This window comes from Engystomops pustulosus, chromosome 7 (genome assembly GCF_040894005.1).
Source record: "Engystomops pustulosus chromosome 7, aEngPut4.maternal, whole genome shotgun sequence".
NCBI classification, from domain to species: Eukaryota; Metazoa; Chordata; class Amphibia; order Anura; family Leptodactylidae; genus Engystomops; species Engystomops pustulosus.
This window is the reverse complement of record NC_092417.1, coordinates 173,909,935-173,982,023: the sequence shown is the minus strand read 5'-3', so window position 1 is coordinate 173,982,023 and position 72,089 is coordinate 173,909,935. Positions and strand designations below refer to the sequence as shown.

At 48.0% G+C, this 72,089-nt stretch overlaps 1 protein-coding gene across 3 annotated transcripts; it reads right to left on the bottom strand.

The window, feature by feature from the left end:
- Positions 1–17,426: 17,426 nt before the first annotated feature.
- On the bottom strand, positions 17,427–54,500 carry PRDM11 (PR/SET domain 11). 3 transcript variants are annotated; one of them, XM_072119017.1, is made up of 8 exons: positions 54,314–54,500; positions 28,591–28,712; positions 26,606–26,709; positions 25,134–25,396; positions 24,912–24,979; positions 24,586–24,773; positions 22,350–22,985; positions 17,427–22,067 (listed from the first exon to the last, which is right to left on the bottom strand). In XM_072119017.1, exons 2-8 carry the CDS (start codon positions 28,704–28,706, stop codon positions 19,906–19,908), a joined length of 3,537 nt encoding a protein of 1,178 aa, XP_071975118.1. In that variant the 5' UTR covers positions 28,707–28,712; positions 54,314–54,500; the 3' UTR covers positions 17,427–19,905. The 3 variants fall into 3 exon arrangements, with proteins under 3 accessions (XP_071975118.1, XP_071975119.1, XP_071975120.1); XM_072119018.1 differs by lacking the exon at positions 54,314–54,500 and adding an exon at positions 53,902–54,004; XM_072119019.1 differs by lacking the exon at positions 22,350–22,985 and having other exon boundaries at positions 54,314–54,499.
- Positions 54,501–72,089: the final 17,589 nt, after the last annotated feature.

The window sequence follows — 72,089 nt, the reverse complement described above, 5'->3', positions numbered from 1 at the left end:
TTGGCTAAAGGTTTTGTACGCAGGGGCAGAGAGTTTCCCACTTGTGAACGGTTGGATTGGCCGCTCTTTTGAGGTTGGGTCTGGTGTTCGCCAGGGTTGTCCTCTGAGCCCACTTTTATACGTGTTCGCGATTGACCCATTCCTTAGGAGGGTTGATCGTGGGCCGTTGGTGGGAGTCGGGATGGATCGGGCAGCACCGGAAGCCACTCTTAGAGTGGTAGCGTATGCTGATGATGTCACCCTTTTCGTGTCCTCGGGAGGGGAGGCGCAATGGGTGATGTCAGAGGTTGACCGCTACTCAGAGGCTTCTGGGTCCAAGATCAGCCGGGATAAGTGTGAGAGTCTCTGGCTGGGAGAGGGGGATCCAGGCTTTGATCTCCCGGACACTCTTCCAGGGCCCCAAGACTCTGCCAAAGTTCTCGGCATCGAATTCGGCCAGGGGGATTACCCCATGCAAAACTGGGACGGCAGGCTTAAGATCGCCGCTCAGAAGGTGGACCAGTGGAAGGGTTGGTCTTTGACCCTCAGGGAAAGGGTGAACCTGATTAAAACTTACCTGCTCCCGTTGCTGATTTATCTGGGCAGTGTGTGCATGTTGCCAGAACCCCTCTGGACTCGGGTCTACAGTCTGTTCTTCCAGCTGTTATGGGGGAATAGGCTGAACCTAATCAAGAGGGAGGTTACCTACCGCACGAGGAGACAAGGAGGGTTGTGTATGGTCAACCCTGTGGTGTTCCTAGTGAATACCTTTCTTAAGATCAATGTTGCAAACCTCTGGAAAGAGAGGGCTCCTCCGTGGGTATACTCCTGCAGGGGATGGTTTCGGCCTTTCTTCCAGGAATGGGAGACAGGAGGACAAGTGAAGGATCTCCGTACACCGCATGGGCATCTTCCGGCTTACGCTACCCCGGTTCTGAAGGTGATTCGCCGGTGGGGTCTGGGAATGTGGGAGATCAGGACCTCGTCGAGGAAAATCCTTGACAAAAGGGTTCTGTTGACCCATTTCCAGAAGCCTCTGGCCCTCAGGGATTGCCCAAGTCGGGATCTTGGGGTGGGTTTGAGTTTATTGAATTCCATCAGGATCCCCTTGAAGTTTTGGGACGTGACTTGGCGCTGCTTCCATGGAAAGCTGTGTGTGAGGGACAATCTGAAGTGTAGGAGCTCTGAGGAAAGGGGTTGTCCCCGGGAGGAGTGCGGTGGCCTGCTGGAGAGCATGGACCACTTCCTGCTTCAGTGCCCCTTTAACACAGAGGTGTACAGCCGGGTGGGCGCTTCCATCCATTGGCCCGGGTTGGCCGGTCTCTCCTATGCGGAGTGGGCCTATGGAGCATTCAGAGGCCTGGGTGGCCGGGACCGATGCACGTTATTCCTAATCAGTCTAGCGGTCAGGTACCACACGTGGAACGCACGGTGCTTAGTTTCGACGCAGCGTAAAATCCTCCCGGTGGATGAGGTGGTTAGGAACATTCTGGGTGACCTGGTGAAGGTGCGCTCTCTGGAGTATGAGAGGCTGGGCACGGGGAGGGCCTCTCTCCTTTGGAGGGGGTTCTCCTTTAGTGTCCCTTAGTCTGTCATCTCCGCTCCTGGTGTTGGGCTGAAGCTGCACAGTAGATTTTTGTTTTGTGTTCTGAGGTTATAGAGATGTAGGGGCTTGCAGGCGCCGAACCTGGGCTTTATGTGGTTTGTATTTATGTTGTTCAGGTTTTATTTGTATTCTGTTTTCTTTATGTTATGTTGTAATCAGTGTATATATTGTATATAGTGGGGTTTGGGACATAGTGTTAGGTTGGGAGGGGGGTGATGGTGGTGGGATTTTGGGATTTATGAACTGACCTTGGACTCTATGACCCTGGGCACTGGTCTGGACTACTTAACGCAAACTTTGGACGTTAGACCAGTGTCTGGGGGGAAGGGGAGGGTGCGGGCGAGGGATCTAGTTTAGTGTAGTGTTATGTGTATTATGTGTTTGCTATTATATATTTATATTTATTAAAAAAAAAAAAAAAATGGGTGTGGGATGTGATCTGTGTGGGGTGGTTTGTTATTAGAGGGTGTGGGGTGGGTTTATGTATATTTATAGTCATTTATGTTTATTTGTGGGTGTGGCTTGTCTTATTGTTTATTGGTTTGGTTGAGGATGTGACAATCGGTTGGGTGGGGGTTGTGATATTTGGTGTTTATTTATTTTTGGTGTATTTTAAATTATTGTTTTTGCTAGGAGTGAATGTGGCTGGACCAGCAGGTAAGACATTGTATATATTTTGTATATATTATATTTTATGTTTGGTTTGTATTGTTATGTTTTTTATTTTTATATAAAATAAAAGATCTACAGGATGTAACTCAGGATCAGTACAGGATAAGTAATGTCATGTATGTACACAGTGACTGCACCAGCAGCAGAATAGTGAGTGCACCTCTGGAGTATAATACAGGATGTAACTCAGGATCAGTACAGGATAAGTAATGTCATGTATGTACACAGCGACTGCACCAGCAGCAGAATAGTGAGTACAGCTTTGGAGTATAATACAGGATTTAACTCAGGATCAGTACAGGATAAGTAATGTCATGTATGTACACAGCGACTGCAGCAGCAGCAGAATAGTGAGTGCAGCTCTGGAGTATAATACAGGATGTAACTCAGGATCAGTACAGGATAAGTAATGTCATGTATGTACACAGCGACTGCACCAGCAGCAGAATAGTGAGTGCAGCTCTGGGGTATAATACAGGATGTAACTCAGGATCAGTACAGGATAAGTAATGTCATGTATGTACACAGCGACTGCACCAGCAGCAGAATAGTGAGTGCAGCTTTGGAGTATAATACAGGATGTAACTCAGGATCAGTACAGGATAAGTAATGTCATGTATGTACACAGCGACTGCAGCAGCAGCAGAATAGTGAGTGCAGCTCTGGAGTATAATACAGGATGTAACTCAGGATCAGTACAGGATAAGTAATGTCATGTATGTACACAGCGACTGCACCAGCAGCAGAATAGTGAGTGCAGCTCTGGGGTATAATACAGGATGTAACTCAGGATCAGTACAGGATAAGTAATGTCATGTATGTACACAGTGACTGCACCAGCAGCAGAATAGTGAGTGCTGCTCTGGAGTATAATACAGGATGTAACTCAGGACCAGTACAGGATAAGTAATGTCATGTATGTACACAGTGACTGCACCAGCAGCAGAATAGTGAGTGCAGCTCTGGAGTATAATACAGGATGTAACTCAGGATCAGTACAGGATAAGTAATGTCATGTATGTACACAGTGACTGCACCAGCAGCAGAATAGTGAGTGCAGCTCTGGAGTACGATACAGGATGTAACTCAGGATCAGTACAGGATAAGTAATGTCATGTATGTACACAGTGACTGCACCAGCAGCAGAATAGTGAGTGCAGCTCTGGGGTATAATACAGGATGTAACTCAGGATCAGTACAGGATAAGTAATGTCATGTATGTACACAGTGACTGCACCAGCAGCAGAATAGTGAGTGCTGCTCTGGAGTACAATACAGGATGTAACTCAGGACCAGTACAGGATAAGTAATGTCATGTATGTACACAGTGACTGCACCAGCAGCAGAATAGTGAGTGCAGCTCTGGAGTATGATACAGGATGTAACTCAGGATCAGTACAGGATAAGTAATGTCATGTATGTACACAGTGACTGCACCAGCAGCAGAATAGTGAGTGCAGCTCTGGAGTATAATACAGGATGTAACTCAGGATCAGTACAGGATAAGTAATGTCATGTATGTACACAGTGACTGCACCAGCAGCAGAATAGTGAGTGCAGCTCTGGGGTATAATACAGGATGTAACTCAGGATCAGTACAGGATAAGTAATGTCATGTATGTACACAGTGACTGCACCAGCAGCAGAATAGTGAGTGCAGCTCTGGGGTATAATACAGGATGTAACCCAGGATCAGTACAGGATAAGTAATGTCATGTATGTACACAGTGACTGCACCAGCAGCAGAATAGTGAATGCAGCTCTGGAGTATAATACAGGATGTAACTCAGGATCAGTACTGGATAAGTAATGTCATGTATGTACACAGTGACTGCACCAGCAGCAGAATAGTGAGTGCAGCTCTGGAGTATAATACAGGATGTAACTCAGGATTAGTACAGGATAAGTAATGTCATGTATGTACACAGTGACTGCACCAGCAGCAGAATAGTGAGTGCAGCTCCGGAGTATAATACAGGATGTAACTCAGGATCAGTACAGGATAAGTAATGTCATGTATGTACACAGTGACTGCACCAGCAGCAGAATAGTGAGTGCAGCTCCGGAGTATAATACTGGATGTAACTCAGGATCAGTACTGGATAAGTAATGTCATGTATGTACACAGTGACTGCACCAGCAGCAGAATAGTGAGTGCAGCTCCGGAGTATAATACAGGATGTAACTCAGGATCAGTACAGGATAAGTAATGTCATGTATGTACCCAGTGACTGCACCACCAGCAGAATAGTGAGTGCAGCTCTGGAGTATAATACAGGATGTAACTCAGGATCAGTACAGGATAAGTAATGTTATGTATGTACACAGTGACTGCACCAGCAGCAGAATAGTGAGTGCAGCTCTGGAGTATAATACAGGATGTAACTCAGGATCAGTACAGGATAAGTAATGTTATGTATGTACACAGTGACTGCACCAGCAGCAGAATAGTGAGTGCAGCTCTGGAGTATAATACAGGATGTAACTCAGGATCAGTACAGGATAAGTAATGTCATGTATGTACACAGTGACTGCACCAGCAGCAGAATAGTGAGTGCAGCTCCGGAGTATAATACAGGATGTAACTCAGGATTAGTACTGGATAAGTAATGTCATGTATGTACACAGTGACTGCACCAGCAGCAGAATAGTGAGTGCAGCTCCGGAGTATAATACAGGATGTAACTCAGGATCAGTACAGGATAAGTAATGTCATGTATGTACACAGTGACTGCACCATCAGCAGAATAGTGAGTGCAGCTCCGGAGTATAATACAAGATGTAACTCAGGATCAGTACAGGATAAGTAATGTCATGTATGTACACAGCGACTGCACCAGCAGCAGAATAGGGAGTGCAGCTTTGGGGTATAATACAGGATGTAACTCAGGTTCAGTACAGGATAAGTAATGTCATGTATGTACACAGCGACTGCACCAGCAGCAGAATAGTGAGTGCAGCTTTGGAGTATAATACAGGATGTAACTCAGGATCAGTACAGGATAAGTAATGTCATGTATGTACACAGCGACTGCAGCAGCAGCAGAATAGTGAGTGCAGCTCTGGAGTATAATACAGGATGTAACTCAGGATCAGTACAGGATAAGTAATGTCATGTATGTACACAGCGACTGCACCAGCAGCAGAATAGTGAGTGCAGCTCTGGGGTATAATACAGGATGTAACTCAGGATCAGTACAGGATAAGTAATGTCATGTATGTACACAGTGACTGCACCAGCAGCAGAATAGTGAGTGCTGCTCTGGAGTACAATACAGGATGTAACTCAGGATCAGTACAGGATAAGTAATGTCATGTATGTACACAGTGACTGCACCATCAGCAGAATAGTGAGTGCAGCTCCGGAGTATAATACAAGATGTAACTCAGGATCAGTACAGGATAAGTAATGTCATGTATGTACACAGCGACTGCACCAGCAGCAGAATAGTGAGTGCAGCTTTGGGGTATAATACAGGATGTAACTCAGGATCAGTACAGGATAAGTAATGTCATGTATGTACACAGCGACTGCACCAGCAGCAGAATAGTGAGTGCAGCTCTGGAGTATAATACAGGATGTAACTCAGGATCAGTACAGGATAAGTAATGTCATGTATGTACACAGCGACTGCACCAGCAGCAGAATAGTGAGTGCAGCTCTGGGGTATAATACAGGATGTAACTCAGGATCAGTACAGGATAAGTAATGTCATGTATGTACACAGCGACTGCACCAGCAGCAGAATAGTGAGTGCAGCTTTGGAGTATAATACAGGATGTAACTCAGGATCAGTACAGGATAAGTAATGTCATGTATGTACACAGCGACTGCAGCAGCAGCAGAATTGTGAGTGCAGCTCTGGAGTATAATACAGGATGTAACTCAGGATCAGTACAGGATAAGTAATGTCATGTATGTACACAGCGACTGCACCAGCAGCAGAATAGTGAGTGCAGCTCTGGGGTATAATACAGGATGTAACTCAGGATCAGTACAGGATAAGTAATGTCATGTATGTACACAGTGACTGCACCAGCAGCAGAATAGTGAGTGCTGCTCTGGAGTATAATACAGGATGTAACTCAGGACCAGTACAGGATAAGTAATGTCATGTATGTACACAGTGACTGCACCAGCAGCAGAATAGTGAGTGCAGCTCTGGAGTATAATACAGGATGTAACTCAGGATCAGTACAGGATAAGTAATGTCATGTATGTACACAGTGACTGCACCAGCAGCAGAATAGTGAGTGCAGCTCTGGAGTATGATACAGGATGTAACTCAGGATCAGTACAGGATAAGTAATGTCATGTATGTACACAGTGACTGCACCAGCAGCAGAATAGTGAGTGCAGCTCTGGGGTATAATACAGGATGTAACTCAGGATCAGTACAGGATAAGTAATGTCATGTATGTACACAGTGACTGCACCAGCAGCAGAATAGTGAGTGCTGCTCTGGAGTACAATACAGGATGTAACTCAGGACCAGTACAGGATAAGTAATGTCATGTATGTACACAGTGACTGCACCAGCAGCAGAATAGTGAGTGCAGCTCTGGGGTATAATACAGGATGTAACTCAGGATCAGTACAGGATAAGTAATGTCATGTATGTACACAGTGACTGCACTAGCAGCAGAATAGTGAGTGCAGCTCTGGGGTATAATACAGGATGTAACTCAGGATCAGTACAGGATAAGTAATGTCATGTATGTACACAGTGACTGCACCAGCAGCAGAATAGTGAGTGCTGCTCTGGAGTACAATACAGGATGTAACTCAGGACCAGTACAGGATAAGTAATGTCATGTATGTACACAGTGACTGCACCAGCAGCAGAATAGTGAGTGCAGCTCTGGAGTATGATACAGGATGTAACTCAGGATCAGTACAGGATAAGTAATGTCATGTATGTACACAGTGACTGCACCAGCAGCAGAATAGTGAGTGCAGCTCTGGAGTATAATACAGGATGTAACTCAGGATCAGTACAGGATAAGTAATGTCATGTATGTACACAGTGACTGCACCAGCAGCAGAATAGTGAGTGCAGCTCTGGGGTATAATACAGGATGTAACTCAGGATCAGTACAGGATAAGTAATGTCATGTATGTACACAGTGACTGCACCAGCAGCAGAATAGTGAGTGCAGCTCTGGGGTATAATACAGGATGTAACTCAGGACCAGTACAGGATAAGTAATGTCATGTATGTACACAGTGACTGCTCCAGCAACAGAATAGTGAGTGCAGCTCTGGAGTATAATACAGGATGTAGCTCAGGATCAGTACAGGATAAGTAATGTCATGTATGTACCCAGTGACTGCACCAGCAGCAGAATAGTGAGTGCAGCTCTGGAGTATAATACAGGATGTAACTCAGGATCAGTACAGGATAAGTAATGTCATGTATGTACACAGTGACTGCACCAGCAGCAGAATAGTGAGTGCAGCTCTGGAGTATAATACAGGATGTAACTCAGGATCAGTACAGGATAAGTAATGTCATGTATGTACACAGTGACTGCACCAGCAGCAGAATAGTGAGTGCAGCTCTGGAGTATAATACAGGATGTAACTCAGGATCAGTACAGGATAAGTAATGTCATGTATGTACACAGTGACTGCACCAGCAGCAGAATAGTGAGTGCAGCTCTGGAGTATAATACAGGATGTAACTCAGGATCAGTACAGGATAAGTAATGTCATGTATGTACACAGTGACTGCACCAGCAGAATAGTGAGTGCAGCTCTGGGGTACAATACAGGATGTAACTCAGGATCAGTACAGGATAAGTAATGTCATGTATGTACACAGTGACTGCACCAGCAGCAGAATAGTGAGTGCAGCTCTGGAGTATAATACAGGATGTAACTCAGGATCAGTACAGGATAAGTAATGTCATGTATGTACACAGTGACTGCACCAGCAGCAGAATAGTGAGTGCAGCTCTGGAGTATAATACAGGATGTAACTCAGGATCAGTACTGGATAAGTAATGTCATGTATGTACACAGTGACTGCACCAGCAGCAGAATAGTGAGTGCAGCTCTGGAGTATAATACAGGATGTAACTCAGGATCAGTACTGGATAAGTAATGTCATGTATGTACACAGTGACTGCACCAGCAGCAGAATAGTGAGTGCAGCTCTGGGGTATAATACAGGATGTAACTCAGGATCAGTACAGGATAAGTAATGTCATGTATGTACACAGTGACTGCACCAGCAGCAGAATAGTGAGTGCAGTTCTGGGGTATAATACAGGATGTAACCCAGGATCAGTACAGGATAAGTAATGTCATGTATGTACACAGTGACTGCACCAGCAGCAGAATAGTGAGTGCAGCTCTGGAGTATAATACAGGATGTAACTCAGGATCAGTACAGGATAAGTAATGTCATGTATGTACACAGTGACTGCACCAGCAGCAGAATAGTGAGTGCAGCTCTGCAGTATAATACAGGATGTAACTCAGGATCAGTACAGGATAAGTGTTGTCATGTATGTACACAGTGACTGCACCAGCAGCAGAATAGTGAGTGCAGCTCTGGGGTATAATACAGGATGTAACCCAGGATCAGTACAGGATAAGTAATGTCATGTATGTACCCAGTGACTGCACCAGCAGCAGAATAGTGAGTGCAGCTCTGGGGTATAATACAGGATGTAACTCAGGATCAGTACAGGATAAGTAATGTCATGTATGTACACAGTGACTGCACCAGCAGCAGAATAGTGAGTGCAGCTCTGCAGTATAATACAGGATGTAACTCAGGATCAGTACAGGATAAGTGATGTCATGTATGTACACAGTGACTGCACCAGCAGCAGAATGGTGAGTGCAGCTCTGGAGTATAATACAGGATGTAACTCAGGATCAGTACAGGATAAGTGATGTCATGTATGTACACAGTGACTGCACCAGCAGCAGAATGGTGAGTGCAGCTCTGGAGTATAATACAGGATGTAACTCAGGATCAGTACAGGATAAGTAATGTCATGTATGTACACAGTGACTGCACCAGCAGCAGAATAGTGAGTGCAGCTCTGGAGTATAATACAGGATGTAACTCAGGATCAGTACAGGATAAGTAATGTCATGTATGTACACAGTGACTGCACCAGCAGCAGAATAGTGAGTGCAGCTCTGGAGTATAATACAGGATGTAACTCAGGATCAGTACAGGATAAGTAATGTCATGTATGTACACAGTGACTGCACCAGCAGCAGAATAGTGAGTGCAGCTCTGGAGTATAATACAGGATGTAACTCAGGATCAGTACAGGATAAGTGATGTCATGTATGTACACAGTGACTGCACCAGCAGCAGAATAGTTCGTGCTGGCTCATTCCCCTGTGAACTGCTGACGGGTGTGGTTGTCTGTGACTGAGCTCCTGCACCACCTGGTGGAAGACCAATCCACCCAGGCCTGCTCTCTCCTCCCCAGGGAGGGAGTGGGTTTTCTGGGATGAGTGAACCAGGCAAATCCCAGGCTTCTGCCTCTCGGACCAGGCCGGCGGGGGGCAGGAAAAGCCAGATACCGGCCAACATGGAGGGGGTGAGAAGATCTGCCCGGACCCAAGGACGCAGCGATGTGACCTCGGCTGCCACCCCCAAGACCCAGGGAAGCCGCAAGGTCTCCGGAACACAGAAGATCAAGGCAAGTAACATCAGCCTGAGTGCTCCTCCTGGAAAGCTGAGTGACTGTGCGGGAAAGTTGGGTGGTTCAGCTGGAAAGCTGGGTGCTCACGGAGGTGTGCAAAAAGCATGGGGACATCTAAAGGCCCGGGAGTCTGCTACCATCTATGGCTCCCGGATTGCTGAGCACCTCCGTGAGTACGAGGAAGCTGGCAAGGCGCTGAATAGGCTCCAGGAGGAGATACGTGAGACCTTGGCCCTAGCGGGGGTGGCTACACAGAAGAAAAAGTCTGATCTTCTTAACACCATTGACAGACTTAAAGCCGAGGTCACCGCTCTGCAGGAAAAACGACGGTTGATCCGGGAGCACAGCGGTCCGTTCAGGGAAAAGTTGGAGAACGACGCCAGATTTGAGGAGATGCGCCAGGAGAAGCTGAGAAAGCTGAAGGGGCTTCAGATCCAGGCGGATGAAGGCGATGGCGATGATGAGGAGGATGAGGAAGACCAGCCGTGTCCGTCTGGTGGCCTGCACCAACACCAGCAGGCCTCGCACGACAGGCTGCCTGCAGAGCAAGCGCCATTACCATCAGGCTGCGGCTCTGCCAACCTGGAGGAGGAAAGTGATGACAGCGGTCAGGGGGGGGCGCTAATGGCTCAGATCCGACAGCTCGAGTCCCCAGTTCACCTCCAGAACTTCTCCTTCGGCGATGATTTGCCAGATGACGACCTAAAGAGAAAGAAGAGAGCCAGGAAGATCAAGGCGTCTCAGGAGGTGAATCTGGTGTTTCGTCCCCTCCCTGTTCCCTCCGGGCGGGCAGCAGTGCCAGCCTGTCGTGTAGGCCCCGTTGCCCAGCCCAGCACGAATCCTGCAGTGGACTCGGTGCCAGGGTGCGGGGAGATTGCAAAGCCACGTTCCATCATGGCGCAGAGCAGCAGCCTTGTTTGTAGTAGCAAGGATGGTGCAGGGAAGGCATCGGCCGAAAGGCCGGACAGTGAGGGCGATCCAGCAGGTCCTGGTACTGTGCGCTGCCCCCCAGTGGGAGGGGGGGGTGGCCCTGTGCCAGGGGCAGTGGCGGTGGCTCCTGTGGCCCCTAGCGCTGTGGCTGTTGCTTGCTCCGGTAAGCAGCGGCAGTGTGATGGGGCTGCTGGGGCTTGTGGTGCGGCGCCTCCCAAGCGTCCTGTGCAGCCTGCAGGAAAGGGCGCAGGAAAAATATTATTTTGCATTGGGTCATCAGACCCAGGAGATAGTAACAAGAGACTTTCCGGACTTCATAAAGATAAGAGACCTCATGCATCTAGTGAGCAGCGGTGCACAAACATTAAAATAGCTGGTCAACAAGGGGTTAATGCCAATGAGGCAGAGGGCACAAGTAAGATCGGGGTTGGAGCTGCCTCTTCTCAGGCTGTATCAGCTATGGAGGTGGCTCTACCCCCAGTGTCCAGTGACGCCGAGGCAACCCCAGGTCCTCCTGGCCCAGCTGGTGTGAGTGATGCAGGGAAGCGAGGCAGTAATGCACATAGTGTGGTGAATGTGGGGGTAGTGAATGGTGCTGAGGGGGATCCTGGTGTGAGTGCTGGTCCATCTGCACCCCCAGTGGTGGCCGCTCCCATAAGGAGCTATGCGAATGTCACCGCTGGGGCAAGTGGGGTTAACTCCTTGTCTCCTGACTCTGGGAATAGCGTTTTGCAAAGGCGTCTTCTGGAGGCTCTCAGGAGAGGGGAAAAGTCAATCAATGTAGAGGGGAGAGATGTTGATCTGTCCTTCTGGACAGACAGGCATGGCCTGGCAGCCTTCCAAGAGAAAAGGGGGGGAGAGACTGTATGGTCTTTACCCACAACCGGGCCCGGAGCTGCCCGTAGGAATGTGGTTCGTCTTCGCTGGAGGGGCAGTGACGCATGCCCACCCAGGTCAAGGGTGGTGGAGCTCCTCCTGAAGATGAACTTCAGGGCTAGTGACATCTTTGCCCTGATACATCCTTATGGCACTCCGGAGTTCGATGTCAGCTTTGTTCGGCCGGAGGGCTTAGAGCTCTTCTGGTCGAATTACGAGCTGGCAAAGAAAGAGCCTGGCTGGCGAGACTTTGCTGTGCAAGCAGTGTCTCGCCAAAACACAGTCAAGAAGGTGACCGTTTTGACCCGTAACGAGTCACTTTCTTGCATGGACATCATGACTTGGCTAAGTCGTTATGGTGAGGTTGTACAGGTACCTCAGAAAAACCGCGATGAATTTGGCATTTGGTCTGGGGCCTGGACCTTCATGATGAAGTTGAAGTGTTCAGGCGGCACAGTCGCCCACATTCCTTCTTCAGCCTTTCTTGGGCGGGACAGAATCCTGATTTTCTACCAGGGGCAGCCGAAGGTCTGTCACAGGTGCGGTGACCCCACACACTTTAGCGCCAGCTGCCAAGTGCAGAAGTGCGCTTTGTGTGGTGGGCTAGGTCATCTCGCTGCATCCTGTAAGGACATTAGGTGTAACCTGTGTGGTGAGCTCGGTCACCCTTTCAGCCGTTGTCCTCGCTCCTTTGCCAATGCGGTTGTGACCCCAGTGGAGGAGAGCCATGAGGTTGCTTCTGCTGGGGAAGGTACCAGCAGAGGTGGAGGAGCTGAGGGGCCTGTGAAGAAAAGTAAGAATAAGTCACCTTCTCAGTTGAGGCGGCTTGAAGCCAGACAAAAAGGGAGAGAACTGGGGAAGCCTCAGGTTGCTGGGGTGACCCTTGGTCCTTCCTCAGAATCTGATCATGCTACTGAGGCCCTGAGGGATGATGAGTTGGATGAGGAGGTCAGGAGGATGGAGCGCGAGAAAGGTGCCATGTCCTCCACGTCCTCCCATTATGAGAGTATGGATGAGGATAACAGGATTTGGCTAGAAAATAAGCGCAAGCAGAAAAAGAAAAAACGCGGCCGATCTAAGGTACCTAAGGAAGGGAAAACTTCCTCCCCTCTGGTTGAGCTTTCCAACCGGTTCCTCACCCTCGATAAGATCGCCTCCTCGGAAGGAGAGGCTGAGGGTGGGGTTCTGGAGGTGGCGGCGGAGCAGCCTGCAGGGGGCGCCGAGTCTCTATCCTCTGGGGATGCTGGGTCCTCAGAGTGGGAGACTGACTCAGAGTCAGGAGACAAGGACGAAGGAGAGGGTGGTCCGGGTGGGTCCTTGGGGGCCAGTAATAACATGGACACCTCGATTTCATTAAAGAGAAGTTGCCCCAATTCTGAAGGGAAAAGGGAAAAGGCATCATCTTCAGAGGACAGTAGGGGGAAGGGAAATAGTAAGAAAAAAGCCGTCTAACTCAATCACTCATGATGGCGGCACCCACTCCGTTGACGCTGGCGTCCATTAATGTTGCCAGCATTAAATCTGATGCGGCTAGATTTGCGGCCTTTGATTTTCTCGGCCGTGTTGAAGCCGACATTTTATTTTTGCAGGAGACCAGGCTGCCAGATTTGGCGGCCGTGTTTAAAGCTAAGAGGGAATGGAGACACGGGCCTTCCTATTGGTCTCTTGCGGCCGAGCCGTATAGCGGGGTGGCGGTCCTTTTTACCGCACCGGTAGAATGCCGACGAGTTATTGAGTTAGAAATGGGGAGGTGCCTGATCCTGGATGTCCTCATGAAGGGACAAGAACTTCGCCTAATTAACATCTATGGTCCCCAGTCCAAGTGGGACAGGAAGTGTCTCTTTATGAGGATCAAGCCCTACCTTTTTACAAGTCGGCAGGTGGTCTTTGGAGGGGACTTCAATGCTGTCACGAGGTCCCAGGATAGGGGAGGTTCCAGAGACAAGCTGACTTATGATAGCGTCGCTCTTAATAGCATAGCTAGTGAGGCTCGCCTGGTGGATGTCCACATCCGGCACACCCCAGGCCACGCGGGGTTCACCTATTATAGGGGTAGCTGCAGGTCTAGAATAGACAGGTTTTATTTAAAGGAGGAAGCCATTTCTTCAGCAGTGTCCGTTGTTGAGGTGGAGTTCTCCGACCACTGTCTAATTTTGTTTTCTCTGAATGTTACAGAGACCCCCCGGATGGGAAGAGGCTATTGGAAGCTCAATTCGTCTCTCCTGGAAGAAGCGGAGATCAGACAATCCTTTGAGGACTTTCTTCAGAGCCAGGTACCATTGCTGGGCCTTTGTAGCAGTAAGTCAGAGTGGTGGGAGATGCTCAAGAAAAGGGTGGCGAGATTCTTCCGCCAGCTCTCGAGCCTCAGGAGCCTGGACAGGTACCGCCTGTATCAGGGCCTGAGGAGGAAACTCGAGCATCTCGTCTCGACTGGAGGTAGTCGTGAGGACATCTCCAGAGTGAAATCCTTGCTGAAGAGGTGTCAGTACGATAGACACGCATCTTTGGTTTTTGAGAGGGATTACGGGAAATACCGCTCGCCCGACCCTTACAGAAACTGCAAGATGTCAGTGAATGGTAAAGTTGTCACAGGACTGGTTGACAGTACGGGATCCCTGAAAAGGTCCAGATCAGGGATTCTGGAGGTCGTCAGATCCTTCTACTCACACCTCTTGGGCAGGAAGGATCTAGATCGGGATGTGATGTCGGCTTTCCTGGCTGAAACTGTCCCTGAACCAGGAGTAGACCCCTCTCTTGATGTTTTGACAGAGATGATCAGTGAAGAGGAAGTCAGCCGGGCGATTGAAGGGCTCGCCCTCAAGAAATCGCCAGGTCCAGATGGCTTAACATCTGAGTTCTATAAGACCTTTAAGGACGCCTTGGTTCCCCTCTTGACTGAGGTATTCAATGAGTGTCTTTCCTCGGGCGCTCTGCCGAAGTCAATGAGGAGGTCTGCCCTGATCATTCTGTCAAAGGGTAAGGACCGATCTCGTATTGAGAACTGGCGTCCCATAGCGCTTCTCAATACGGACAGAAAGGTTTTGGCAAAGGTGCTGTTTAATCGGCTGGTGCAGTTTGCGCCCCGGCTCCTTTCGGGGACCCAGCACTGCTCTGTTCCAGGCCGCAGTACATTTAGTGCTGTGCTTTGTGTTCGGGAGGCAGTGGAGCAGGGCAGGGCTGGTAACTGGAAGGGGTACTTGCTGTCCTTGGATCAGGCAAAAGCGTTTGATCGGGTTGACCACGAGTACCTCTGGTCTGTCCTTCTGAGGTATGGCCTGCCGGGGGAGTTTGTCAATTGGCTAAAGGTTTTGTATGCAGGGGCAGAGAGTTTCCCGCTTGTGAATGGTTGGATTGGCCGCTCTTTTGAGGTCGGGTCTGGTGTTCGCCAGGGTTGTCCTCTGAGCCCACTTTAATACGTGTTCGCGATTGACCCATTCCTTAGGAGGGTTGATCGTGGGCCGTTGGTGGGAGTCGGGATGGACCAGGCGGCACCGGAAGCCACTCTAAGGGTGGTAGCTTATGCCGATGATGTCACCGTTTTTGTGTCCTCGAGAGGGGAGGCGCAATGGGTGATGTCAGAGGTTGACCGCTACTCAGAGGCTTCTGGGTCCAAGATCAACCGGGATAAGTGTGAGAGTCTCTGGCTGGGAGAGGGGGATCCAGGCTTTGATCTCCCGGACACTCTTCCAGGGCCCCAAGACTCTGCCAAAGTTCTCGGCATCGAATTTGGCCAGGGGGATTACCCCATGCAAAACTGGGATGGCAGGCTTAAGATTGCCGCTCAGAGGGTGGACCAGTGGAAGGGTTGGTCTTTGACCCTCAGGGAAAGGGTGAACTTGATTAAAACTTACCTGCTCCCATTGCTGATATATCTGGGCAGTGTGTGCATGTTGCCAGAACCCCTCTGGACTCGGGTGTACAGTCTGTTCTTCCAGCTGTTATGGGGGAATAGGCTGAACCTAATCAAGAGGGAGGTTACTTACCGCACGAGGAGACAAGGAGGGTTGTGTATGGTCAACCCTGTGGTGTTCCTAGTGAATACCTTTCTTAAGATCAATGTAGCAAACCTCTGGAAAGAGAGGGCTCCTCCGTGGGTATGCTCCTGCAGGGGATGGTTTCGGCCTTTCTTCCAGGAATGGGAGACAGGAGGACAAGTGAAGGATCTCCGTACACCGCATGGGCATCTTCCGGCTTACGCTACCCCGGTTCTGAAGGTGATTCGCCGGTGGGGTCTGGGAATGTGGGAGATCAGGACCATGTCGAGGAAACTCCTTGACAAAAGGGTTCTGTTGACCCATTTCCAGAAGCCTCTGGCCCTCAGGGATTGCCCAAGTCGGGATCTGGGGGTGGGTTTAGGTCTTTTGAATTCCATCAGGATCCCCTTGAAGTTTTGGGACTTGACTTGGCGCTGCTTCCATGGAAAGCTGTGTGTGAGGGACAATCTGAAGTGTAGGAGCTCTGAGGAAAGGGGTTGTCCCCGGGAGGAGTGCGGTGGCCTGCTGGAGAGCATGGACCACTTCCTGCTTCAGTGCCCCTTTAACACAGAGGTGTACAACCGGGTGGGCGCTTCCATCCATTGGCCCGGGTTGGCCGGTCTCTCCTATGCGGAGTGGGCCTATGGAGCATTCAGAGGCCTGGGTGGCCGGGACCGCTGCACGTTATTTCTAGTCAGTCTAGTGGTCAGGTACCACACGTGGAACGCACGGTGTTTAGTATCGACGCAGCGTAAAATCCTCCCGGTGGATGAGGTGGTTAGGAACATTCTGGGTGACCTGGTGAAGGTGCGCTCTCTGGAGTATGAGAGGCGGGGCACGGGGAGGGCCTATCTCCTTTGGAGGGGGTTCTCCTTTAGTGTCCCTTAGTCTGTCATCTCCGCTCCTGGTGTTGGGCTGAAGCTGACACTGTAGATTTTTGTTTTGTATCTGAGGTTATAGTGATGTTGGGCTTGCAGGCGCCGAACCTGGGCTTTATGTGGTTGGTTTGTTATATGTTGATATGTTTAATGTGTTTGTATTTTGTGTACAGTGTGTATTTATGTAGTTATAGTTAATGTGTATATAGGTGGTTGGTTTTGGGGTGTTGGTGTTAGGGTGTTAGGTTGGGAGGGGGGTGGACGGGACTTGGACTTTATGATCCTGGGCACTGGTCTGGACTATATAGCGCGAACTTTGGACGTTAGACCAGTGTCTGGGTGGGAGGGTGATGGGCGTGGGATTTAGTTAGTTATATTTAATATTTAATGTTTTTATTTCCTGTTTGTCTTTTTTTTTTTTTTTTTTTTTTTTTGCTGTGCATTCTTTAGTTGTTTATGGAGAAAAAAAGAAAAAAATTATAAAAATTTATATAAGAAAAGGAAAAAAAAAAAAAAAAAAAAGAAAATATTAGGTGGTGGGATTGGGTGAAGGTTTTGTTTTATAATGCTGATTGTGTGGTGTGTGTGGCTGGGCCAGGAGATTTTCGTAAGACTCTTTTAGTTTGTATTATTGTTTTGTTATTATTATTGTTTTGTTTTGCCAGACGTTATGGCTTGATTTATGTTTATTGTTGTAATGTTTTTCATTTTTATATATAAAATAAAAGATTTACAGGATGTCAATAATTGTACACACCAATGTTTATAGACAATGAATTACTACAGGTTGTTTTTTTTTATATATCATTTTATTAATATATTTTTTAGATTTTTATAAAGGATGCCTGCATATTGCAACATGCTACTAACCAGAGTGACACGGTCGGCCTCACCTTCTATACATTACAGGACCGGATTTAGCTGCTTCGGATCAGGATCGTATGAAGGTGGAGGTCGTGTGATTGGCCTTTTGCATTTGCGTTTTGGGGAATTGGAAAACCGGGAATGGAACAAAAGAAAAAAAACTAGAAAGGAAATCTTAAAGGGGCAATCCCTCTTCTCTGTGCCATGTCTCCGCAACCGTCCCTTTAAACATGTCTCCCAGCCATGAACATGTGTCTCTTATGTGCAGGGATTGATACTAATTGCTAGAAGAAGATTGTGGACCCCAATTCAAAGTCAATATAAGGGTCCCCACCAGTGTTTGTGTGGCACAGGGGTCTTTGACATATGCTAATGGTAGAAATACCCCTTTAAAAAAATTCCCTTTCTCCCAGACCTGATCATATTTTTACTTGAAGGGAACCTGTCAGCAGCTGTGACCATACAGACTGCAGCCAGTGTTATGTATTGTCACTGGAGAGATGTGTAATCAGACCTTTGTGTATGTTGTTAGTAGCAGCAGGACTGTGATATGAGGATATAAATGGTAGCTTCTCCCAATGTACTCACACTGCTGTGCTCTGAATTCTGTGGACTGAACTGCTCTACAGCCCGGAGTAAAAGTTGTAACCGACTTCTAAAGTAGTCACTCATAGCAAAGTGAAGAAACTGTGTCACACCACGATGCAGAAGCCTAAGAAAACATCAGTGTTAGTATCAGGGATGTGTCCTCACACTGCTGTGCTCTTTGCTCTCTTCATTGAGATACGGCACAGCCTCTACCTTCTACTCTGAGTACAAACTGTGTAAGGTCTTGTTGAATACTGCAGCACTTAACCAGAGCATAGAGGAGGAGCTACAGATTAGTACAAAGCAAAGAACTAAGATCACAGCAGTGTGAGATTACATCAGCAGAAGCTACAACCCTGGAATATAAAGTCATATATCACAGTCCTGCTTCTACTAACAACACACACACAAAAAAGTATTGTTACACATTTCTCCAGGGACAATACACAACACTGGCTGCAGAGAGCACAGAGCACAGCAGTGTGAGGTCTGATTACACATCTCTCCAGGGACAGTGCCTCACACTGGCTGCAGAGAGCACAGAGCACAGCAGTGTGAGGTCTGATTACACATCTCTCCAGGGACAATACACAACACTGGCTGCAGAGAGCACAGAGCACAGCAGTGTGAGGACACACCCCCAGTGCACTTGTAGAAGCTACAATAATGGAATATAAATCCATATATCACAGTCCTGCTGCTACTAACAACTTACACAAAGGTCTGATTACACCTCTCTCCGGGGACAATAACCAACAGTTTTTGGAAAGCAAAAAAAACGCTGAAAAAGTCTCTTTTAAAAACATAAAAAAATTGCACTGACATCACCAGTGATGGGGAAACCAATGATGATCTCCATAGATGTCCCCCTCCCGAAATGCATCAGTGAACCCATAGCTTATTCTTTAAATGATTCATCGTTCCATCGAAACAGAGATGTAGCAGAGCGGAGTTTGTCACGTTGACCTACTGTTAACATAGTCGGTGCCATATGACGAACTCGGCTCTACTTTAGGACGAGCCATTCAGGACATTACGGAAAAAAAAAAAAATATATCCAAAACATTTTGATAACATAAACTCTGCCATAAAATACCCCAAACAATACAGTAAGTGAATACATTATAAGTGATTACAAAAAGGAAGTGACATGGTTATAACATCGGGGGGGGTGGGGGGGTGGAGGGGGCGGAGAACAGGGTCTCCCCTCTGTGACCTACGTTGGACCCAAAAGCCACCCCCATCACACCCTGGGGACTTAGCGGCAGTGATTAAAAAAAAAAAAATTGCCCATTCGGTGATGTTTATCCAAAAAAAAAAAAAAAGTAGCTAAAAGATACATATTCTGTAACATAAACATAACAATCAGCATAAAACATAGATTAAATTATATATAATATATATAAAAAAAAAAAAAGAAAACCTCACGATTTATGTGGATTTGGACTTTTCCAGGCCCCCGAAATATACAATTTTTTTTTGTTCTGACCTATAAACAAAAAGGAGGGGTTAAAAAAAAGGGGGTTTTCAGAAAAAAAATGTACCTGGTTGGTTTTTTTACGTGTTTCGGGGGGGGGTTGTGGGTTTTACCGTCGTGTTCTGACCATAAGGAAAACCGTTCCAGCTGCCGTCGATGAGAAAAACCGTGATTCCGTGTGTGAGGTTCACTAATAAAAGGCTCAGTCTTTTTGTAAATATTTAGTGGGAATTTTTTTTTCTATTAATATATATATAATATATATTTATATATATTTATTTTTTATAATTTTTTTTTTTATAATATACCAAAAAACTTAGAGTATAGATAGAAAAAAAAAAAAAAACATCATCCAATAGATTTTTTTCGGGGGTGGTATCAACCTTATAGGTCTTGGTAATACTCTGAACCCAGTTCCATAGAGTGAAGCACCGGCTTCTGGTCGAGGGCGGACATCTTGCTGAGCATCTCGGCCGACAACGAGTAGCTGTTCCCTGACTTTTCCTCGAACCAGCTGTCCAGGGCTCTCTTGGCATCGAAATTTGTGATGGGTGGCCCGTTCACGGCTATGGTCAAGAGGTCGCTCAGCTGATCCAAGGTCAGCCTCGAGCGGTTGTTTTTGCGCAGCCTCTGTAGAGCGTTCCGCCCTTTCTCGCAACACGCCGTAGAAGTGGGGAGGACTTTTAGGATCTGGACTATTTTGTTGAGGAGGAGGAATCTTTGTTTGTACTTACAGATATGGCCTATCAAATCTTTAAAACAGTTTTTGGTACAGTAGTCAGCCTTGAGCTCCCGCCACTCCATCAACAGACTGCTCCGGGTGTCGGTGGCCTCTCTACAATCGGAAAGAAATGAGGGGATGCCGCAGAGGTGTTCGTATATTTGAAGCATTTCCTCCTCTCCGTAGCTTATAAGCTCCTCCGTGCTACGAGGCCACACAGACAAGTCGAAGACCTGGCAAGCTTTGACAAATATTCGGCTACGGGAATCGAACCGTTGGGCGAGGGTGAGTTGGGTCTTCTGGCAAATCTTCTCCCGGATGGATTGAAACTTTGCTTCGGCCACGCGCAAGTTCTTTAAGGAGATCCCGTTGAAGCTTTCCCGGAAGTTTTCTTCAAATTCCTGTAGATATTCTCCAGGAGAATCCGTCAAACGGCTGATTTCTTGAATGGCTTCTTCTATCTTCTCGTCCACCTGGGACACCAAGAGGTACTCTCCTTGGAAGACGTAGGCCAGACGGGAGAGGACCGCGATCACATCCAGAAGGAAGTAGATAAGCTTAATTGACTGATAATCCATGAGAAACTGAAGAAGGGCTAAAGCAATGGCGGAGGCGTCGGCACGTTGTGTCTGCCCGCTGACGTCTTTTAAGTGAGCCACCACTTCTAGGTAGTCCTTAATCAGAGCGTTCAGCACATTCTGCTCTCCGATTATCCATTTCACTGCCCGGATGTCACCCAGGAATTCGGTTTCCTCACAAAGCGTGGCGGCAGTAAGTCTAAGTTCACACATTAGACGTGGAGAGTACCGGTAGAAACTAAGTAGCTGCTTCAGGTTGTTTTCTAATTCTTCTAAACATGGAAGTTCTTTTCCACTAATTGCATCCAAAATTTCTAAGTGGGGCCTATGTACCATAAAAGGTAGACACAGTAGCCAAGGCAAAGTTTTCCTGATTGTCATGTACATATTTGCTCGCAGTCCCGCTGTTATGTTGGCTCCATCAACGCCCAACCCTATAGTTGGCCTCTCGTCTTGAAGGCGGATACCAAGAGCTGAGAAGGCCCGGTCAATGCCTTGGAGATAACTTTCAGTGGTAGGTAAACCCAACTCTTGAAGAGAGAGAAACTCTGTTGCGGGCGGACCGTCATTACTGGTGTACTGGACGTAGACCGCCACTGTATCGGCCAGAAGGTCCTCACTTTGCCCATCCAAGATAATACTTAGGAAAGGGGATTGTCGAATACGCTCTACCAAGTCTTCCCGAAGTGCTCTGGCGATGTGATGAATCAAAATCTGACAATCGCCTTCGTTCATGTACTGGTCAACTACGCGGAGTTCACACTTTCTCAGTAGTTCTGCTAGAGGTCGGAAGTCATAATAAGGCCTGCCTTCCATAGCCAAGTGGTATGCGGTATTGAAAAGAAGAGTCATGTTCCTGCACATCTCCTCTGTCTTTTCGGGGTGCATCCTGAGCTTGTAGAGCTGCAAACACTTTTTGTGGAGGTTACTTTGGCTGTGGAGCTTTATCGTATGGATCTTAAACTGCTTAGAACCAATGATGAAGGCTGAAGTCCTGGAGGACTGCACCGTGTACTGCCTACAAACGTGACACCACATCTCGTTCAGTGTAGGCGAGTACCTAAGGAACCAGAACTTTTTTAGCCACTCTTGTTTGAAGCGACGGATCCGTCTACCAGTGGTCGCAGACATCTTGGAAGGCTCATCGGTGGAGGCCAGTATATCATTGGAGACAGACTCGTCTGCAGAGTCTACTTCCTGGTCCTCATCTTCCATCATCGCGGGTACGATGGACATGTTCTCCGGAGCTGAAAGACAAAACAAAAAGACACATCAGTTAACCAAAGCAGGGGGAAAATAGGCGACGTGTAGCAAAGAGGTTAACAAGCATGTTGGGCTGTATTTATTATTATGCACCATGTGACCCTAAAAGACTAAAAATATTGGGAAATTACAAATAACTAAAAATGTGGCAATTTATTTAAATTTCTTTGATCAACTTCTATCGTTTCTGTAAATTGGAAATTTTACTACATGGATATAACTAAGACTATCTAGATGTAAACTGTAGGCGAGTGCCAAATCCGTACCTGAAGTATCTGAAAACTCTGGAAACTCAGTTTTTGGAGGAAGCAACTGAGGAACTTCTGGGACCTTTCCAGATCTTAACATTTCCACCTCAGCCTGAAGTTCGCGGATTTTCTTCTTTAACCTGATACAGTTTGGGCAGAAAGATGTGGTAGGGATCTCTCCTGTGTTACCAAGGACAGTGAACTCATCGGGACTCTCTACTTTGATAGATGTGTGTTCTTCAGAATCATCTTCAGGAAAGTTGGTGTCCCTGTCTAGACATTGAGAGGCAGCATGAGGGACCTTCCACTCCACGGGGATTCTTGTTTGGTTTTGGACAGAAAACCTTTGGTTTGGTTTACATCTATCTCCGTGGTTCTCATACTGATACTTGGTGATCTTTTTCCCCAGTATGGGACTACTTGTCACCAAAGGATGGTCTTCCATCTTGGCAGACTCCAGAGAAGCCTCTAAGACGTCTTTGAAGATTAAATCTATTTTTTTCTTCTTGGTTTGAGGGTTAAGCTCGCCCTCCTCACAGCTCCGCTTGTAGAGGCTCTTCCCTTGCTTAAGGGCCGTGAGCGGAAATGGACCCTTCACATCTTCTTGGTTTTCCAAGAGTCTGTTATTGTTTTCCCTTAACAAACCTCTTTCTCCTAGAAAGGAAAATTAGGCGTGTTACCAGTTTGCCACATGGTCCCTTATTACATTTTTTTAAAGGTGGCCTCCATAAAGGATGGCTGTCAGGTTACGGCAACGCTAATGAGAGTGAAGTCACATTACATAACTTGACCCATGTCTGGTAGATCAAGACTTGGTCCATGATAAAGACCCTACGGGTCATGCCCTGGGAGACCCCAGAGGCATCCTACGCTGTAGACTTGTTTGAGTGTCCATTTATCAACAATCATTACACATAGGTCACCACTTTATAACATCTCCACAATAGGATATGTCATAAATACCCGATCAATGTAGGTCCAACCTTCAACTAGAAATGGTGCTCCTCTGACCCGGCCATGCACGTCAATCTCCATCCAACCTCAAAATATTTGTAGGTACTCCAACTCCAACTCTGACTTATTCATGAAGGTCCCAAATGCGGGTTTCTTATTCTTTTAAAGGGGGTGTCCCAAGTTTTAAGGTCTTTCCCTAAGCAAGGAGTAGGATATGACATGAGGATTGGAGGGTTCCTGATTACTGGGTCTCCAATCGATCACGGGAACATGGGTTGGGTTCTCTTGTCTTAATTGAGTGGCAAGAGATAGTCGAGCCTCAGTAATCTCCAGTAACTCTATTTAAATTGCTGCTCCACCTAGAAGGTGAACTGGAGGTAAGTCCCTCACTCATCCATCCCATAGATTGGAGGGAACATTAAAACTAATGTTAATCCCCTTATGGATACAGTAATGGAACACGCAAGACCAATCTGATACACTGGGTTGTGTCTAGTGTTCATCGAAGAGAAGGAGCCTGACAGTGTGTCTATGGGGTTGTTTTTCAGACGTCCCTTTAATTGCCCGTTCTACAATGTTACAGTCAGATTCTTTGTAGCGTTACAAGAAGAAACTCAACTATACTGTAAAAAACAAACTTTAAGTTATCAGCATGATAAGGGTGGCCATATACAGTAGATGACAATCATCTTGTGTATAGGGGGTCTCCCGACTCATTAGACCAGGTACACATGGTGCATAACTATATGGCCATTACATACACAGAGAAAACATATCATTAAAGGGAACTCATTTTAGAGATGATGACCACCTGTTAACACCAGTTGTGATTGTTTGGTTCTGGTGCATATCCCTTTAAATGTAATTGAGCCCTTAGGCCCATCAGAGGACCCTCTATTCCCTAATTGGTCATTCCAATTAGTCTTGGTATATTATTGGATTACTGGAGCCAACCGGTGCAAAGATATAATCTAGAAGGTAAAATTGGGGGCTGGGTACGGCCTCTACCGATTTAGTACTAATTCTAAAGTGAATTTTTCCCCAAATTTTTTTAATGGTCATTTAGCCTCAATCTAAAAGTTAGATCCATAGCCAAAATTTGGTAACACAATTCTGTTGGCATTTTGTTTGATCTCGTATCGGCGGCCATTTTGAAAAAGCTAAAAGGAAGTGCAGCCGTACTGGTTGCATCTTTTGAAATCACCTTTAAGAGGTCTTAGATTCCCTTTAATATATGCAGTCATGTGGATAAAGGAGGAGACAAGATTAGTAAAAAAAGGAAGGCAGTGCTGCCTCTTACCCCGGCTGAGGTTGCGGATGATGGTCTCCTGGGACATGCTGTGCAGTCTCTTCATGTAGTCCTCACTGTACCAAACCCTCAGCTTCTCCCCGGGCTGGATATCACGACACGCACGGAAGTAGATCTTCTCGCTGTGCTGAAACGCCATGAGGTTCTGCTCCAGCTGCTCTCGGGATACCACCACATATCTGAGGAACACAGGGGAGACCGGAGGAAGTTACATGGAAGGCGACTGACTCCCCAGTTTCAAGGGCAGACGGTAAAACAAAGAGAATTTCAAATGTAACAAATTCTAACAATAGTGACACAATGTAACAGAAGCTGACCTCATCCAGTTGGCGCAGCTCTCATCTGTCCCGTCTATGGATTTATACCGGTTGTTATTATCCACTATCTGCAAGCAAGAAAGAGAAAATAGTATACAGTGAGCTCCCCCTAGTGGTGACTGAGGGAGAAGGAAATGTATTAGGTAACAATAAGGGATGGGATAGGAGATAGATAGATAGATAGATAGATAGATAGATAGATAGATAGATAGATGCACACACCAGCCAGGAGAAGAAGCCTGATGACATGTCCTGGGAGGAGATCTTCCCCTCGTATGGTCCATAGATGTGCCCTTTGGGTATGACCTCGTTCACACATCGCACTTCACTCTCTCCGGTGTCGCCCTTCACCACCTCGATCCCACACGGCGCTGTAAGTGCTGCCCGGTCCGGTACGCCGAGGGGAACCAGTGTATCCGGAACCAGGATGGGGGGTCCATGACTGGGACACTGATCTACAAAATATTCCTGGCACAGCTCACAGACTGAGGGAGAAGAGAAAAAAATGCTAAAAGATTCCCGGACGTTGACGATACATGCAATGATATTCCTTTCTGCTTCCAAATCCATCAAAAACCGTCCCAGGCTTAAAGGGGTTATCTACTTAACACAAATAACTTTCTGTATCAATTTCTCAACGTTATATTGTTGCATCCCTGGTTATGTGATGTCACACAGGTGCACGGCTCGTTATATCCCTGGTCATGTGATGTCACACAGGTGCACGGCTCGTTATATCCCTGGTCATGTGATGTCACACAGGTGCACGGATCATTATCTCTCTGGTCATGTGATGTCACACAGGTGCACGGCTCATTATATCCCTGGTCATGTGATGTCACACAGGTGCAGAGCTCATTATATCCCTGGTCATGTGATGTCACACAGGTGCACTGCTAGTTATATCCCTGGTCATGTGATGTCACACAGCTTCACACGTTGTTATATCCCTGGTCATGTGATGTCACACAGGTGCATGGCTCGTTATATCCCTGGTCATGTGATGTCACACAGGTGCAGAGCTCATTATATCCCTGGTCATGTTATGTCACACAGGTGCACGGCTTGTTATATCCCTGGTCATGTGATGTCACACAGGTGCACGACCCATTATATCCCTGGTCATGTGATGTCACACAGGTGCAGAGCTCATTATATCCCTGGTCATGTGATGTCACACAGGTGCACGGCTCGTTATATCCCTGCTCATGTGATGTCACACAGGTGCACGGCTCGTTATATCCCTAGTCATGTGATGTCACACAGGTGCACGGCTCGTTATATCCCTGCTCATGTGATGTCACACAGGTGCAGAGCTCATTTTATCCCTGGTCAATCGATGTCACACAGGTGCACGGCTCGAATATATCCCTGCTCATGTGATGTCACACAGGTGCACGGCTCGTTAAAAAGAGAGTGATTAGAACTGTGTGGTTTAAGGAGTCTTGCATCTGTGTGATATCACATGACCATGGACCGGTGTTTATCCACAAGAAGTAAACAATGAAGCTTCATATGGAATGACAGCAAACAGAGATCAAGTGATACAGAAAGTATATCACAAAATTGTATCACTTTTCATTACACAAACAATTATCAATTATTTGCTGACAGTGGAGACGACCCCTTTAAAGGGTCACCCCAGCACCTGCAGAGCTCCGACTACATTGTATCCTATTGAGTGTTCAACTTACACCAAAAATCCACCTGCTGGAGACTCTTGGACATTGCAGCCTCCCTCTTCTCCTTGGGTCTTTTGGGTTCCGAGTCCATGCAGCGAGAGTTGGACCCTGCAGAGCTGAATACAAACACAGAGAAGTAAAGGGGGATTCCCAATATTCGGCTACTATTGCATCAAAATAGAGAAACAAAAGAAATGATTAGTATGTAGATGTGTCGGTAGGAGGAGGCTTAGCCGCCCGTGCATTATATTGTGCGTTATATTGTGTGTTATATTGTGCGTTATATTACATTATAACAGCTGGATAAGCTGAGATGTAATGCACAGATGTCTTTTTGTAATGTGGCCATTAGGTGGCGATGTTGTACAGTGGAATCGGGGGGGGCACGTGAGAATTAAACTTGGGCTACTAGGGTGATCACGGCTGTAACATCCACCACCTGACCACCGATCCCACTTCCACAATAATGCATGCGGGTGCATTTTAACCTGCGAAACTAACACCACAGGACCTAAAGTCCCAGCAAAGTTTCACCCAACTCACTTGCGTTGGTGAAAGTACGGACCAAGATTTTTATGTAGGGAGAAAAATAGGGTCCCCTGTTCTCCAGGGGATGGGTGACAACTTACTACTTTGGGAGCATCAATGCAGGGAACTCAAGGGTGATGCCACACGCGGCTTTTTTTGGTCCATTTTTAAGCATGGGCTTTCGGTCCGTTTTTAAAACGCATCACTTTTTTTACCGTTTATCATGCGTTTGGCTGCTTTGAACCTGTTTATCGATTGAGATAGACAGGTTCAAGCGACTAGACGAATTATAAACGGGAAAAGACGTAGGCGTTTTAAAAACGGACTGAATAAACGTACGCTTTAAAATGGACCAAAAACGCCACGTGTGGCATCACCCATACCCGGACTGTAGCAGAGCCAAACAGGAAGCTTTACACCCCTAGCAACTAGGCACCATTATGATTGGCCAAGTGTATCCACTAGGTGTCCACCTGGCCAATCACAGCCAACCAAGCCACACGTCCGGGTTAGGCGGATCTGGCAAATGGAGGGCGCTGAACCTAAAGTTTGGGTCCACTCATCTCTAGTAGCGAACTACCAGATGCGACAAGGCAATTGTTTGGATCTAAGTTCTAAAGTTTGGCGGAAAGGGGGTGGTTAGTGATGATAAATGTTGTCTGGGGGCCATCCCCTTGAAAGAGAACCTGTCAGCAGATTCAACCCCATTAAACTACCACCCCCAATCAGGTAGGGCATGAGATGCCCCTTCTAGAATTCCCTCTTTTAAGTGAAATCTCATCCGTTTATCAATAAAAATTCCTCCAAAGTCATGTGACAACGAACAGAGAAGAGTCCGATTTTACCTGAGATTAATCACCTTTAGAGGCTGAAGGGTGAAGGTCACCTTAGATGCCCCTATCTTCCCTTTTGTAGCACCTAGAAACATGCTTCTGGTGTCATTTTAAATATAAGAATCTCATCTTCCAGATGGCATCAGGCTTATGGTCCTGTGAGCTACAGAACCAGACAGTTAAAGAAATAGCTAGGAATTGGATTTTTTATCTGCCGCTTGCGTTTCCAACTTTGTCTTCAGCTGCCTGTATCCCCGGTTCTGTAGCTCACAGAACCACAAGCCTGGTGTAATCAGGAAGAGGAGATTCTTATGTCTCATATGATACCGGCAGTATGCTTATAGGTTCTTTACTACAAATAATAAGAGAGTCATAACTGACATACCCCTGCAGTCTCTAAACTTGACTCATCTCAGGTAAATTCTGACTCGTCTCTGTTCATTGTCACATGAGTTTGGAGGAGATTTATTATGGATAAACGGGTGAAGTTGTTCCAAAAAAAGAGGTATATCCCCTATCTGGGGTGGCTATAAGTTAAGTCTATTTGAAGGAATGGCCAGTTCCAATTTTTCTGATATTTGCGTGAAGCTGGACCACACGACCTCTGGCGCCCAACATGAAGGTCACTATACTCACCATTGCTTGTTGTACTTCCTGTCTTCAGCTGGTGGCCCCACTTCTGTCTTCACCCTCACGAGGTCCCCAAGGCTGGGGCTATAGGCCACCCGGCAGTCATTGCCCCTTTCGCTCATGATGCCCTGGAAGAGAAGAGGCAGACGTGTTACAGTCCTCCATGTTGGGGCCCCTGTGACATGACGGCTAAGTTAGAGGCCCATGTTAGAGCAGCAGTGAGCCAGACATGGATGAGGGGGGGGATGGTTACCGCTACGCTCTGGTATGTGACATGTTGCGGCGCGGCCCGTGTCTTATTCTCACAAAGCTCAGGAATGCGGCTCCCATCCTTTCTACCTGCACAACAGATCCTGACACGTCTCCCTGCGGTTCTATGCCGCCCCCCATGGCACCAGGTGACCCCACACCCCAGTTCACTCCATTAGATAACTACAATGATTGCTGCAGGTTACATTTCTTGTAAAACCTAACAGTGCACGGAGCTGTATAAACAGGGGGCTGCGACATCATCAGTGCACGGAGCTGTATAAACAGGGAGCTGTGACATCATCAGAGCACAGAGCTGTATAAACAGGGAGCTGTGACATCATCAGTACACAGAGCTGTATAAACAGGCGGGTGTGACATCATCAGAGCACAGAGCTGTATAAACAGGGAGCTGTGACATCATCAGTGCACAGAGCTGTATAAACAGGGAGCTGTGACATCATCAGTGCATGGAGCTGTATAAACAGGGAGCTGTGACATCATCAGTGCACAGAGCTGTATAACAGGAGGCTGTGACATCATCAGTGCACAGAGCTGTATAAACAGGAGGCTGTGACATCATCAGTGCACAGAGCTGTATAACAGGAGGCTGTGACATCATCAGTGCACAGAGCTGTATAAACAGGAGGCTGTGACATCATCAGTGCACGGAGCTGTATAAACAGGAGGCTGTGACATCATCAGAGCAGAGAGCTGTATAAACAGGGGGCTGTGACATCATCAGAGCAGAGAGCTGTATAAACAGGAGGCTGAGACATCATCAGTGCACGGAGCTGTATAAACAGGAGGCTGTGACATCATCAGAGCAGAGAGCTGTATAAACAGGGGGCTGTGACATCATCAGAGCAGAGAGCTGTATAAACAGGAGGCTGTGACATCATCAGTGCACGGAGCTGTATAAACAGGCGGGAGTGACATCATCAGAGCAGAGAGCTGTATAAACAGGGGGCTGTGACATCAGTGCACGGAGCTGTATAAACAGGAGGCTGTGACATCATCAGTGCACGGAGCTGTATACACAGGCGGCTGTCACATCAGTGCACGGAGCTGTATAAACAGGTGGCTGTGACATCATCAGTGTACGGAGCTGTATAAACAGGGAGCTGTGACATCATCAGTGCACAGAGCAGTATAAACAGGGAGCTGTGACATCATCCGTGCACAGAGCAGTATAAACAGGTGGCTGTGACATCATCAGTGCACGGAGCTGTATAAACAGGGAGCTGTGACATCATCAGTGCACAGAGCTGTATAAACAGGGAGCTGTGACATTATCAGTGCACAGAGCAACATAAACAGGGAGCTGTGACATCATCAGTGCACAGAGCTGTATAAACAGGCGGCTGTGACATCATCAGTGCACAGAGCTGTATAAACAGGGAGCTGTGACATCACCAGAGCACAGAGCAACATAAACAGGGAGCTGTGACATCATCAGTGCACAGAGCTGTATAAACAGGGAGCTGTGACATCATCAGTGCACAGAGCTGTATAAACAGGCGGCTGTGACATCATCAGTGCACAGAGCAACATAAACAGGGAGCTGTGACATCATCAGTGCACAGAGCTGTATAAACAGGCGGCTGTGACATCATCAGTGCACAGAGCCGTATAAACAGAGAGCTGTGACATCATCAGTGCACAGAGCTGTATAAACAGGGAGCTGTGACATCATCAGTGCACAGAGCTGTATAAACAGGCGGCTGTGACATCATCAGTGCACAGAGCTGTATAAACAGGGAGCTGTGACATCACCAGAGCACAGAGCTGTATAAACAGGGAGCTGTGACATCATCAGTGCACAGAGCTGTATAAACAGGGAGCTGTGACATCATCAGTGCACAGAGCTGTATAAACAGGCGGCTGTGACATCATCAGTGCACAGAGCAACATAAACAGGGAGCTGTGACATCATCAGTGCACAGAGCTGTATAAACAGGCGGCTGTGACATCATCAGTGCACAGAGCTGTATAAACAGAGAGCTGTGACATCATCAGTGCACAGAGCTGTATAAACAGGGAGCTGTGACATCATCAGTGCACAGAGCTGTATAAACAGGCGGCTGTGACATCATCAGTGCACAGAGCAACATAAACAGGGAGCTGTGACATCATCAGTGCACAGAGCTGTATAAACAGGCGGCTGTGACATCATCAGTGCACAGAGCTGTATAAACAGGGAGCTGTGACATCATCAGTGCAGAGAGCTGTATAAACAGGGAGCTGTGACATCATCAGTGCAGAGAGCTGTATAAACAGGCGGCTGTGACATCATCAGTTTTTTTGGGTTGAATATTTTATATGACAAAAACATATAATTGAGGAAGATTTATGAAATGGCCTAATAGAAAGAATATGAAATTATGATTCTCATAGCAACCAATCACAGAGCAGCTTTTAATTCCTTTAGTGTTCTTCACAAATGAAAGCTGTGCTGTGATTGGTTACTGTGGGCAAAAGGCTCTGCTTTCATTATTCTGCCGTATAAGTTCTGCTCATTTACCAAACCCAAATAGTAAATCCGCCCCCAAGGTCAAGACATTCCCCTCATCCATTAACAATGTGTAATAGCAGGACAACAGCTGCTGCCTATAGCAACCAATCAGATTGGGGATTTTATTTCTTTATACTGCACTGGGAAACTGAAAGCTGATCTGTGATTGGTTGCTGCACTGGACAAACTTTATTGACAATCCATTTCATTTTTTACTCTCATTATGGGACTTCCACATGCGAGGAGTGTGGTTATATGGCACCAGGTCGCAGTGACCTGTCCGGGCGGCCGTGTGCGTGTAGCCTGACACACAAACAATGGGGGAGACATATTATAACCATCCGAAAACAAAGCTGTTGTAGTTGCTCATGGCAACCAATCAGCGCTCAGCTTTCATTTTCACACATCAGCTTATAAAATAAGAACTGAGCTCTGATTGGTTTTCATGAGCAACAACAACAGTTGTGATAAATCTCCCCAACATTGTTTATTTCAGTCATGTAAAAATTGTCATTAGAAAAAGTGTCCATATTAGAAAGAATTGTAGCTTAATTAAGGACAAAGGGGGTGGCGTTTGCACCTGAAAGTTTTGCAGCATGCCACAAATGCTTTCTTGCCTGTCTGACAAGGGGGTGGAGCTTAGCGTTAAAGGGATGCGTTCTCCAAATGAGGCAACATGCGCCAGAATTGCGACAAATGTGCCATTCACATTACTGCAGCAAAGTAATCATTTATTACTGAGTCTGAGGGTGTTCTCTGGGAATTTGGAATAACCCCATGGATAAGTACAAATAAAAAAAAAAAGTGTGTACTTACCCTCTCCAGGTCCAGAGTTGCGGCAGTTCTTATGGGCATCATGAGTAGGGATAGTCAGGAGAAACATCAATCCTGCCTCTTAAAGGTGAAGTTCCAAAGAGACAAAGGGCGGCTTAAAGGGGCATTACACACGGGTTATTACTATGATGTTTAGCCCTCACCAGGCTCTCCACACAGGTTTTCCTGTTGTAGCGCGCAATGCCCTGCTGCTTCCCCTCACACATTTGCAGGGCTCACCACAAGACGCGCTTTGAGGTTACGGTTTCGGCCTTCCTGCCCCTCTCATTGACTTCCCCCGTGTGTCACAGCGAGGAAGGTGAAAACAAGATGTTTCTCTCCTGTAATACTCTGTACTGCTGGGGTCACTATGAAGTTTCCCCCCCTGTCTCTCCTGTAATACTCTGTGCTGCTGGGGTCACTATGAAGTTTCCCCTCTGTCTCTCCTGTAATACTCTGTGCTGCTGGGGTCACTATGAAGTTTCCCCCTCTGCCTCTCCTGTAATACTCTGTGCTGCTGGGGTCACTATGAATTTTCCCCTCTGTTCTCTCCTGTAATACTCTGTGCTGCTGGGGTCACTATGAAGTTTCCCCTCTGTCTCTCCTGTAATACTCTGTGCTGCTGGGGTCACTATGAAGCTTCCCCCTGTCTCTCCTGTAATACTCTGTGCTGCTGGGGTCACTATGAAGCTTCCCCCTGTCTCTCCTGTAATACTCTGTGCTGCTGGGGTCACTATGAAGTTTCCCCCCTGCCCTCTCCTGTAATACTCTGTACTGCTGGGGTCACTATGAGGTTTCCCCCCTGTCTCTCCTGTAATACTCTGTGCTGCTGGGGTCACTATGAAGTTTCCCCTCTGTCTCTCCTGTAATACTCTGTGCTGCTGGGGTCACTATGAAGTTTCCCCTCTGTCTCTCCTGTAATACTCTGTGCTGCTGGGGTCACTATGAAGTTTCCCCTCTGCCTCTCCTGTAATACTCTGTGCTGCTGGGGTCACTATGAAGTTTCCCCCTCTGCCTCTCCTGTAATACTCTGTGCTGCTGGGGTCACTATGAATTTTCCCCTCTGTTCTCTCCTGTAATACTCTGTGCTGCTGGGGTCACTATGAAGTTTCCCCTCTGTCTCTCCTGTAATACTCTGTGCTGCTGGGGTCACTGTGAAGCTTCCCCCTGTCTCTCCTGTAATACTCTGTGCTGCTGGGGTCACTATGAAGCTTCCCCCTGTCTCTCCTGTAATACTCTGTGCTGCTGGGGTCACTATGAAGTTTCCCCTCTGTCTCTCCTGTAATACTCTGTGCTGCTGGGGTCACTATGAAGTTTCCCCTCTGTCTCTCCTGTAATACTCTGTGCTGCTGGGGTCACTATGAAGTTTCCCCCCATCTCTCCTGTAATACTCTGTGCTGCTGGGGTCATTATGTAGTTTCCCCTCTGTCTCTCCTGTAATACTCTGTGCTGCTGGGGTCACTATGAAGTTTCCCCCCTGTCTCTCCTGTAATACTCTGTGCTGCTGGGGTCACTATGAAGTTTCCCCCGTCTCTCCTGTAATACTCTGTGCTGCTGGGGTCACTATGAAGTTTCCCCTCTGTCTCTCCTGTAATACTCTGTGCTGCTGGGGTCACTATGAAGTTTCCCCCCGTCTCTCCTGTAATACTCTGTGCTGCTGGGGTCACTATGAAGTTTCCCCTCTGCCTCTCCTGTAATACTCTGTGCTGCTGGGGTCACTATGAAGTTTCCCCCCTGTCTCTCCTGTAATACTCTGTGCTGCTGGGGTCACTATGAAGTTTCCCCCCTGTCTCTCCTGTAATACTCTGTGCTGCTGGGGTCACTATGAAGTTTCCCCTCTGTCTCTCCTGTAATACTCTGTGCTGCTGGGGTCACTATGAAGCTTCCCCTCTGTTTCTCCTGTAATACTCTGTGCTGCTGGGGTCACTATGAAGTTTCCCCTCTGCTCTCTCCTGTAATACTCTGTGCTGCTGGGGTCACTATGAAGTTTCCCCTCTGTCTCTCCTGTAATACTCTGTGCTGCTGGGGTCACTATGAAGTTTCCCCTCTGTCTCTCCTGTAATACTCTGTGCTGCTGGGGTCACTATGAAGCTTCCCCTCTGTTTCTCCTGTAATACTCTGTGCTGCTGGGGTCACTATGAAGTTTCCCCTCTGCTCTCTCCTGTAATACTCTGTGCTGCTGGGGTCACTATGAAGTTTCCCCTCTGCCTCTCCTGTAATACTCTGTGCTGCTGGGGTCACTATGAAGCTTCCCCTCTGTTTCTCCTGTAATACTCTGTGCTGCTGGGGTCACTATGAAGTTTCCCCTCTGTCTCTCCTGTAATACTCTGTACTGCTGGGTCACTATGAAGTTTCCCCTCTGTCTCTCCTGTAATACTCTGTGCTGCTGGGTTCACTATGAGGTTTCCCCCTGTCTCTCCTGTAATACTCTGTGCTGCTGGGGTCACTATGAAGTTTCCCCTCTGTCTCTCCTGTAATACTCTGTGCTGCTGGGGTCACTATGAAGTTTCCCCTCTGTCTCTCCTGTAATACTCTGTGCTGCTGGGGTCACTATGAAGTTTCCCCTCTGTCTCTCCTGTAATACTCTGTGCTGCTGGGTCACTATGAAGTTTCCCCCGTCTCTCCTGTAATACTCTGTGCTGCTGGGGTCACTATGAAGTTTCCCCCCTGTCTCTCCTGTAATACTCTGTGCTGCTGGGGTCACTATAAAGTTTCCCCTCTGTCTCTCCTGTAATACTCTGTGCTGCTGGGGTCACTATGAGGTTTCCCCTCTGTCTCTCCTGTAATACTCTGTGCTGCTGGGGTCACTATGAAGTTTCCCCTCTGCCTCTCCTGTAATACTCTGTGCTGCTGGGGTCACTATGAAGTTTCCCCTCTGCCTCTCCTGTAATACTCTGTACTGCTGGGGTCACTATGAGGTTTCCCCCCTGTCTCTCTTGTAATACTCTGTGCTGCTGGGGTCACTATGAAGTTTCCCCTCTGTCTCTCCTGTAATACTCTGTGCTGCTGGGGTCACTATGAAGTTTCCCCCCTGTCTCTCCTGTAATACTCTGTGCTGCTGGGGTCACTATGAAGTTTCCCCCCTGTCTCTCCTGTAATACTCTGTGCTGCTGGGGTCACTATGAAGTTTCCCCTCTGTCACTCCTGTAATACTCTGTGCTGCTGGGGTCACTATGAAGTTTCCCCTCTGTCTCTCCTGTAATACTCTGTGCTGCTGGGGTCACTACGAAGTTTCCCCCTCTGTCTCTCCTGTAATACTCTGTGCTGCTGGGGTCACTATGAAGTTTCCCCTCTGTCTCTCCTGTAATACTCTGTGCTGCTGGGGTCACTATGAAGTTTTCCCCCGTTTCTCCTGTAATACTCTGTGCTGCTGGGGTCACTTTCTGTCTCTCCTGTAATACTCTGTGCTGCTGGGGTCACTATGAAGTTTCCCCTCTGTCTCTCCTGTAATACTCTGTGCTGCTGGAGTCACTAAGAAGTTTCCCCCCGTCTCTCCTGTAATACTCTGTGCTGCTGGGGTCACTATGAAGTTTCCCCTCTGCCTCTCCTGTAATACTCTGTGCTGCTGGAGTCACTAAGAAGTTTCCCCCCGTCTCTCCTGTAATACTCTGTGCTGCTGGGGTCACTATGAAGTTTCCCCTCTGTCTCTCCTGTAATACTCTGTGCTGCTGGGGTCACTATGAAGTTCCCCCTCTGTCTCTCCTGTAATACTCTGTGCTGCTGGGGTCACTATGAAGCTTCCCCTCTGTTTCTCCTGTAATACTCTGTGCTGCTGGGGTCACTATGAAGTTTCCCCTCTGTCTCTCCTGTAATACTCTGTGCTGCTGGGGTCACTATGAAGTTTCCCCCCTGCTCTCTCCTGTAATACTCTGTGCTGCTGGGGTCACTATGAAGTTTCCCCTCTGTCTCTCCTGTAATACTCTGTGCTGCTGGGGTCACTATGAAGTTTCCCCTCTGCTCTCTCCTGTAATACTCTGTGCTGCTGGGGTCACTATGAAGTTTCCCCTCTGTCTCTCCTGTAATACTCTGTACTGCTGGGGTCACTATGAAGCTTCCCCTCTGTTTCTCCTGTAATACTCTGTGCTGCTGGGGTCACTATGAAGCTTCCCCTCTGTTTCTCCTGTAATACTCTGTGCTGCTGGGGTCACTATGAAGTTTCCCCTCTGTCTCTCCTGTAATACTCTGTACTGCTGGGTCACTATGAAGTTTCCCCTCTGTCTCTCCTGTAATACTCTGTGCTGCTGGGTTCACTATGAGGTTTCCCCCTGTCTCTCCTGTAATACTCTGTGCTGCTGGGGTCACTATGAAGTTTCTCCTCTGCTCTCTCCTGTAATACTCTGTGCTGCTGGGGTCACTATGAAGTTTCCCCCCTGTCTCTCCTGTAATACTCTGTGCTGCTGGGGTCACTATGAAGTTTCCCCCGTCTCTCCTGTAATACTCTGTGCTGCTGGGGTCACTATGAAGTTTCCCCCCTGTCTCTCTTGTAATACTCTGTGCTGCTGGGGTCACTATGAAGTTTCCCCTCTGTCTCTCCTGTAATACTCTGTGCTGCTGGGGTCACTATGAAGTTTCCCCTCTGTCTCTCCTGTAATACTCTGTGCTGCTGGGGTCACTATGAAGTTTTCCCCCGTTTCTCCTGTAATACTCTGTGCTGCTGGGGTCACTTTCTGTCTCTCCTGTAATACTATGTGCTGCTGGGGTCACTATGAAGTTTCCCCTCTGCCTCTCCTGTAATACTCTGTGCTGCTGGGGTCACTATGAGGTTTCCCCCCTGTCTCTCCTGTAATACTCTGTGCTGCTGGGGTCACTATGAAGTTCCCCCCTGTCTCTCCTGTAATACTCTGTGCTGCTGGGGTCACTATGAGGTTTCCCCCCTGTCTCTCCTGTAATACTCTGTGCTGCTGGGGTCACTATGAAGTTTCCCCTCTGTCTCTCCTGTAATACTCTGTGCTGCTGGGGTCACTATGAAGTTTCCCCTCTGTCTCTCCTGTAATACTCTGTGCTGCTGGGGTCACTATGAAGTTTTCCCCCGTCTCTCCTGTAATACTCTGTGCTGCTGGGGTCACTATGAAGTTTCCCCTCTGTCTCTCCTGTAATACTCTGTGCTGCTGGGGTCACTATGAGGTTTCCCCCCTGTCTCTCCTGTAATACTCTGTGCTGCTGGGGTCACTATGAAGTTTTCCCCCGTCTCTCCTGTAATACTCTGTGCTGCTGGGGTCACTATGAAGTTTCCCCCCTGTCTCTCCTGTAATACTCTGTGCTGCTGGGTCACTATGAAGTTTTCCCCTGTCTCTCCTGTAATACTCTGTGCTGCTGGGGTCACTATGAAGTTTCCCCCTGGCTCTCCTGTAATACTCTGTGCTGCTGGGGTCACTATGAAGTTTCCCCCCTGTCTCTCCTGTAATACTCTGTGCTGCTGGGCTCACTATGACGTTTCCCCCCTGTCTCTCCTGTAATACTCTGTGCTGCTGGGGTCACTATGAAGTTTCCCCCCTGTCTCTCCTGTAATACTCTGTGCTGCTGGGGTCACTATGAAGTTTCCCCTCTGTCTCTCCTGTAATACTCTGTGCTGCTGGGGTCACTATGAAGTTTCCCCTCTGTCTCTCCTGTAATACTCTGTGCTGCTGGGGTCACTATGAAGTTTCCCCTCTGTCTCTCCTGTAATACTCTGTGCTGCTGGGGTCACTATGAAGTTTCCCCTCTGTCTCTCCTGTAATACTCTGTGCTGCTGGGGTCACTATGAAGTTTCCCCCCTGTCTCTCCTGTAATACTCTGTGCTGCTGGGTCACTATAGTTTCCCCTCTGTCTCTCCTGTAATACTCTGTGCTGCTGGGGTCACTATGAAGTTTCCCCCCTGTCTCTCCTGTAATACTCTGTGCTGCTGGGGTCACTATGAAGTTTCCCCTCTGCCTCTCCTGTAATACTCTGTGCTGCTGGGGTCACTATGAAGTTTCCCCTCTGTCTCTCCTGTAATACTCTGTGCTGCTGGGGTCACTATGAAGTTTCCCCTCTGTCTCTCCTGTAATACTCTGTGCTGCTGGGGTCACTATGAAGTTTCCCCACTGTCTCTCCTGTAATACTCTGTGCTGCTGGGGTCACTATGAGGTTTCCCCTCTGCCTCTCCTGTAATACTCTGTGCTGCTGGGGTCACTATGAAGTTTCCCCCCTGTCTCTCCTGTAATACTCTGTGCTGCTGGGGTCACTATGAAGCTTCCCCTCTGTCTCTCCTGTAATACTCTGTGCTGCTGGGGTCACTATGAAGTTTCCCCTCTGCTCTCTCCTGTAATACTCTGTGCTGCTGGGGTCACTATGAAGTTTCCCCTCTGCCTCTCCTGTAATACTCTGTGCTGCTGGGGTCACTATGAAGCTTCCCCTCTGTTTCTCCTGTAATACTCTGTGCTGCTGGGGTCACTATGAAGTTTCCCCTCTGTCTCTCCTGTAATACTCTGTGCTGCTGGGGTCACTATGAAGTTTCCCCCCTGTCTCTCCTGTAATACTCTGTGCTGCTGGGGTCACTATGAAGCTTCCCCTCTGTCTCTCCTGTAATACTCTGTGCTGCTGGGGTCACTATGAAGTTTCCCCTCTGCTCTCTCCTGTAATACTCTGTGCTGCTGGGGTCACTATGAAGTTTCCCCTCTGCCTCTCCTGTAATACTCTGTGCTGCTGGGGTCACTATGAAGCTTCCCCTCTGTTTCTCCTGTAATACTCTGTGCTGCTGGGGTCACTATGAAGTTTCCCCCCATCTCTCCTGTAATACTCTGTGCTGCTGGGGTCACTATGAAGTTTCCCCTCTGCTCTCTCCTGTAATACTCTGTGCTGCTGGGGTCACTATGAAGTTTCCCCCCTGTCTCTCCTGTAATACTCTGTGCTGCTGGGGTCACTATGAAGTTTCCCCTCTGTCTCTCCTGTAATACTCTGTACTGCTGGGTCACTATGAAGTTTCCCCTCTGTCTCTCCTGTAATACTCTGTGCTGCTGGGGTCACTATGAAGTTTCCCCCCTGTCTCTCCTGTAATACTCTGTGCTGCTGGGGTCACTATGAAGCTTCCCCCCTGTCTCTCCTGTAATACTCTGTGCTGCTGGGGTCACTATGAAGTTTCCCCCGTCTCTCCTGTAATACTCTGTGCTGCTGGGGTCACTATGAAGTTTCCCCCCTGTCTCTCTTGTAATACTCTGTGCTGCTGGGGTCACTATGAAGTTTCCCCTCTGTCTCTCCTGTAATACTCTGTGCTGCTGGGGTCACTATGAAGTTTCCCCCGTCTCTCCTGTAATACTCTGTGCTGCTGGGGTCACTATGAAGTTTCCCCCCTGTCTCTCTTGTAATACTCTGTGCTGCTGGGGTCACTATGAAGTTTCCCCTCTGTCTCTCCTGTAATACTCTGTGCTGCTGGGGTCACTATGAAGTTTCCCCTCTGTCTCTCCTGTAATACTCTGTGCTGCTGGGGTCACTATGAAGTTTTCCCCCGTTTCTCCTGTAATACTCTGTGCTGCTGGGGTCACTTTCTGTCTCTCCTGTAATACTATGTGCTGCTGGGGTCACTATGAGGTTTCCCCCCTGTCTCTCCTGTAATACTCTGTGCTGCTGGGGTCACTATGAGGTTTCCCCCCTGTCTCTCCTGTAATACTCTGTGCTGCTGGGGTCACTATGAAGTTCCCCCCTGTCTCTCCTGTAATACTCTGTGCTGCTGGGGTCACTATGAGGTTTCCCCCCTGTCTCTCCTGTAATACTCTGTGCTGCTGGGGTCACTATGAAGTTTCCCCTCTGTCTCTCCTGTAATACTCTGTGCTGCTGGGGTCACTATGAGGTTTCCCCCCTGTCTCTCCTGTAATACTCTGTGCTGCTGGGGTCACTATGAAGTTTCCCCTCTGTCTCTCCTGTAATACTCTGTGCTGCTGGGGTCACTATGAAGTTTTCCCCTCTGCCTCTCCTGTAATACTCTGTGCTGCTGGGGTCACTATGAAGTTTTCCCCCGTCTCTCCTGTAATACTCTGTGCTGCTGGGGTCACTATGAAGTTTCCCCCCTGTCTCTCCTGTAATACTCTGTGCTGCTGGGTCACTATGAAGTTTTCCCCTGTCTCTCCTGTAATACTCTGTGCTGCTGGGGTCACTATGACGTTTCCCCCCTGTCTCTCCTGTAATACTCTGTGCTGCTGGGGTCACTATGAAGTTTCCCCCCTGTCTCTCCTGTAATACTCTGTGCTGCTGGGGTCACTATGAAGTTTCCCCTCTGTCTCTCCTGTAATACTCTGTGCTGCTGGGGTCACTATGAAGTTTCCCCTCTGCCCTCTCCTGTAATACTCTGTGCTGCTGGGGTCACTATGAAGTTTCCCCTCTGTCTCTCCTGTAATACTCTGTGCTGCTGGGGTCACTATGAAGTTTCCCCTCTGTCTCTCCTGTAATACTCTGTGCTGCTGGGGTCACTATGAAGTTTCCCCTCTGTCTCTCCTGTAATACTCTGTGCTGCTGGGGTCACTATGAAGTTTCCCCTCTGTCTCTCCTGTAATACTCTGTGCTGCTGGGGTCACTATGAAGTTTCCCCTCTGTCTCTCCTGTAATACTCTGTGCTGCTGGGGTCACTATGAAGTTTCCCCCCTGTCTCTCCTGTAATACTCTGTGCTGCTGGGGTCACTATGAAGTTTCCCCTCTGTCTCTCCTGTAATACTCTGTGCTGCTGGGGTCACTATGAAGTTTCCCCTCTGTCTCTCCTGTAATACTCTGTGCTGCTGGGGTCACTATGAAGTTTCCCCTCTGTCTCTCCTGTAATACTCTGTGCTGCTGGGGTCACTATGAAGTTTCCCCTCTGCTCTCTCCTGTAATACTCTGTGCTGCTGGGGTCACTATGAAGTTTCCCCCCTGTCTCTCCTGTAATACTCTGTGCTGCTGGGGTCACTATGAAGTTTCCCCTCTGCTCTCTCCTGTAATACTCTGTGCTGCTGGGGTCACTATGAAGTTTCCCCCCTGTCTCTCCTGTAATACTCTGTGCTGCTGGGGTCACTATGAAGTTTCCCCTCTGTCTCTCCTGTAATACTCTGTGCTGCTGGGGTCACTATGAAGTTTCCCCTCTGTCTCTCCTGTAATACTCTGTGCTGCTGGGGTCACTATGAAGTTTCCCCTCTGTCTCTCCTGTAATACTCTGTGCTGCTGGGATCACTATGAAGTTTCCCCTCTGCTCTCTCCTGTAATACTCTGTGCTGCTGGGGTCACTATGAAGTTTCCCCTCTGTCTCTCCTGTAATACTCTGTGCTGCTGGGGTCACTATGAAGTTTCCCCTCTGCTCTCTCCTGTAATACTCTGTACTGCTGGGGTCACTATGAGGTTTCCCCTCTGCCTCTCCTGTAATACTCTGTGCTGCTGGGGTCATTATGTAGTTTCCCCTCTGTCTCTCCTGTAATACTCTGTGCTGCTGGGGTCACTTTGAAGTTTCCCCTCTGTCTCTCCTGTAATACTCTGTGCTGCTGGGGTCACTATGAAGTTTCCCCTCTGTCTCTCCTGTAATACTCTGTGCTGCTGGGGTCACTATGAAGTTTCCCCCCTGTCTCTCCTGTAATACTCTGTGCTGCTGGGGTCACTATGAAGTTTCCCCTCTGCCTCTCCTGTAATACTCTGTGCTGCTGGGGTCACTATGAAGTTTCCCCTCCGTCTCTCCTGTAATACTCTGTACTGCTGGGGTCACTATGAAGTTTCCCCTCTGCTCTCTCCTGTAATACTCTGTACTGCTGGGGTCATTATGTAGTTTCCCCTCTGTCTCTCCTGTAATACTCTGTGCTGCTGGGGTCACTTTGAAGTTTCCCCTCTGTCTCTCCTGTAATACTCTGTGCTGCTGGGGTCACTATGAAGTTTCCCCTCTGTCTCTCCTGTAATACTCTGTGCTGCTGGGGTCACTATGAAGTTTCCCCCCTGTCTCTCCTGTAATACTCTGTGCTGCTGGGGTCACTATGAAGTTTCCCCTCTGCCTCTCCTGTAATACTCTGTGCTGCTGGGGTCACTATGAAGTTTCCCCTCCGTCTCTCCTGTAATACTCTGTGCTGCTGGGGTCACTATGAAGTTTCCCCTCTGCTCTCTCCTGTAATACTCTGTACTGCTGGGGTCATTATGTAGTTTCCCCTCTGTCTCTCCTGTAATACTCTGTACTGCTGGGGTCATTATGTAGTTTCCCCCCTGTCTCTCCTGTAATACTCTGTGCTGCTGGGGTCACTATGAGGTTTCCCCTCTGCCTCTCCTGTAATACTCTGTGCTGCTGGGGTCACTATGAAGTTTCCCCCCTGTCCCTCCTGTAATACTCTGTGCTGCTGGGGTCACTATGAAGTTTCCCCTCTGCCTCTCCTGTAATACTCTGTGCTGCTGGGGTCATTATGTAGTTTCCCCTCTGTCTCTCCTGTAATACTCTGTACTGCTGGGGTCACTATGAAGTTTCCCCACTGTCTCTCCTGTAATACTCTGTGCTGCTGGGGTCACTATGAAGTTTCCCCCCTGTCCCTCCTGTAATACTCTGTGCTGCTGGGGTCACTATGAAGTTTCCCCTCTGTCTCTCCTGTAATACTCTGTGCTGCTGGGGTCACTATGAAGTTTCCCCCCTGTCTCTCCTGTAATACTCTGTGCTGCTGGGGTCACTATGAAGTTTCCCCCCTGTCTCTCCTGTAATACTCTGTGCTGCTGGGGTCACTATGAAGTTTCCCCTCTGTCTCTCCTGTAATACTCTGTGCTGCTGGGGTCACTCTGAGGTTTCCCCTCTGCCTCTCCTGTAATACTCTGTGCTGCTGGGGTCACTATGAGGTTTCCCCATTGTCTCTCCTGTAATACTCTGTGCTGCTGGGGTCACTATGAAGTTTCCCCTCTGTCTCTCCTGTAATACTCTGTACTGCTGGGGTCACTATGAGGTTTCCCCCCTGTCTCTCCTGTAATACTCTGTGCTGCTGGGGTCACTATGAGGTTTCCCCTCTGTCTCTCCTGTAATACTCTGTGCTGCTGGGGTCACTATGAGGTTTCCCCTCTGCCTCTCCTGTAATACTCTGTGCTGCTGGGGTCATTATGTAGTTTCCCCTCTGTCTCTCCTGTAATACTCTGTGCTGCTGGGGTCACTATGAGGTTTCCCCTCTGCCTCTCCTGTAATACTCTGTGCTGCTGGGGTCATTATGTAGTTTCCCCTCTGTCTCTCCTGTAATACTCTGTGCTGCTGGGGTCACTATGAAGTTTCCCCTCTGCCTCTCCTGTAATACTCTGTGCTGCTGGGGTCACTATGTAGTTTCCCCTCTGTCTCTCCTGTAATACTCTGTGCTGCTGGGGTCACTATGAGGTTTCCCCTCTGCCTCTCCTGTAATACTCTGTGCTGCTGGGGTCATTATGTAGTTTCCCCTCTGTCTCTCCTGTAATACTCTGTGCTGCTGGGGTCACTATGAAGTTTCCCCTCCGTCTCTCCTGTAATACTCTGTACTGCTGGGGTCACTATGAAGTTTCCCCTCTGTCTCTCCTGTAATACTCTGTGCTGCTGGGGTCACTATGAAGTTTCCCCCCTGTCTCTCCTGTAATACTCTGTGCTGCTGGGGTCATTATGTAGTTTCCCCTCTGTCTCTCCTGTAATACTCTGTGCTGCTGGGGTCATTATGTAGTTTCCCCTCTGTCTCTCCTGTAATACTCTGTACTGCTGGGGTCACTATGAAGTTTCCCCCCTGTCTCTCCTGTAATACTCTGTGCTGCTGGGGTCACTATGAAGTTTCCCCCCTGTCTCTCCTGTAATACTCTGTGCTGCTGGGGTCACTATGAAGTTTCCCCTCTGCTCTCTCCTGTAATACTCTGTGCTGCTGGGGTCACTATGAAGTTTCCCCCCTGTCTCTCCTGTAATACTCTGTGCTGCTGGGGTCACTATGAAGTTTCCCCCCTGTCTCTCCTGTAATACTCTGTGCTGCTGGGGTCACTATGAAGTTTCCCCTCTGCTCTCTCCTGTAATACTCTGTGCTGCTGGGGTCACTATGAAGTTTCCCCTCTGTCTCTCCTGTAATACTCTGTGCTGCTGGGGTCACTATGAAGTTTCCCCCCTGTCTCTCCTGTAATACTCTGTGCTGCTGGGGTCACTATGAAGTTTCACCCCTGTCTCTCCTGTAATACTCTGTGCTGCTGGGGTCACTATGAAGTTTCCCCCCTGTCTCTCCTGTAATACTCTGTGCTGCTGGGGTCACTATGAAGTTTCCTCTCTGCTCTTTCCTGTAATACTCTGTGCTGCTGGGGTCACTATGAAGTTTCCCCCCTGTCTCTCCTGTAATACTCTGTGCTGCTGGGGTCACTATGAAGTTTCACCCCTGTCTCTCCTGTAATACTCTGTGCTGCTGGGGTCACTATGAAGTTTCCCCCCTGTCTCTCCTGTAATACTCTGTGCTGCTGGGGTCACTATGAAGTTTCCTCTCTGCTCTTTCCTGTAATACTCTGTGCTGCTGGGGTCACTATGAAGTTTCCCCTCTGTCTCTCCTGTAATACTCTGTGCTGCTGGGGTCACTATGAAGTTTCCTCCCTGTCTCTCCTGTAATACTCTGTGCTGCTGGGGTCACTATGAAGTTTCACCCCTGTCTCTCCTGTAATACTCTGTGCTGCTGGGGTCACTATGAAGTTTCCCCCCTGTCTCTCCTGTAATACTCTGTGCTGCTGGGGTCACTATGAAGTTTCCCCCCGTCTCTCCTGTAATACTCTGTGCTGCTGGGGTCACTATGAAGTTTCCCCTCTGTCTCTCCTGTAATACTCTGTGCTGCTGGGGTCACTATGAAGTTTCCCCACTGTCTCTCCTGTAATACTCTGTGCTGCTGGGGTCACTATGAAGTTTCCCCTCTGCTCTCTCCTGTAATACTCTGTGCTGCTGGGGTCACTATGAAGTTTCTCCTCTGCTGTCTCCTGTAATACTCTGTGCTGCTGGGGTCACTATGAAGTTTCCCCTCTGTCTCTCCTGTAATACTCTGTGCTGCTGGGGTCACTATGAAGTTTCCCCTCCGTCTCTCCTGTAATACTCTGTACTGCTGGGGTCATTATGTAGTTTCCCCTCTGTCTCTCCTGTAATACTCTGTGCTGCTGGGGTCACTATGAAGTTTCCCCTCTGTCTCTCCTGTAATACTCTGTGCTGCTGGGGTCACTATGAAGTTTCCCCTCTGTCTCTCCTGTAATACTCTGTGCTGCTGGGGTCACTATGACGTTTCCCCCCTGTCTCTCCTGTAATACTCTGTGCTGCTGGGGTCACTATGAAGTTTCCCCTCTGTCTCTCCTGTAATACTCTGTGCTGCTGGGGTCACTATGAAGTTTCCCCCCTGTCTCTCCTGTAATACTCTGTGCTGCTGGGGTCACTATGAAGTTTCCCCTCTGTCTCTCCTGTAATACTCTGTGCTGCTGGGGTCACTATGAAGTTTCCCCTCTGTCTCTCCTGTAATACTCTGTGCTGCTGGGGTCACTATGAAGTTTCCCCTCTGTCTCTCCTGTAATACTCTGTGCTGCTGGGGTCACTATGAAGTTTCCCCTCTGTCTCTCCTGTAATACTCTGTGCTGCTGGGGTCACTATGAAGTTTCCCCTCTGTCTCTCCTGTAATACTTTGTGCTGCTGGGGTCACTATGAAGTTTCCTCCCTGTCTCTCCTGTAATACTCTGTGCTGCTGGGGTCACTATGAAGTTTCCCCCCCTGTCTCTCCTGTAATACTCTGTGCTGCTGGGGTCACTATGAAGTTTCCCCCCTGTCTCTCCTGTAATACTCAGTGCTGCTGGGGTCACTATGAAGTTTCCCCCTCTGCCTCTCCTGTAATACTCTGTGCTGCTGGGGTCACTATGAAGTTTCCCCTCTGTCTCTCCTGTAATACTCTGTGCTGCTGGGGTCACTATGAAGTTTCCCCTCTGTCTCTCCTGTAATACTCTGTGCTGCTGGGGTCACTATGAAGTTTCCCCTCTGTCTCTCCTGTAATACTCTGTGCTGCTGGGGTCACTATGAGGTTTCCCCCCTGTCTCTCCTGTAATACTCTGTGCTGCTGGGGTCACTATGAAGTTTCCCCCCTGTCTCTCCTGTAATACTCTGTGCTGCTGGGGTCACTATGAAGTTTCCCCCCTGTCTCTCCTGTAATACTCTGTGCTGCAGGGGTCACTATGAAGTTTCCCCTCTGTCTCTCCTGTAATACTCTGTGCTGCTGGGGTCACTATGAAGTTTCCCCTCTGCTCTCTCCTGTAATACTCTGTGCTGCTGGGGTCACTATGAAGTTTCCCCTCTGTCTCTCCTGTAATACTCTGTGCTGCTGGGGTCACTATGAAGTTTCCCCCTGTCTCTCCTGTAATACTCTGTGCTGCTGGGGTCACTATGAAGTTTCCTCTCTGCTCTTTCCTGTAATACTCTGTGCTGCTGGGGTCACTATGAAGTTTCCCCCCTGTCTCTCCTGTAATACTCTGTGCTGCTGGGGTCACTATGAAGTTTCCCCTCTGTCTCTCCTGTAATACTCTGTGCTGCTGGGGTCACTATGAAGTTTCCCCCCTGCCCTCTCCTGTAATACTCTGTGCTGCTGGGGTCACTATGAAGCTTCCCCCCTGTCTCTCCTGTAATACTCTGTGCTGCTGGGGTCACTATGAAGTTTCCCCCCTGTCTCTCCTGTAATACTCTGTGCTGCTGGGGTCACTATGTAGTTTCCCCTCTGTCTCTCCTGTAATACTCTGTGCTGCTGGGGTCACTATGAAGTTTCCCCTCTGTTCTCTCCTGTAATACTCTGTGCTGCTGGGGTCACTATGAAGTTTCCCCTCTGTTCTCTCCTGTAATACTCTGTGCTGCTGGGGTCACTATGTAGTTTCCCCCCTGTCTCTCCTGTAATACTCTGTGCTGCTGGGGTCACTATGAAGTTTCCCCCCGTCTCTCCTGTAATACTCTGTGCTTCTGGGGTCACTATGAAGTTTCCCCTCTGTTCTCTCCTGTAATACTCTGTGCTGCTGGGGTCACTATGAAGTTTCCCCCTGTCTCTCCTGTAATACTCTGTGCTGCTGGGGTCACTATGAGGTTTCCCCCCTGTCTCTCCTGTAATACTCTGTACTGCTGGGGTCACTATGAAGTTTCCCCCTGTCTCTCCTGTAATACTCTGTGCTGCTGGGGTCACTATGAAGTTTCCCCCCTGTCTCTCCTGTAATACTCTGTGCTGCTGGGGTCACTATGAAGTTTCTCCTCTGCTCTCTCCTGTAATACTCTGTGCTGCTGGGGTCACTATGAAGTTTCTCCTCTGTCTCTCCTGTAATACTCTGTGCTGCTGGGGTCACTATGAAGTTTCCCCTCTGCTCTCTCCTGTAATACTCTGTGCTGCTGGGGTCACTATGTAGTTTCCCCTCTGTCTCTCCTGTAATACTCTGTGCTGCTGGGGTCACTATGAAGTTTCCCCTCTGTTCTCTCCTGTAATACTCTGTACTGCTGGGGTCACTATGAAGTTTCCCCCTGGCTCTCCTGTAATACTCTGTGCTGCTGGGGTCACTATGAAGTTTCCCCTCTGTCTCTCCTGTAATACTCTGTGCTGCTGGGGTCACTATAAAGTTTCCCCTCTGTCTCTCCTGTAATACTCTGTGCTGCTGGGGTCACTATGAAGCTTCCCCCCTGTCTCTCCTGTAATACTCTGTGCTGCTGGGGTCACTATGAAGTTTCTCCTCTGCTGTCTCCTGTAATACTCTGTGCTGCTGGGGTCATTATGAAGTTTCCCCTCTGTCTCTCCTGTAATACTCTGTGCTGCTGGGGTCACTATGAAGTTTCCTCTCTGCTCTTTCCTGTAATACTCTGTGCTGCTGGGGTCACTATGAAGTTTCTCCTCTGCTGTCTCCTGTAATACTCTGTGCTGCTGGGGTCATTATGTAGTTTCCCCTCTGCCTCTCCTGTAATACTCTGTGCTGCTGGGGTCACTATGAAGTTTCCCCCCTGTCTCTCCTGTAATACTCTGTGCTGCTGGGGTCACTATGAAGTTTCCCCCCTGTCTCTCCTGTAATACTCTGTGCTGCTGGGGTCACTATGAAGTTTCCCCCCTGTCTCTCCTGTAATACTCTGTGCTGCTGGGGTCACTATGAAGTTTCCTCTCTGTCTCTCCTGTAATACTCTGTGCTGCTGGGGTCACTATGAAGTTTCCCCTCTGTCTCTCCTGTAATACTCTGTGCTGCTGTGGTCACTATGAAGTTTCCCCCCTGCCCTCTCCTGTAATACTCTGTGCTGCTGGGGTCACTATGAAGTTCCCCCCCCCCCCAGTCTCTCCTGTAATACTCTGTGCTGCTGGGGTCACTATGTAGTTTCCCCTCTGTCTCTCCTGTAATACTCTGTGCTGCTGGGGTCACTATGTAGTTTCCCCTCTGTCTCTCCTGTAATACTCTGTGCTGCTGGGGTCACTATGAAGTTTCCCCTCTGTTCTCTCCTGTAATACTCTGTACTGCTGGGGTCACTATGAAGTTTCCCCTCTGTTCTCTCCTGTAATACTCTGTACTGCTGGGGTCACTATAAAGTTTCCCCTCTGTCTCTCCTGTAATACTCTGTGCTGCTGGGGTCACTATGAAGCTTCCCCCTGTCTCTCCTGTAATACTCTGTGCTGCTGGGGTCACTATGAAGTTTCTCCTCTGCTGTCTCCTGTAATACTCTGTGCTGCTGGGGTCATTATGAAGTTTCCCCTCTGTCTCTCCTGTAATACTCTGTGCTGCTGGGGTCATTATGAAGTTTCCCCTCTGTCTCTCCTGTAATACTCTGTGCTGCTGGGGTCACTATGAAGTTTCCCCCCTGTCTCTCCTGTAATACTCTGTGCTGCTGGGGTCACTATGAAGTTTCACCCCTGTCTCTCCTGTAATACTCTGTGCTGCTGGGGTCACTATGAAGTTTCCCCTCTGTCTCTCCTGTAATACTCTGTGCTGCTGGGGTCATTATGAAGTTTCCCCTCTGTCTCTCCTGTAATACTCTGTGCTGCTGGGGTCACTATGAAGTTTCCCCTCTGTCTCTCCTGTAATACTCTGTGCTGCTGGGGTCACTATGAAGTTTCCCCTCTGTCTCTCCTGTAATACTCTGTGCTGCTGGGGTCATTATGAAGTTTCCCCTCTGTCTCTCCTGTAATACTCTGTGCTGCTGGGGTCACTATGAAGTTTCCCCTCTGTCTCTCCTGTAATACTCTGTGCTGCTGGGGTCACTATGAAGTTTCCCCCCTGCTCTCTCCTGTAATACTCTGTGCTGCTGGGGTCACTATGAAGTTTCCCCCCTGTCTCTCCTGTAATACTCTGTGCTGCTGGGGTCACTATGAGGTTTCCCCTCTGTCTCTCCTGTAATACTCTGTGCTGTTGGGTCACTATGAAGTTTCCCCTCTGTCTCTCCTGTAATACTCTGTGCTGCTGGGGTCACTATGAAGTTTCCCCTCTGTCTCTCCTGTAATACTCTGTGCTGCTGGGGTCACTATGAAGTTTCCCCTCTGTCTCTCCTGTAATACTCTGTACTGCTGGGGTCACTATGAAGTTTCCCCCTGTCTCTCCTGTAATACTCTGTGCTGCTGGGGTCACTATGAAGTTTCCCCTCTGTCTCTCCTGTAATACTCTGTGCTGCTGGGGTCACTATGAAGTTTCCCCTCTGCCTCTCCTGTAATACTCTGTGCTGCTGGGGTCACTATGAAGTTTCCCCCTGTCTCTCCTGTAATACTCTGTGCTGCTGGGGTCACTATGAAGTTTCCCCTCTGTCTCTCCTGTAATACTCTGTGCTGCTGGGGTCACTATGAAGTTTCCCCTCTGTCTCTGCTGTAATACTCTGTGCTGCTGGGGTCACTATGAAGTTTCCCCTCTGCCTCTCCTGTAATACTCTGTGCTGCTGGGGTCACTATGAAGTTTCCCCCTGTCTCTCCTGTAATACTCTGTGCTGCTGGGGTCACTATGAAGTTTCCCCTCTGTCTCTCCTGTAATACTCTGTGCTGCTGGGGTCACTATGAAGTTTCCCCCCATCTCTCCTGTAATACTCTGTGCTGCTGGGGTCACTATGAAGTTTCCCCTCTGTCTCTCCTGTAATACTCTGTGCTGCTGGGGTCACTATGAAGTTTCCCCCCATCTCTCCTGTAATACTCTGTGCTGCTGGGGTCACTATAGTTTCCCCCCGTCTCTCCTCTAATACTCTGTGCTGCTGGGGATCCATCACTTTGTACTATGTATCTATAAGTGGATACAATGTTGCACTTCCTGTCCTGGAATGACTTTGCATCAATCATGAAGTTTATGGGACATTTCATGGTTGCAGAGTTAAATCTAACGCCTCCCTAATAACTAGAAGGGTTCCCTATAGAGGATCTATGTAATACAGAAGACAGCCTCAATTCTTAAGGGGTGGGGGTCCGTGTACCCCCCTCCCCTACAATGCAGTAAGAAGCCTATGTCTATGGCTGTGCATGTATTATATATATGTAGGTGTCACTGTCTGGGCACGAGTCCCCTAAAATATCAGCCAGCGCTAAATCCAATACATCCCCCTCTCTCAGGATATGGGGCAGCGCTGATCTCAGGAAGCAGGTAAGTTGTCATTTCACAAGAGAAGCCACTTCCCCAACACAAACTACATGTAGTATATACAGTATATAATGTGTATATGGTACACGGCCACTGCCCACACTTCTACCACAGCTTCATCCTTTATACTACATGGGGCGAAATAGTTGCACATATATACAGTGTGAGTACAGGAGGATGATATATACAGCTACATACTGCCAAAGTACATATGGGGGATGTATATACAGCTATATACTGTACAGTGATGAACAGGTTGTATATACAGTATAAAGGGTGTATATATACAGCACTAGTACACAGGGTGAGTATATACACGGTGATAGTAGTAGTACACAGGATGTGTGTATACAGTACTAGTAGCAGTACACAAGAGAGATATATATATATATATATATATATATATATATACACAGTACTAGTACACAGGGTGTATATACAGTACTAGTACACAGGGTGCATATATACAGTACTAGTACACAGGGTGTATATATACAGTACTACTAGTACACAGGGTGGATATACAGTACTACTAGTACACAGGGTGTATATATACAGTACTAGTACACAGGGTGTATATACAGTACTAGTACACAGGGTGTATATACTGTACTAGTACACAGGGTGTATATACACAGTACTAGTACACAGGGTGTATACATACAGTACTAGTACACAGGGTATATATATATATACAGTATTAGTACACAGGGTGTATATATACAGTACTAGTACACAGGGTGTATATATACAGTACTACTAGTACACAGGGTGTATATATACAGTATTAGTAGTACACAGGGTGTATATATACAGCACTAGTGCACAAGGTGTATATATACAAAGCACTAGTACACAGGGTGTATATATACAGTACTAGTACACAGGGTGTATACATACAGTACTAGTACACAGGGTATATATATATATACAGTATTAGTACACAGGGTGTATATATACAGTACTAGTACACAGGGTGTATATATACAGTACTACTAGTACACAGGGTGTATATACACAGTATTAGTAGTACACAGGGTGTATATATACAGCACTAGTGCACAAGGTGTATATATACAAAGCACTAGTACACAGGGTGTATATATACAGTACTAGTACACAGGGTGTATATATACACAGTAGTAGTACACAGGGTGTATATATACAGTACTAGTACACAGGGTGTATATATACAGTACTAGTACACAGGGTGTATACATACAGTACTAGTACACAGGGTGTGTATATATACAGTACTAGTACACAGGGTGTATATACAGTACTAGTACAAAGGGTGTATATACAGTACTAGTACACAGGGTGTATATACAGTACTAGTACACAGGGTGTATATACAGTACTAGTACACAGTGTATATATACAGTACTAGTACACAGTGTATATATACAGTACTAGTACACAGTGTATATATATATATATATATATATATATATATATATATATATATATACACAGCACTAGTACACAGGGTGTATATATACACAGTATTAGTAGTACACGGTGTATATATACAGCACTAGTGCACAAGGTGTATATATACAGCACTAGTGCACAAGGTGTATATATACAGCACTAGTGCACAAGGTGTATATATACAGCACTAGTGCACAAGGTGTATATATACAGCACTAGTGCACAAGGTGTATATACAGCACTAGTACACAGGGTGTATACATACAGTGCTAGTACACAGGGTGTATATATACAGTACTAGTACACAGGATGTATATATACAGTACTAGTACACAGGGTGTATATATACAGCACTAGTGCACAAGGTGTATACATACAGCACTAGTGCACAAGGTGTATACATACAGCACTAGTATACAGTGTATATATACAGTGCTAGTACACAGGGTATATATATATACAGTACTAGTACACAGGGTGTACATATACAGTGCTAGTATACTGGGTGTATATACAGTACTAGTAGTATACAGGGTGTATATACAGTACTAGTATACAGGGTGTATATACAGCACTAGTATACAGGGTGTATATATACAGCACTAGTATACAGGGTGTATATATACAGTAGTAGTACACAGGGTGTATATACAGTACTAGTACACAGGGTATACATATACAGTACTAGTACACAGGGTATACATATACAGTACTAGTACACAGGGTGTACATATACAGTACTAGTACACAGGGTGTATATATATATATATATATATATATATATATATATATATATACAGTACTAGTACACAGGGTATACATATACAGTACTAGTACACAGGGTGTATATATATATATATATATATATATACAGTACTAGTACACAGGGTGTACATATACAGTGCTAGTATACAGGGTGTATATACAGTACTAGTAGTATACAGGGTGTATATACAGTACTAGTAGTATACAGGGTGTACATACAGTACTAGTAGTATACAGGGTGTATATACAGCACTAGTGCACAAGGTGTATATACAGTACTAGTATACAGGGTGTATATACAGTACTAGTAGTATACAGGGTGTATATACAGTACTAGTAGTATACAGGGTGTATATACAGCACTAGTGCACAAGGTGTATATATACAGCACTAGTATTTACCCTGTGTTTCCATTGTGTTGTGCACTCTGCCACTACATATGCTTTTAAAGAGGTACGAATAAAGGAACTATTATTTTTACTGGAATACTCTTCTGAAGCGCTGGTCTTTTCTACAATACAGCACTAGTATACAGGGTGTATATACAGTACTAGTAGTATACAGGGTGTATATACAGTACTAGTAGTATACAGGGTGTACATACAGTACTAGTAGTATACAGGGTGTATATACAGTACTAGTAGTATACAGGGTGTATATACAGTACTAGTAGTATACAGGGTGTACATACAGTACTAGTAGTATACAGGGTGTATATACAGCACTAGTGCACAAGGTGTATATATACAGCACTAGTATTTACCCTGTGTTTCCATTGTGTTGTGCACTCTGCCACTACATATGCTTTTAAAGAGGTACGAATAAAGGAACTATTATTTTTACTGGAATACTCTTCTGAAGCGCTGGTCTTTTCTACAATACAGCACTAGTATACAGGGTGTATATACAGTACTAGTAGTATACAGGGTGTATATATACAGTACTAGTACACGGGGTGTATATACAGTACTAGTAGTATACAGGGTGTATATGTCGTGTGTGTGGGGCTCGGCACCGGATGTGTCTGTCTCTGTACTTGGACTCTGCTGCTCTCTGACCTCACGGGGCCTCTTCTTCTTCTTCTTCTTCTCTCGGGCTGCTCCCTCAGCCCACCTGGCCTATAGCCACGCCCTTCCTACTACAGCCCCTCCCACCGCCGTAAACTTGACTTCAGCTACGACTCCGCCTCTCCCTGTGCAATTGGCCCCCGCTCCCGTCACTCGCAGGAAATAGGCGGGGCCCTACAATGTACTGAGTGTCAGGACAGTGTCGGGGGCGCGCAGTAGTGAGAGGCGATGCGCGCTCCCGCGGATACCTGTACTCAGGGACCCCCGACCCCCGGGACACCCCCATGTGTGCTGTCAGTGCCGGGCGTGCACTCCGCGGGTGTCGGAGCCCCTGGGTCCCGCTGTCCGCCACGCAGTCGCCCGCTGGGCCAGTCGCCACATTGGCTAGTGCGGGGAAGCTCACCTCTCCGGGCGCCTCCGGGCTGGGGGTCCCCGGGGCGGCGGGGGGTCCCCTCCGGGTGAGGTGTGCGGGCTGTGCCCTCAGCGCTGCCGGCTCCTCCTCTCCCCTCCGCCACTGCCGCCGCCGCTGCTGCTGCTGCCAGCTGTGACCACCATCTTCTCACAGGAAATGACGGGGGACGGAGGAAGAACCGGGGCAGAGCCGGACCCCCCGGCACCGACCAACCCCCGACTACACAGCCGGACCCCCCGGCACCGACCAACCCCCGACTACACAGGCGGACCCCCCGGCACCGACCAACCCCCGACTACACAGGCGGACCCCCCGGCACCGACCAACCCCCGACTACACAGGCGGACCCCCCGGCACCGACCAACCCCCGACTACACAGGCGGACCCCCCGGCACCGACCAACCCCCGGATACACAGGCGGACCCCCCGGCACCGACCAACCCCCGGCTACACAGCCAGACCCCCCGGCACCGACCAACCCCCGACTACACAGCCGGACCCCCGGCACCGACCAATCCCCGACTACGCAGCCGGACCACCGTGCATTAACCTCTAGCATGCTGCTCCCCGACCCGACAACGCCTGCCGGGACACCTGCATTGATACTAGCTATAGCCCCTGCACGGCCGCCTGCTGTGTTACACGGGTTACATAGGGAGCAGTGTTATGGAATTTATTTTCTACCGTGGGTCAATGTGACAACCTACTGGAGAGACTGCGACTAGTGGCTACTGGATGTACTGTGACTCTGACTGTATTGGCTACTGTTGTGGGGGCTGTGACTGTATAGGCTTTTTGGGTGGCACTATGGTGTGTGGGGACACAGACTATATTGGTGTCTGTATTTTGACTACTGTGGGGGCGCTGAGTATTCTAGCTACTGTGGGGGGCGCTGAGCGTTCTGGCTACTGTGGGGGGCGCTGAGCGTTCTGGCTACTGTGGGGGGCGCTGAGCGTTCTGGCTACTGTGGGGGGCGCTGAGCGTTCTGGCTACTGTGGGGGGCGCTGAGCGTTCTGGCTACTGTGGGGGGCGCTGAGCGTTCTGGCTACTGTGGGGGGCGCTGAGCGTTCTGGCTACTGTGGGGGCGCTGAGCGTTCTGGCTACTGTGGGGGGCGCTGAGCGTTCTGGCTACTGTGGGGGGCGCTGAGCGTTCTGGCTACTGTGGGGGGCGCTGAGCGTTCTGGCTACTGTGGGGGGGCGCTGAGCGTTCTGGCTACTGTGGGGGGGCGCTGAGCGTTCTGGCTACTGTGGGGGGCGCTGAGCGTTCTGGCTACTGTGGGGGGCGCTGAGCGTTCTGGCTACTGTGGGGGGCGCTGAGCGTTCTGGCTACTGTGGGGGCACTGAGTGTTCTGGCTACTGTGGGGGGCGCTGTGATTATATTAGCTATTTTGACTAATTGACCTTTGTGGGCATAGAGTGACTATATTTTGGCTAATGTGGGGTCACTGTAACAGTATTGGTTACTGCGGGAGTACTGTGACTACATTGGATACTGTGAAGGCACTATTGGCTACTGTTGGAGTGCTGAGAATATATTGATTACTGTGGGAATGTTGTGACTATATTGGATACTGTGAAGGCACTATTGGCTATTGACCATTCTGAATATATTGGCTACTGTGGGGAAACTGTGACTAAATTGGCGACTATGGGAGTACTGTGACTGAATTAGATTCTGTGAGGGCACAGTGGCTATATTGGCTATTATGTGGGGACTCTGACCGTATTGACATATTGACTACTGTGGGAACACTAGTACAATATTGTGTACTGTGACTATATTTTGGTTTCTGTGGGGGCACTGTGATTGTTTTGGTTATTGTGGGGTCACTTTAACTATTAACTTCTGTTCGGGTAATGTGATTGTATTAACTACTGTTGATGTAATCTGACTATATTGGCTACTTTGGGGGCACTGTAACTATATTGGCTACTGTGGGAATACTGTAACTGTATTGGATACTGTGGGTGTGCTGTGACTGTATTGGATACTGTTAGCGCACAGTGACTACATTGGGTCTACAATGACTATATTGTCTACTGGATGTACTGTGAATCTGATTATATTGGCTACTGTTGGAGCACTGTAACACTGTGTTCTGTGACTGTATTGGCTTCTGTGGAAACCCTGTAATTATATTGGCTTTTGACATGGCACTGTGATTTTATTGGCTACTGTTATGGGTACTGTAACTGGATGGGCTATAACCATATTGGCTACTGTTATGTGTACTGTAACTGGATGGGCTATGACCATATTGGCTACTGTGGGGATACTGTGATTATAGTAGCTACTGTTGGGGTACTGTAAATATATTTGCTGCTGTGGGAATGCTGTGACTGTATTGGATAATTTGAGGGCATAGTGACTAATGGATATTGTGACTATTGGATCTACAGTGACTTAATTGGCTTCGGTGGGGAAACTGTGACTATATTGGCTACTGTGGGAGTACTATGACTATATTGGATACTGTATGCCATTTTCACTGTATTGGTGACTGTGGGGGCACTGAGTATTCTACCGATGGGGGTTCTGTGACTATATTGGCTACAGTGTGGATTTTGTGACTATATTTTAGCTTTAGGAGCACTGTGACTACATTTTGGCTACAATTGGGGTGATGTTACTATATTGACTACTTTTGGTGTAATGTGACTGCATTGGCTGCTGTGGGAATAGTGTCATCATATTGGCTACTGTTGATATATTGGTTGCTCTTGGGGTATTTTGACTGCATTGACTTGTGGGACTACTGTGACTAGATTTTAGCTACTGTGGGATCTCTGTGACAATATTGGCTGCTGTGGGGTACTGAGATTATATTGGCTACTGTTGGACAGATGTGAATATATTGATTACTGTGGGAATGATCTGACTATATTTGATACTGTGAGGGCACAGTGAACACATTGGCTACTGTGGGAACACTGGTAATATTGGCTACTGTGGGAACACTGGTAATATTGGCTACTGTGGGAACACTGGTAATATTGGCTACTGTGGGAACACTGGTAATATTGGCTACTGTGGGAACACTGGTAATATTGGCTACTGTGGGGGTATTGTGACAATATTGGCTACTGTGGGAGTACAGTGACTATATTGGATACTGTGCAGGCACTGTAACTATATTGGCTACTGTGGGGATACTGAGATTATATTGGCTACTGTTGGAGAGCTGTGAATATATTGATTACTTTGGGAATGTTCTGAATATATTGGATGCCTTGAGGATACAGTGAATGCATTGGCTACTGTGGGAACACTGGTATAATATTGTCTACTGTCGGGGTACTATGACTATATTTTGGCTTCTGTGGGGGCAGGGTGACTATATTGGTCTTTGTGGGGTCACTCTAATAACTGCTGTAGGGGGTTAATGTGATACTATTAACTACCTTTGGGGTAATGTGACAATATTGGCTATTGTGGGGGCACTATAACGATATGTGCTACTGTGGGGGTCACTGTAACCAAATTGGCTACCGTGGAGCATTGGGACTGTAATAGCTACTGTGGGGGTACTGTGTTTATATTGACCACTGTGGATGCTCTGAAACTACTGTCATAGAGACCCCCTGTTATAATATCTATTGCCTCCATAATAAATTGAGAATCCTACAGAATCCTAATTCTGCAATATATATACTTTTTCATTATGAATGGGGGGGGGGGGGTGTTCACATTGCTATAGGGACCATATATATTATTTATAATGGCCTATAATACATCATCTATATTGCCCCCATAATAACCCTGTATATTATCAGGGGTGTCTCAGTCCTGTTTGGAAATGTCACCTCTCAATATCTGGTAACAATGTGGCAGAACTTTTTGCGATTGTTGCCCACGAGTTTCTCATTGGTCACTGACCAGAAGAATCCCGCAGCAGCTGCGGCTGACTCCACGGCCACATGGAGCAGAGGACGTGCAGAGACCTTTGGACTGAGGAGTAAGTTATTAACCAGGGTGCTGTCAGGTGAAAGGTTTGGATGGACACCCGGTGGTGGAGGGTCCGCGCTTCGGCTTTCAGCCTTTTAAAGGGAGTTGCATAAGATATAGGCAGGGCTTAGGGGGGCTTTATCTATAAATGGAGAGCAGGGCAGGATCTTTGACCCCATTCTCATTTTTGCTCGTAGTCAAAGTGGTCAAACCTCCATTGCTCAGGCCCATAGACTAATCAATGGGTAAGTGTAGTAGTAGAGAACCCCTTTAAATATCTGGGAATATTAAACATGGTGCCTTTGTCCTAGTATATGCCTTTAGTTCTAGGATCCCCAACTAATACTGATAACTAGGAGCTGCAGGTTTTATGTACTATTTTAGCTACTGTTGGGGCACTGTGACTATTTTAGCTACTGTTGGGGCACTGTGACTATTTTAGCTACTGTTGGAGCACTGTGACTATTTTAGCTACTGTTGGAGCACTGTGACTATTTTAGCTACTGTTGGGGCACTGTGACTATTTTAGCTACTGTTGGGGCACTGTGACTATTTTAGCTACTGTTGGGGCACTGTGACTATTTTAGCTACTGTTGGGGCACTGTAACTATTTTAGCTACTGTTGGGGCACTGTGACTATTTTAGCTACTGTTGGGGCACTGTGACTATTTTAGCTACTGTTGGGGCACTGTGACTATTTTAGCTACTGTTGGGGCACTGTGACTATTTTAGCTACTGTTGGGGCACTGTGACTATTTTAGCTACTGTTGGGGCACTGTGACTATTTTAGCTACTGTTGGGGCACTGTGACTATTTTAGCTACTGTTGGGGCACTGTGACTATTTTAGCTACTGTTGGGGCACTGGGACTATTTTAGCTACTGTTGGGGCACTGTGACTATTTTAGCTACTGCGGGGGGCACTGTGACTATTTTAGCTACTGCGGGGGACACTGACTATTTTAGCTACTGTTGGGGCACTGTGACTATTTTAGCTACTGCGGGGGCATTGTGACTATTTTAGTTACTGCGGGGGACACTGTGACTATTTTAGCTACTGCGGGGGCATTGTGACTATTTTAGTTACTGCGGGGGACACTGTGACTATTTTAGCTACTGCAGGGGGTACTGTGACTATTTTAGCTACTGCAGGGGGTACTGTGACTATTTTAGCTACTGCAGGGGGTACTGTGACTATATTGGCTACTGTCAGAGTACTGTGTCTATATTGGCCACTGTAGGGAAACTGTGACCCAGCTCTGCTATAGTTCCCTGCACGTTCGAAATTTGGGGGTCCACTGCTGCAGGGAAAGGCTCTTATAGGGTTCCAGGGATGTTACCACCTTTTGTACCCTTCACTCTCAGGATTAGTGGGGGCCCAAGAGGTCAAACCCCCACTGATCATGTAGTTATAGCATTTGGCTGGGACCTAAATAGGTTCTTCCTAAACCTATAAGTTATCTTCAGGATGGGGAATATCCACTGAGACCCCCCAACATCTCATCCTATCTGGGTCCTATGCACCCATATAAATGGGGGGCTACACTGCATTCAGTTCTATGGGGAAGCTGGATACAGAGGTGCACTTCTGTTTGGAATTCCCAGAGAATGATCATAGGCGACCCCTCATTATCATAGAAGGTGAGGGTCCCAGTGGTCGGACCCCCATCGCTCAGACTGTGGATAGCAAATATGGAACTTTAATGGAGATTTCCTTTGTCTACTGTCACAAGCCATTGACAGGTGTGGTGGTGTTTTTTTGATACAATGCAGCCAAGTTTTCCAAATTCTGGACAACCCCTTTAAGAATATTTCCAGTTCAGTCATTTGTAGCCTATGCACAGCAGATACTCTTTCCATAGTAGAGATGAAAACAAATGCAACCAGGAGCCACAGCCTCATCACCAGTCAGGTCTTTAGATGAAGGTCCCATGTTCTGTAAAGTTTGGACAACCCCTTTAATACTTTCAGAAAAAGTTTATTGCAATTCCTGCATCAGCCACATGTGGGCGCCACATCAGACTATAACAGTGACACTGGGACCTTGCTTGATTTCCATTGTCCTCTCTTTGTCCCTTTGCCCGGAGCAGCAGCTCTGCCAGATGTTTACCCGGGCGCCCTGGAAATATTTCATTCTTTCCCGGACGGTTCCTATTGTTCTCTCCAGTTACATTCGGCAAATATTCCACTCCCAGCACTGGGCCTGTGATCTAGGGATGTCTCCCTTCTGTGATTGGGAGAAGATTTAGTTTGTTGGTTATACTTAAAGGAATACAACCTAAAAAGATCTGGTAAGATGTGGAATTTGATGGCGCTATATAAATAAAGATGATTATTATCTTGTGCTATAATGTGACAGACGTAGGGGGCAGGGGGCTTGCAGGGTACATGCCAGGGGGGGCTAACAACCCCCTCTATCAGGTGGAAGAGTTAGGGTACACCAGATAAGCAGCATCGCATCTATGAGAAGGACTTGAATGGGAGTCTTTAAGGGGTTTTTCCAGATTAAAATATGGATGACATTTTTATAGGATAGCCATCAGATCAGTAGGGTCCTAGGATCAGATGTTACAGGAGACAAAGGAGCTGCCCCCAGGCCTCTGGCACCAGGTCTATCCATCACATGGCCTGTTGTAAGACCAGTAAGCTGCAAAACCAAGTGGAGCCACAATACTGTGCATGGCGCTGTGCTGGGAGAGACCACAGTGGGGGGTTCCCCTATATCTCATGAGGCATGCCCTTCATTCTGTATACGGAAGTGGTGTAAACCTGTGACTGCTGTGACAAGGGCCGTCATGGGGGAATTCTGGGACTCCTGTCAAGGGCCCCTACAGTTTTACAATGAAGGGGGGGGGGGGGGGCAGCCTGTGGCCAGTCAGTGATCTCCATGTACGCAGGAATGGGGACATTACAGATAATCTGGAGAAGTTTAAACAAACTAGGGTCCATAGTGCTGGATCAGGGGAGCCTTCAAGGGGTTTTCTGTGATAATAGAGAGTCGTTGCTTTTAGTGCAGGGAAACCTGTGGCGCCCCCTTCAGTAAGGAACTTTGGCATCAGGAAAGTTGTCAGCGGCCCCCAGGATTGTGGCGTCGTCTTTCTCAGAAGCACCAAAATGAACTTTACAATGTTATGACTTGACCAATGGCACTCACAGGGTTAATCTAGATAAAACAAGATAATACATGGTCAGATAAGACGCAGGGACAGATTATAAGACCCTGCGCTGAACATCTATAGGGAGGAACTGGAGACTGCAGGATGGGCAGCACGGTGGCTCAGTGGTTAGCATTACAGCCTTGCAGCGCTGGGGTCCTGGGTTCATGAACCCAGGGTCAACATCTGCAAATAGTTTGTATGTTCTCTCCGTGTTTGCGTGGGTTTCCTCCGGGTCCTCAGGTTTCCTCCCACACTCCAAAACATACTGGTAGGTTGATTAGATTGTGAGCCCCCAGCGCTGTGTAATCTGTGTGCACTATATAAATGAAAGGAATAAATTATAAGCATGTGTAAAGTAATGCGGTCACATTCCTATAGTGGATGCAGCATGTGCTGCCACCTAGTGGACATAATGGACAAGTACAGGACAGTGCTGAGATCTCCTGTATATCAAATCTGGGAGCAGAAGAGTGAGAGGAGATAATGGGGCAGAGCAATAACTTGAGGGGGTGCAGAGGGTGTCCAGGAGCCTTTGGGGTCAATAATGGTTGTATGACCTTTATAAGGAAACGAATCCTAAAAATGATACATAATAGTTGGGGGGATTGTGGGGGGCTGGTGCAGGATTTGCATTAAGGTTCAGCTGCTTCAAGTTAAAGTAGAGACCCCTTCTGCAGAGACCTAATGTTTTGAATACATCTTTATCCACATCCCAATCTTCACACCCAGAAGGTTACTGGTTAAATTAAAGTGTACCCCCATAATACCCCCATAGTATATACCCCACATATAAGCCTGTTATTAGGGATCATTCTAGATTGATTGAAGTAAGTTACTAGTCACAGTAGAAACACTTCCTTTTTGCCACTTTGTAAAGAAGGATATTGATACATTGTAACAACTGTACAATACAATATACAAAGTATCAGTAGTAACATAGAAGAGAGGGGGCCCATAACAGAGATGACCCCCCCTATTATGGTAAGGTAGTGCTATATTATCGCACAGGAGAGTCTGCCCATAGATTCCCTACTCCTGTCCTTCCAATGACCCTTAAAGGTATAGTCCCATTCCAACATATAATTTTTATTGCTTTGTACAATGAAAAGTCATACATATCTTCCAATATACTTTATGTATCAATTCCTCACAGTTTTCTAGTTCTCTGCTTAATGTAATTCTATAATAAGCTTCATTGTTTACTTCCTGTGGACAGTAATCTGGTCATGTGATGTCACACAGGTGCATGGCTCCTTATATATCTCTGGTGATGTAATGTCACACAGGTGCACAGGTCCTTATATATCCCTGGTCATGTAATGTCAAACAGGTGCACAGCTCATTATATCCCTGGTCATGTAATGTCACACAGGTGCACGGCTCATTATATCCCTGGTCATGTGATGTCACACAGGTGCACGGCTCATTATATACCTGGTCATGTAATGTCACACAGGTGCACGGCTCATTATATCCCTGGTCATGTGATGTCACACAGGTGCACGGCTCATTATATCCCTGGTCATGTAATGTCACACAGGTGCACGGCTCATTATATCCCTGGTCATGTGATGTCACACAGGTGCACGGCTCGTCATATCCCAGGTCATGTGATGTCACACAGGTGCACAGCTCATTATATCCCTGGTCATGTGATGTCACACAGGTGCACAGCTCATTATATCCCTGGTCATGTAATGTCACACAGGTGCACGGCTCATTATATCCCTGGTCATGTGATGTCACACAGGTGCACGGCTCATTATATACCTGGTCATGGGATGTCACACATGTGCACGGCTCATTATATCCCTGGTCATGTGATGTCCCACAGGTGCACGGCTTTTTATATCCCTGGTCATGTGATATCACCCAGGTGCATGGCTCATTATATCCCTGGTCATGTGATGTCACACAGGTGCACGGCTCATTATATCCCTGGTCATGTGATGTCCCACAGGTGCACAGCTCATTATATCCCTGGTCATGTAATGTCACACAGGTGCACGGCTCATTATATCCCTGGTCATGTGATGTCACACAGGTGCACGGCTCATTATATACCTGGTCATGGGATGTCACACAGGTGCACGGCTCATTATATCCCTGGTCATGTGATGTCCCACAGGTGCACGGCTTCTTATATCCCTGGTCATGTGATGTCACACAGGTGCACGGCTCATTATATCCCTGGTCATGTGATGTCACACAGGTGCACAGCTCATTATATCCCTGGTCATGTAATGTCACACAGGTGCACGGCTCATTATATCCCTGGTCATGTGATGTCACACAGGTGCACGGCTCATTATATCCCTGGTCATGTGATGTCCCACAGGTGCATGGCTTTTTATTTCCCTGGTCATGTGATATCACCCAGGTGCATGGCTCATTATATCCCTGGTCATGTGATGTCACACAGGTGCACGGCTCATTATATCCCTGGTCATGTGATGTCACACAGGTGCACGGCTCATTATATCCCTGGTCATGTGATGTCCCACAGGTGCACGGCTTCTTATATCCCTGGTCATGTGATGTCACACAGGTGCACGGCTCATTATATCCCTGGTCATGTGATGTCACACAGGTGCATGGCTCTTTATATCCCTGGTCATTTGATGTCACACAGGTGCACGGGTCCTTATATATCCCTGGTCATGTGATGTCACACAGGTGCACGGGTCCTTATATATCCCTGGTCATGTGATGTCACACAGGTGCGCGGCTCATTATATCCCTGGTCATGTAATGTCACACAGGTGCACGGCTCGTTATATCCCTGGTCATGTGATATCACACAGGTGCACGGCTCGTTATATCCCTGGTCATGTGATGTCACACAGGTGCACGGCTTGTTATAACCCTGGTCATGTAATGTCACACAGGGGCATGGCTCCTTATATATCCCTGGTCATGTGATGTCACACAGGTGCACAACTCGTTATATCCCTGGTCATGTGATGTCACACAGGTGCACAGCTCGTTATATCCCTGGTCATGTGATATCACATAGGTGCACGGCTCATTATATCCCTGGTCATGTGATGTTACACAGGTGCACAGCTCGTTATATCCCTGGTCATGTGATGTCCCACAGGTGCACGGCTCGTTCTATCCCTGGTCATGTGATGTCACACAGGTGCACGGCTTGTTATAACCCTGGTCATGTAATGTCACACAGGGGCATGGCTCCTTATATATCCCTGATCATGTGATGTCACACAGGTGCACAACTCGTTATATTCCAGGTTATATGATGAGATTGGTGGAGTCCGTCCCTCTAGTTACCCTCTGGAGTGAATAAGCACAGGACCCTCATCCGTCTGGTAGTGATGACTTATCCTAGGGAGTCCTCTTTACTGTGATCCATGAAACCCCATGGTAGTTATCACTACATGACGATGTGCAGAGCCCACTGTGACTTCATCTACATCCACGTTATGTACGGAGCTTATCATTTGGCTATGACATCACTATCATCACCATGGAAAATCCCTTTAAGCTCTCACTACATGGCGGTATACGGTATATACTGTGATTTCTCCATTACAGATCAGTGCAGGGTAACAGAGGTGTCTCCAGGACCGGATAAATATAACACTGGTTTTATGTGAAGCAGAATTTACCAAGCAACGCCTAAAAAAGACCATATCTGGCGAGACGCCGCGTCCATGAAATATGTAACAGTTGATCCAATCCAGCGTCTAAAAATAAAGCGTTCCCAGACTCCAAAATCTGCTGTTTTATGGAAAGTGAGATGTCGCTAAGCAACAACATATTTCCACCAACACAGGGGATGGAGACAATGTATTTATCAATGTAAATGTCACTACAACTCACAGCAGGCTCTGTTGGTTGCTTTGAAACTACAACTCCAAGCAAACCTGCAGCCTGCCAGGGGATTCTGGGAGTTGTAGTTTCACTGTAGTCAAAGTACCAAGTCTAATACTCGACCCATGTCATCAATTCTCACTTTTGACCCCAAGATTTCTGTATCAGTTAATGAGATGGAAATACTCCATTAATATCTGGTGGAGGTCCAGCACCCAGCACCCAGCACCATCAGGTGATTCCAGAAACACAGAGGACACAAGCGGAAAAATAGCTTCATAATGTGCAGTCAGTCACTTTAATGAAAGCTGAAGTGCAGTAACAAAGGATGAGCGCTCTGACTATACTATCCCCCCTTATCATACACAGCGAGCTGCCATGTCCTGTGTGTCCTGACACCTTTCTATCATAGCCAGCAGTGGTCAGGAGTCAGCATGGGTGCTCTGACCCCTCTGTGGCTACACCCCCCCCCCCCCAAACACAGCGAGCTGCCATGTCCTGTGTGTCCTGACACCTTTCTATCATAGCCAGCAGTGGTCAGGGGTCAGCATGGGTGCTCTGACCCCTCTGTGACTACACCCCCCATACACAGCGAGCTGCCATGTCCTGTGTGTCCTGACACCTTTCTATCATAGCCAGCAGTGGTCAGGGGTCAGCATGGGCGCTCTGACCCCTCTGTGACTACACCCCCCATACACAGCGAGCTGCCATGTCCTGTGTGTCCTGACACCTTTCTATCATAGCCAGCAGTGGTCAGGGGTCAGCATGGGTGCTCTGACCCCTCTGTGACTACACCCCCCATACACAGCGAGCTGCCATGTCCTGTGTGTCCTGACACCTTTCTATCATAGCCAGCAGTGGTCAGGGGTCAGCATGGGCGCTCTGACCCCTCTGTGACTACACCCCCCATACACAGAGAGCTGCCATGTCCTGTGTCCTGACACCTTTCTATCATAGCCAGCAGTGGTCAGGGGTCAGCATGGGTGCTCTGACCCCTCTGTGACTACACCCCCCATACACAGGGAGCTGCCATGTCCTGTGTGTCCTGACACCTTTCTATCATAGCCAGCAGTGGTCAGGGGTCAGCATGGGTGCTCTGACCCCTCTGTGACTACACCCCCCATACACAGCGAGCTGCCATGTCCTGTGTGTCCTGACACCTTTCTATCATAGCCAGCAGTGGTCAGGGGTCAGCATGGGCGCTCTGACCCCTCTGTGACTACACCCCCATACACAGCGAGCTGCCATGTCCTGTGTCCTGACACCTTTCTATCATAGCCAGCAGTGGTCAGGGGTCAGCATGGGTGCTCTGTCCCCTCTGTGACTACACCCCCCATACACAGCGAGCTGCCATGTCCTGTGTCCTGACACCTTTCTATCATAGCCAGCAGTGGTCAGGGGTCAGCATGGGTGCTCTGACCCCTCTGTGACTACACCCTCATACACAGCGAGCTGCCATGTCCTGTGTGTCCTGACACCTTTCTATCATAGCCAGCAGTGGTCAGGGGTCAGCATGGGCGCTCTGACCCCTCTGTGACTACACCCCCCATACACAGCGAGCTGCCATGTCCTGTGTGTCCTGACACCTTTCTATCATAGCCAGCAGTGGTCAGGGGTCAGCATGGGTGCTCTGACCCCTCTGTGACTACACCCCCATACACAGCGAGCTGCCATGTCCTGTGTGTCCTGACACCTTTCTATCATAGCCAACAGTGGTCAGGGGTCAGCATGGGTGCTTTGACCCCTCTGTGACTACACCCCCCATACACAGCGAGCTGCCATGTCCTGTGTCCTGACACCTTTCTATCATAGCCAGCAGTGGTCAGGGGTCAGCATGGGTGCTCTGACCCCTCTGTGACTACACCCCCATACACAGCGAGCTGCCCTGTCCTGTGTCCTGACACCTTTCTATCATAGCCAGCAGTGGTCAGGGGTCAGCATGGGCGCTCTGACCTCTCTGTGACTACACCCCCCATACACAGCGAGCTGCCATGTCCTGTGTGTCCTGACACCTTTCTATCATAGCCAGCAGTGGTCAGGGGTCAGCATGGGCGCTCTGACCTCTCTGTGACTACACCCCCCATACACAGCGAGCTGCCATGTCCTGTGTGTCCTGACACCTTTCTATCATAGCCAGCAGTGGTCAGGGGTCAGCATGGGCGCTCTGACCCCTCTGTGACTACACCCCCCATACACAGCGAGCTGCCATGTCCTGTGTCCTGACACCTTTCTATCATAGCCAGCAGTGGTCAGGGGTCAGCATGGGTGCTCTGACCTCTCTGTGACTACACCCCCATACACAGCGAGCTGCCATGTCCTGTGTGTCCTGACACCTTTCTATCATAGCCAGCAGTGGTCAGGGGTCAGCATGGGCGCTCTGACCCCTCTGTGACTACACCCCCATACACAGCGAGCTGCCATGTCCTGTGTGCCCTGACACCTTTCTATCATAGCCAGCAGTGGTCAGGGGTCAGCATGGGCGCTCTGACCTCTCCGTGACTACACCCCCCATACACAGCAAGCTGCCATGTCCTGTGTGTCCTGACACCTTTCTATCATAACCAGCAGTGGTCAGGAGTCAGCATGGGCGCTCTGACCCCTCTGTGACTACACCCCCCATACACAGCGAGCTGCCATGTCCTGTGTCCTGACACCTTTCTATCATAGCCAGCAGTGGTCAGGGGTCAGCATGGACGCTCTGACCCCTCTGTGACTACATCCCCCATACACAGCGAGCTGCCATGTCCTGTGTCCTGACACCTTTCTATCATAGCCAGCAGTGGTCAGGGGTCAGCATGGGTGCTGTGACCCCTCTGTGACTACACCCCCCATACACAGCGAGCTGCCATGTCCTGTGTGTCCTGACACCTTTCTATCATAGCCAGCAGTGGTCAGGGGTCAGCATGGGCGCTCTGACCCCTCTGTGACTACACCACCATACACAGCGAGCTGCCATGTCCTGTGTGTCCTGACACCTTTCTATCATAGCCAGCAGTGGTCAGGGGTCAGCATTGGTGCTCTGACCTCTCTGTGACTACACCCCCCATACACAGCGAGCTGCCATGTCCTGTGTGTCCTGACACCTTTCTATCATAGCCAGCAGTGGTCAGGGGTCAGCATGGGCGCTCTGACCTCTCTGTGACTACACCCCCCATACACAGCGAGCTGCCATGTCCTGTGTGTCCTGACACCTTTCTATCATATCCAGCAGTGGTCAGGGGTCAGCATGGGCGCTCTGACCCCTCTGTGACTACACACCCCATACACAGCGAGCTGCCATGTCCTGTGTGTCCTGACACCTTTCTATCATAGCCAGCAGTGGTCAGGGGTCAGCATGGGTGCTCTGACCCCTCTGTGACTACACCCCCCATACACAGCGAGCTGCCATGTCCTGTGTGCCCTGACACCTTTCTATCATAGCCAGCAATGGTCAGGGGTCCGCATGGGCGCTCTGACCCCTCTGTGACTACACCCCCCATACACAGCGAGCTGCCATGTCCTGTGTGTCCTGACACCTTTCTATCATAGCCAGCAGTGGTCAGGGGTCAGCATGGGTGCACTGACCCCTCTGTGACTACACCCCCCATACACAGCGAGCTGCCATGTCCTGTGTGTCCTGACACCTTTCTATCATAGCCAGCAGTGGTCAGGGGTCAGCATGGGCGCTCTGACCTCTCTGTGACTACAAACTGACACATGCGCAAACTAATCCTGTATATGAGGGGCTGGGCTTAGATAGTGTGTAGTTTAACAGATATTTTACTAGAAAAAGGAGTGCAGGTATGGAGGGCTGCACTGTGATGAAAAGACAGAAAAACGTGTACCTATAGTGGCTGTTACTGCTTAGTTAAAGTTTTAACGCATTTAATTCAGCGATAGAATTATGTTGCACGCTCTAGGTTAAGGGTTCACCTAAAAAAGTTGGTGCTCACTTCCCGAGCAGTGCAGGTGGCATTGGATTACTGAATAGCGTGTAACAGTACCCTGCACATAGGTGACTGCCCATAGTACAGATTGCACTCGTTTTCATAAATCTTGGCCAATGTATGCGCTTTAGTGGCTCCTATATGAAACCTTAAGCCCCTATATGACCTTGTTCTTCTTGCAGAAGGCAACATGTGAAGGTTGTCTGAGTTGACATTGAGATTAACAGGACCCCCTAACCTGCAGCCATAGGACTCCATGTTTAAAACAGCCCGGTGTTATTATGAGACCCCAATTATGATCATTGATAGGAGAAATCAGGTTTGTAAGGTAAGTTTTGGATGTGAACAGGGAAGGAAACCCAAAACGTAACATTAGGAAAATTCCCCAAAGCTTTCAATGCTAGATTGTTACAGATAACTTTTCCTTTAAGAAACATAAGTTGTGCAGAACATGTGACGCTGGAGTCTGTGTCACCGCCGCAGCCGCTTTGTATCAGGTTAACATGACAAACTAACAATACGTGTGCCGACACGAGAACAATGCGTGTACTCTATTGTCTAGCGCTGATTTACGCTGGAGTCGCTGTGACCCTTACTCACTGGACCCGAGGCTGCACATCTATTCTTCATTATTCTACAATGCTGGATCCAGGATCTAAATCAAAGCCTAGAGCACCCTATACATCCCTTAAAGATACTGCACACAGGGGCTGAGATGAATGGGACCCTCTGCCCGAAGCTGGTATAGACTATAGGAACAATATCTGGTTTACTATAGAACGGCGGCTCAGTGAGTAAGGGCACTGGACATCAGCAGTTATAGGAGGGAATCTGCATCTGTAGTGAAATATACCCAGAGTACAATATGGAGTCATCTTTAGGTTGTGCAGGAAGCAGCCGGCGCCATTCTCATTGTAGTGGCTGAACCAAGTCACTGCATCTCACCAATTAAAAATAATAAATAGGAACTGCAGTAACCAAGTCTGACCACTACGCTGAGAACGGCGCTGTCTGTTTCCTGTTTCATTATCTGTTTTTCAGCTATTAAGAACATCTGATCTGCGGGGGTGCTGGGTGTCAAACCCCCCAATATTCTCATATCCAGGACCTATCCTATAGATATAGTATCAATATTTTAGCCCCCTATAAGCAGTGTTCTTCTGTGTTACTTCTGCACCCCCCACAGCTACTCCCCTGATTATAACATTTCTATGTTATGGCCTTATAGTTGGTCCATGTTCTGCTACGGGGCCTCCTCTGTATGCACCATATGGCAGGCTTTTGGGTAGTCAATACTTCTGCAGGAGTGCCATGACTGTAACTGCATCCGTATACACATAAAGTCTTACACTGCAGTGACTGTAATTGCATCTGTATTTTGTGTTGCATGGAGGCAGCGCATCTGCGCCACAAAAAGGGTTGTGTGCACCACAATCCCAGCGCACACACTTCTTAAATACCTGTGCAAGCCATTTAAGCCTCGAAAAAGGTGCACAAAAGTGTTCAGCACAACCCTTAGTAAATGAGCCCCACTGTGCTCCTAAATAATATTTATCCCTTACAACACAACTGATAACACTGCGCCCCCCACAAATACCCTTTATACAACATTCTTTGCTGTGATCCCATATATATCATATATACCCGCATAACGAGAGATGAGCAGGTTGGTTGATCCAAATTTCGGGACCTGAAATTTGGGCCAAGCATTTACCCAAACCCCATCTAAAAATGGTTGTAAAATGGGGGTAGTGAGGGCTGAAAAATTATGGGAATTACAGGCAGTTACCAAAACGGGACTCGGGAAAGCACTCAAAATAATAACATAACATTAGAATTGGTCCAATTTTCCCACCCAGAAATTGATCGTGGAGGACCCATCCTTCAGTACCAGGAGACATGTGAACAGATAATTCTCCTCCATGAGAGTCACTTTCTGCCTCCTGGTACTATCTGCCGTATCCAATGGTGGTGGAGACTGAGGAATAGTGAACATGGCATTTCACATTGTGGCCATGGTGGTCTTCCTTCTGCATTGTTGACTTCTTCCTCCTCCTTGAGCGCCAGTAGTGCCTGGACCAAAGTGAGCTCTTACCACCTCATTTTAATCTCACACTCTAGTATTGGGATGAAGGATCCTTTGCTATCCTTGTAGCATGGATCCAGCAGGGTGGCCACCTAGTATTTGGCACTGTTGAATATCCGGACAACTTGGGTGTCAGTGAGCAGGCACTGGAGCATATAGTGGCTCATGTGGACAAGGCTGCCCAGGGGGGAGCTGTCTCCTCCTGCTTCTACTCCTGCATCTCCCCATGCACAAGTGATGACCTTGCGCTGCTCTCAGTGTCACCCAACTTCTCTTACTCTTCCTACATCAGCTCCAAAACTGTTCCACTGCCAACAGTGCAGTAGCAGACCACTGTTCTGGGAACCCACCCTGATCGCCTTGTGTAGACTGCCCTGGAATTTGTTCCTTCTCTTCTTCCTCGTCTGCTACCATTACATCCTGTGTCATGGACTTTTTCTAGCAGGTGAAAGATGGGGATGGTAGAGATGATGATGGCATCATTGGTGCTGACCAAATTGTTGGCATATTTGAAGCACTGAACAAATGTCCCTCATGGAGCCCCAGGCGTGGGTGGTGAAGTGCAGCTGGTCACTACTTCAATTCACCCAGTGCTACCATTTCGAGCAATGTTGGATGGTAGCATAATGTGAGCCAGAGCGCCCCCTGCCTCAGAACCAGGTGCCGTTACATCAACCTAGTCAGCAGTTAAGGGTATGTAATGTCGCTGCCCATTCTTATTGGTTCCATGTGTCCATTGCGAGGTGCAATTCAGGACTAATACCATTGTGCATTGCACATTTCATCTGGTCCACAATCTGTTGGTGCAGTGTGGGGACC

Bases quoted from the DNA above. Each gene is read 5' to 3' on its own strand.
- PRDM11 (XM_072119017.1), bottom strand. From the start codon at position 28,706: ATGAGCGAAAGGGGCAATGACTGCCGGGTGGCCTATAGCCCCAGCCTT. The intron at 26,710-28,590 runs GTGAGTATAGTG...GTTTGTATTCAG, and splicing joins AGGAAGTACAACAAGCAATG to CTCTGCAGGGTCCAACTCTC. The intron at 22,986-24,585 runs GTAAGAGGCAGC...TTTCCTTTCTAG, and splicing joins CATCCGCAACCTCAGCCGGG to GAGAAAGAGGTTTGTTAAGG.